This window comes from Schistocerca nitens, chromosome 7, assembly GCF_023898315.1.
Source record: "Schistocerca nitens isolate TAMUIC-IGC-003100 chromosome 7, iqSchNite1.1, whole genome shotgun sequence".
NCBI lineage: Eukaryota > Metazoa > Arthropoda > Insecta > Orthoptera > Acrididae > Schistocerca > Schistocerca nitens.
Genome location: NC_064620.1, coordinates 356,247,165 through 356,319,253, shown reverse-complemented (window position 1 = coordinate 356,319,253; position 72,089 = coordinate 356,247,165). Strand labels below are relative to the sequence as shown.

The window sequence follows — 72,089 nt, the reverse complement described above, 5'->3', positions numbered from 1 at the left end:
TTGGTGCACGGCCAGCACATCTTGGCACAGTGTTACACCGTCCGGGTTATCTGGATACTTCCCACTAACACCAACCTATCCGAACTCCGGAGATGGGAACTTGCTCTTCAATATATCCTCTCTTCCCCTTATCCACCAGGCCTCAATCTCCGCTAATTTCAAGTTGCAGCCACTCATACCTCACCTGTCATTCAACAACATCTTTGCCTCTGCACTTCCGCCTCGACTGACATCTCTGCCCAAACTCTTTGTCTTTAAATATGTCTGCTTGTGTATGTATATGTGTGGATGGATATGTGTGTGTGTGCGAGTGTATACCCGTCCTTTTTTCCCCTCCGTCACCTTCCCTCTTTCCTGATGAGGCAACAGTTTGTCGCTAAAGCTTGAATTTTGTGTGTATGTTTGTGTTTGTTTGTGTGTCTATCGACGTGCCAGCGCTTTCGTTTGGTAAGTCACATCATCTTTGTTTTTAGATATATTTTTTCCCACGTGGAATGTTTCCTTCTATTATATTCATGTAATTAGAACATTGTCAATACAGGTTGGTGATTGGCCATTGTCTCTGGCAAATTTAAAGAAATTCAGTTTGAAGCCATGTTTCTTTACCAAGTCAGTGAATCTTGAAGCATAGCTACTATCACATGTGATATCAATGTTACAGAGGTATTCTTACCATAATTTGAAATTCAGATAAGAATATTCTGTAGTTGATCTCCCAGGGATTCTATACACTGAGATTACTGTAACATTTTCTGGTAAGTCTATTATTTCTACACAACAGCTCGTAAGCACACATTCTTCATTTACATAATTAAAACAGTTTCTAGATTCATAATTCATATCGGTATGCAGAAGTATACATGAGCCTCTACATGACTTCTTTCTTCTGCAAAAGCTACTTGCTAATCTGAAATTCCCCATTTTATTTAAAATTTTAATTGTGTCCTCAGTGAACCAGTGCTCATTCAAACAAACACCACTAGTATCTGCACATTCTGACAGAATCATGTCCTATTTTTCCAGTTTGGAGCTTTTGCTGTTTGAAGCATCAGCGTTCAAACCATTTATATTCTAGTGCATAACATATCTACTTTGACTCTTACTTATAGGCCTTAGCACATTTCTTGCCCGATAATGGTTTGGTTTTGTCTTTCTTATTCATACACAAGTTTTTTCATCTCTATCCCTAAGTATCATTTTCATTTATTTTTTATAACCTGGAAAGTGTCTTGAACATATCAGGGAATATTTTTGGGCCTAACCTGGTTAGATGTAGACCATCATAGCCAAGAGACTTTGCATTTAGAAATTTATTTGGATCAATGAAAACGACTTCTAGTTTATTGCACTGTGCTTTAATATTGCCATTCATTCTCTGCACATAGCTGTCAATTACCAATTTCCAGTACACAATGCAACTGATTATTATCCTGCAAGTCATGTAGAGGCTTACAAAATGGTACCTTCCACATGGAAATTAAACTTCCCAAAAACATAAAGGCAATTATTGAGGTCAAAACATGACATCACTGATGTCATGTTCACAGTGTCACTGTTTTTACTCAAATGAACAACATTTCAGTTTATGAAGTGTGCTATATAAATACTTAATGTATGAAGTGTATTGTTGTATCTTAAAGAACTATGCATAGAATTTTTTTTTTTTTTAGCTGTATACTTAGAAGATGACTTGCCCAATGTCTTATGCTTAAGGTGCTTTGTAGACTATAGGACCAATAAAATACAATCTACAAAGAAAAACAGTGTCCTATTACCAATCTCTCCTTTAATTTATCACAATATTTGTGCTCAAATAAGTATATTCCAGTTAACATTGACACGTAAATAACTTTATAAGTTTTCCTCTAAGATGAGGAGCAGTGGCTTTTAGTAGCTGCTTTTTTACTAATATACCTAATATATTGGTTTAAACAATGGACACTCTAGGATGGAATATCATCAATATTAAGGAAGGCATAGATTTTTAACTACTATAAAGACGAGACGTTGAGTTGCAAACAGCCATGATGAAGACTGTTACACATTGGAGCTTTTGACCAAAGCATTCTTCAGAAAGAAACACACACACACACACACACACACACACACACACCACACACACACACACACACAACTGCTATCTCCAGTTGCTCATGTGTGTTTACTTGTGTGAATGGGTTTCCCTTTCTGATGAAGGCTATGCCAAAAGCTCGAATGTGTACAGTCTTGTTAAGTTCTGTGCCAGCAGCACTATCAGTTATACTTTCGGAACCATTCACTCTTCAGGATTTTCAATAAGCTGACAGCTCTGGTTCACAGGCCTCTCACCCCGGTATTACTGGCATCTAGCTGTTCTGCTTGTCATAATGGTGGGTCTCTTGAACGGAGTCTATTTCATCGTAAACTTGGTACGACTTCCTGTATGGGTAATTCCAGGTTCTCCTGTAACTTGTGGTATTTCTTAAGCAAGGCCTCACTTCTGCGGATTGCAGGTGGATAGATATTGCTCAGCAGAGGAGGCCAATACATTGGTGCTGGTCATATTGCCCTCGTTATTAACCACATAGTGTGGTTCAAGTGGACGTTGCTCAAGTTGGTGTGGCAGCTTTTTAGCGACATTGGGGCACAATACTCGGCTGCTGAGAAGACCAACGCAATAGATGATGTGCGGCAAAGTGTCTGTCATTTCACACAGTTTTTGAATAGTATTGTTACGAGTTTTTATCTTGGCAGCAGTATTTTCAAGATGTTTTCTATATGTAAGAGTGCAGCAAGGGTGACGCTGAGGTACTTAGGGTATTTGTTATGGCAAAGGCTGTTTCCATTAAGTTTCACTCTGAGCTCCGCATTAGCTTGTTTGTTTGTCAGGTGGAATGCATACTTCAGTTTTATTTGTACTGGGTTTAAGTTGCCACTTTCTAAAATAGGTGCTCATAACTGATGGATCTGTAAAAATTGTCTCCCCTCATCCAAGACCCAAAATTCTACAACCAAGAGCAATATCGTCCGTGAAGCAGAATTTTGTTGACCTGGTAATTGGGAGATCATAGATATATATGTTGAATAATAGGGAGGCTAAGATGGAGCACTGTGGTAGACCATTGCTTAATTTCCTCTTCTTGCTCACATTTTCTCCCAAGTAAACAAGTAAATATCTATTGTTTATCATGGTGTTGATGAGAGTTGCAGTTTTTCGGCATCGGATTGTTTTTAGTAATTTGTATATCATCTCTTCTATCCAGGCTGTGTCTTATGCCGCAGTTAGGTCTACGAACGCAACAGATGTCTTCACGTTTTCTTGGAAAGCAATCTCTATGAAAGTTGTTAGGGCCACTACCTCGCCTCAGCAACTTCTCTGTGGCCTGAAGCCCGCTTGCTGAGCTATGTTCCTGAATGAAGCCGCTAATTCTACTATAGATGAGCCTCTCAAAGAGTTTATAAGCATAGATCAAAAGGGAAATTGGTCTGAAACTTTGAGGGTTGTCAGCTGGTTTACGTGGTTTCAAAACTGCCACTATTTTTGGTCTCTTTAGCTCACTGTGCAGTGATCCACTGTCTACGATGTTGAGGAAGAAGGGGACTAGCCATTTTTTCCACCATTATCCATGTTTATATTATCCAGACCAGGTGCTTTACCAGGTATAGTTTGTTTCAAGCCCTCACTCAATTCAGTCGGTGTAAATGGTGAAGAGAAATTGGACTCATTTGGACATTGAACTTTTAAGAGACGTGAGTTCTTGTTTTATATTGGAAGTATATTGTTTGTTATGGGATGATCTAGAAGTTTCAACCATATTGTTAGCGATTTGGTTACCTGAAATACCAGATTTCTGCCCGGGTCTATTGGAGGCTCCGCCAAGCTTCCTACTAGAGTGTCTGAAGTTTGCATTTTCCACTATCTCACACCATCATACTATTCTAGCAGCACCAACACTTTGGAGGAGTTTGTTTGCAATACTGCTGTTGCCAGTTTCGCTATACTGATCATAAAGTTGTTCGCGATGTTCATTCCAGCCTGGTATATATTCCTTTCTGTACCCATGAGGGATAAACATTTTAGCAACAGTAAGAACAGCCCTGACGAATTGAGGGTAGTTTTTAAGTTCTGGTGGAATAAAACATATATTTATCTAGGTGGTCAGTAAAATTCCGCCAACCAACACTGTGGAATTTTCATCTGGGTCACGATACAGATCTAGCTATTGGGACAGAGACAGATCTAGCTATTGGGACAGAGAGCCCCGTATCGAGGATTACTGGCCTGTGCTGGCTGTGTGGGGGAATTAGGCATGACTTCTCTGGATATAGGCACTGGGTGCTCCCTGCAGTCCCGGGACACAAAGCATAGATTCGGGTTGTAATTTCTTCATCAAGCGGCCGATCTGAAAGTTCCCAAATCCTTGGAATCATAAACCAGGTATACATTTTCATTTTCACCCTAGTCATTGAGTGCAATACCACACTCATTGTCATGTGCGTAGTTCCAGAGACTGTTGTGACTATTAAAATCTCTAGTAAATCGATCAGTGGGCAGTAATTGGCAGAACATCCAGTGGCCACAGCACATTTGGTAGCTTGTAAATATTATTTATAATGGTCTCCTCCACTTGTGTAGAGACATAATGGATCTCATTTTCTGTATTTATTGAAATGAGATGAGCATGCTCGATATTGCTCCTTACATAGGTGGCAACACCATACACACTGATATGTAGCACCCATAAGATCGTAGCCGTGGATACCTCTTTTACGCAGGTCTTCCATAGTTCGAGCATGTGTTCCCTGGATTGGAACTACACCAATGTCATTATCTACAAGGAGTTTAGATTGGTACTCACTTTTAGCATGGCTAATACCTTCTAAGTTTAAATGGTACACTCAGATTGATAAGCCAAGACTTTTAATCAGTTGGTCCTGAAATGGTCCATTTTTTAAAGCTTTTTGATTTTTATTTGTCTTCATGTTTGTAGTCAGGAAATCCAATTTCTGGTCTGAATGCCTATTCATTCGAGCTCATTTAGTGTTACCCGTGGGGTACGTGTAGTATTCCACTACAGATGTGAGCTAGTTTACAACCTACAAAAATATTGTACTGTTACATCATAAATCACTTTCAATTCAAGTTCACTGGCACTGTAGACTACAATGACGCATCACAGACTAGACAGTGTTTTGGGTTTGCGATGGCAGGGCAGGAGGGAGACAGTGTCCGCAAGCTTGTGAATCCATTCATCTCATGTTCGTCGCATCGGTGCACTGCTGCTGCCAGTTGAATCCAATGTTGCCAGACAGAGAGAGGTTTCCCACGACACTGAATATAAGGCCATTTTTAAGACTGGCAATAATTTTAAATCAAACACTGGGCATTTTTATATTAATTTTGAATATAGGGTGCTCCTGAATTTTGGAGGTAATTTTTCAAATAAAAAAGTGCATCTTATATTCCGTAAAATACGGTAATAATTATCCAAATTGCATTTCGTCTGGTACTGGTGTTCTGAATTTTTTGTGCACAGTATATCGTTTTTGCCTCTTTGATATCACAATAAGGAATTTTGCAATATTAGTTGTTATGCCCCTTTAAATCTCCATTACATAAAGCTCTCATTTTCTTGGCATTAAATAATCTGATACAAAATGTTATTTCCACCCTTTCTCTTGGCTTCCACTTTAACTGTTTCTGACATCGTACGGAAAATGGATTCACAGTGTTGTAAGGAATTTTTAGAACAGCTGATTTTGCACCTATTGTTTGTGTCCCCTTGGGAACACTTTTGCCATTGTTAATTTTTTACATTATCTCTGAAAAATGTAATTGAATCACCATTTATGGTTCTGTGACAATGTGTGTTTCACTTCTTAGTTAAGCTTCGATTCTGCCGTTTAACCATCCTGAGCTGATAAACTACTTATTATTGGGCTCACAACTACTTCATGTGAGACGAATGAATTTAGAATTATATCATGTCTCCTGCTCTTGTTCATAAGGTTACTGTGGGAAGCAAAAGGCAAACATCTTCAATTCTTAACACTTTTGACCAGAACAGTCGAAGATAAAATCACTATGGAAATCCCCCACGTGTAGTTACTTTCGAATTATTTCTACTACCTGATGCTGTGTACCGAAAGAGAAGAAGAATTTTCTGTATTTGATGGAGGAAAGGACTTCAAGAAAGAATTGTGTATATTTAATTTTAAAAAATGTATAAAAAGAACAAGATGAAAATTATCCAATACTTCAGAGGACACTGCACAGTTACACAGGAATGTGAACATAAAACAATGACTTAAAGCCGTTAATCAGTTCATACACAAATTTAATAACTTCATGTACAATAATAATTTACATAACTGATCAAAGAAAGTGCTAAAAGGCTTTAAAATTAATAACCTCAATATACTAGATACTATGTACTGCACATTACATGCTGCCAATGATTGACATTCAAAGACAATTTACACAGTGTAGATAAGCTGTGTTTCCTGTCTTCCTAGAGATCAAAGATAAAAGGCAATAAGTTATACAAAATATAATATTTGCAAAACACACAAAATTCTCAAAAGCAATCGGTTTATAAATAGAAACACATAAAACAGCATAAATGAAAAGACATATCACCTCTCAGATAAAAAAATATGGGTCAAAATCTTAACATTTATAGCAATACATTATGACATATACATTTATTTATACACATATACAGTAAAGCCATATATTTATAGAATTCTATGTATGTGATTGAAAAATAGAACAGTGATGTTTAGGAGACTAGATTCTATGAGATATGCAACTTCATAATTTCTTAAAGCAAAGAACAGTACAAAACAATCAATTTTATTTTGGAGAGAAGAAGCACGTAGCAGCAGTACAGCCACACAATGTACAGCTGTTAATACTATAGGTTATATAAACGGGCACGACAAACATCAAATTAACACTAAGATACATGCTTATTTGAACTACTGCTACTACACGGGTTACTTGGAACTAACACACTAAACAGTAAATGCATATAATTTCTGCATTTTAATGTGCATCATTTAACAGCTCCCCACATAAACAAGCCATATGCACTGATTATCAGCAGTTAGACCATTTTCTGCACATAAAGGTCTGCAAGCTCATTAAAGACGAGATGTCACAACAAAGCAATAACTTAAAACAGAAGGATCAAAAACACTGATCCTCAACCCAAGATCAATTACTGAAGATTCGGTATCTAATTTCATGCCACTGGCATTAATTAACCATATAAGAACACATAAATGTCACAAAAATATCAGTTATATCTCTAAATACATTAATAAATTTTTATGTGCATCATTTGGCACCACTGAATACTATCATACAAATTAGTATCTCACACTGTGCAGAATATTAAATTCTTTCATACTGATAGCTGCTGGTACTTTTTTGCCTTTGTATATACATTTACATACTTACAAAGATTGTCCTACAGCTTAAAACACATTAAAAAATAGTCTGTTTTGACTGAAAACCAACTCAACAAAGAGTACCGCCAAAACTGTGTCTGTGTTGTGAATATAGTGCCTAATACTTAGGCAGTTAAAAAATAAACAAAATATTAATACTGTGGGTAGTGTTTTCTACGTCCACAAGAAAAACCAAGAGGAAGCTATTAATTAGATGAAAAAAAGGAAGAAAGGTTAATTTTAACACCCTGTTGACAATGAGGTCATTAGAAATGGAGCACAAACTATCTGTGGAAAGAACTCAGCTGCATCCCTTTCAAAGGAACCATACCAGCATTTGTCTTTAGTGATTAATGGCAACCACAAAAACTCTAAATCTGGATGGACAGATGAGGAGTTGAAGCCCCGTCCTCCAGAATATGAGTCCATTGTCTTATCATTGCGTCACTTCACTTATTTCGATTACGAGAGTAGGAAACTTAATAGGTAGAGCTGATGTACAGATAAAATGTTAATACTGGAAGCCAAACTGGGCAACATTCTTCTTTTGTGTGAACATAGTACACATTGAGATATTCCTATTACAAAGTACGTGCCTCTTGAATTTGTGCTATAGGTTTCTCTCTTTCTTATATTTGAACAAAGGAATAATAGCAGTTCAAGCTAGAGGTTTACTGTTTATTTTGTGACATGTGGTTTTGTTTATTTTATTCCATTTTTATGTTTACTGCATGTCACAGCAGACGATTTCAATTTTTAATTGTTTGTATCTGTATGTTTATCGGTTGGCATCACAATAATATGGAATTCTGAGTGAAACATGAAGGAGTTCTACTTCTTGCTTACATGCTTACCTAATGCCCAGTAATTTCTCTGCATGGTGTGCTGTTGTCTAGCCTTATACTATTCTTTGTATTCTACACAAAATGTTCTATTAGCATGTTTTCCATGGTTGTTGACTGAACACACATTAAAAATAAGAAAACAGGGTGTGTGGTTGTCTTTTTCTATCATAACTACTGTTAAGTATACTAACAAAAAGTATCGGCAAGTTCAAATCATATGTGGTTCTCCTTTAAAAAAAAAGGTAAAATAAATAAATAAATAAAATTAAATAAAAAAAGAAGAACAAAAGGAATTGAATTATGTGCTAGAATGAGCAGCAAAATAACAGTAGATCAAAGGAGGTAATTGTGACAAAATAATTTTAGTTTTAAGTCAAAAAGTTTCCATCCAAAAGAATGTGGAAACTTCTCTCATGTGCCTGAGAAGCAAAGCGTTTGACTGTTTTCAAGCCAATTTTTGAGCACATAGTGTGCTTCTCATTCTTAATAATTCCTATTATAGATAAAAAACATAACTGTTTTTAAGCCGAAGCCTCTTTTGTTGTATTTATTGAAACATCTAGTTACAACAAATAAAACATTGTATTGTATTTTGCTCCCACAAATGCAGGTGTGTTGTGTGTGTGTGTGTGTGTGTGTGTGTGTGTGTGTGTGTGTTGCAGTCATAATAGTAGTAGTAGTAGTAGTGGTGGTAGTAGTAGTAGAAGCTGTAAAAGTTTGATTTAAAATGCCAGCCCAGTAAAACAGAAAGCATCACAAACAAGTGTTGGGGGTCTTTTGAAATTTCAGATGAGGAAGAAGAAATCTTAAGTGGACTGATATAAACAGCTAAAGTGGAAGAAATGTACAAGAAAATCCAAGTGTTTCAATGAAAGAACAGTTCAATTTCAAAACAGAAACATCTAACTCCTTAAGAAGTCATATGTGTAAATTCCATACACATCAAGGCATCCACTCCATATTTCACTACATTTAAGTCACTAAGCCTCTCACTAAGCCCACTGCAAAAAATCATCACAACAGAAATATGATGCGAGAAACCAGTGTTACAGTTAAGTGTCCTCAGTGCAGATTCAAGATTGTTAACAAGAGTCATATTAATTATCTGGTGCACTGAGTGATGTGACACTGTGGTTAAGACAATGCACTCATCTTTGAGAAAAGGTCAGTTTAAATCTGCATCTGTCCATTCTTCAAAGTCACTGAGATAATAACATCAATCTTTTCTTGTTCTCTAATGTTCATGTGAGAAACAGCTACTATTTTTTCAAGTGTGTACAAACTCATTAGTTATTAAAAATATACCAGTGCCATACTACTGTGCAGCAAACCGCTTTAGTATTGTCATTCACTCTCTGTCATAGTTCCCACAGTTCCACATTGCTCTTTAAGACTCCCACCTATGCTTTAGGATATGATAAATCATTACGGATGCTCCAAGATATGGAAGATTAATTTCACTTTATGATCAGGAATATACATTTCATTACTAAGCCCTCCTAAGATATGGGCTGGGTAAGGAAAAACAGTGCCACACAATATATACTGTGAGGGTGGACTCACAACATTTAAATTTCTTATTTTACATAGCTTGTAACAAGCACAATTCTACATAAGTTTCAGATTATTTTGGTACTACCAGGGAAACAAAGGGCTTCATTTGCTTAGTATTTTTACAGGGAGAGGAAAACATTGTTTTCTAAGTGTGCTTAATCTCTAAATAGCTTCATGTATTTCCCTTCATAGCACAATTACTATTATAAATAACACTGCAATTCCTGCTGAAAAAAATTACTGGGTTAGCAACAGCTACCCATCAGCAGTGGTATCTATCCTTTGCATTTTATGCTTGTGAAACCTCATAAAGTCTCTCTAATTTGTATACTTAAAATAAATTACACAGAACTGGCTACAGCCTAACATCAATAAAATTTTCCATCCATGATTACAGGACAATTGTTTGCCACAGTTTCATATTAGGAAACAATTTACATTGAGACTTAATGTATTTAACAAGTTCATAGATGGTTTACATACAAAATCTGATAAATGTGCAATCTCTTACAATGTGTTCAGAAATTCTGAAAAACTCAAATGCTCTACAACATGTCAGTTGCAGCTCAAATTATCGCACACTTCTACTAACATCCATTTATACACATAATCTCTGTCACACACACATACACACAAAAGCAGAATCAGACATATCACTAGATGTCCCTCACAAGCCAAACATCGTATACGAAAGTGTCTTTGCTGCATGCTGTTCACACAACTCTCTCCAAAATAGAACACTACAGTGTCACATTCCATTGAAAAAAATTTTAAAACTTGTTTTCTTTTACATTATTATTATAATAAATACGATTATGAATATAACAGCTCCCCACTGACTTAACACATGCAAATGTGCTCGCATGCGCCCACACACACACACACACACACACACACACACACACACACACACACACACACACACACACACAAACAACTTTAGAATAATACATAATGTCAGGAAAAAATCAAGTTGTTTCTGTAACAAATGTCACTATAGTCAATTATTCATAAGTGACTACTGCACATTATAAAAATACTGACTTTTGTGTGATGTGTTTTTAGTCACTCATGAAATCACAGTCTCAGTACAACCATTCCTATAATGCAACGAAACAGCAAAACTGCAGTTTTTAACACTCTGTTAACTAGAAATTTTTAGAATAGATATTTGTAAAAATAATCAATCATAGTTTGGAAATTTCCTTTAACAAAACCTTTTTTTAATTTTGCATTTCAATTTCCCAACATTCAATTTAACAATGAACATGAAACTGTAAATATAAATAAATTATTGTTTCATAACTATAAATTACGACCACATTAGTCTGTGGAATAGTTTGACTTAAAACAGTGGTCCAATTTATTAGATCAATTACTTTTCTTACATATTAACATTTTTTTTTTATTTCCATACAAATCACTTTAACTTGGGAAACTTTTCCTGAGAGAGATTCATTATAAAACATGTTAATTCATGAAATTATTTGTAAATAAGTACACTATATCAATTCTCACTTTCCATTGTGCTCCACTAGGAAATGTAAAACACTGATGCAGGCCTGTAAGTAAATGATCTACCCAACAGCACATTACAAAGCTCATAATTTCATAAGTGACAGTCAAAATCGAAACCAGCTGCTACTTATTATTATTATTATTATTATTATTAATAGTAGTAGTAATAATAATAACAACAAGAACTACATAGCTTATATTCATATAACTCAAAGTACACATATTTATTAAAGACGAGCAAACATTAATACATCACTGTGGATGTTTAACTGTATCACAGTTTGGCTTGTGTGGCTGTCACAGTACGCAGTTTCTAACATTAGCTGCAGTTACATATTTATGTTCTATAACATTATAAACTAACAGATATTGTTACCTGACAAAAAACAACAAGTAAAATACTACCCCTGCTGCATCACATTTTGTATTTTCAGGCAATTTTTATGAAATGCTTCACAGATTCTGTGTAACTAATTAATCACATAATAAAATAAAGGCTAAGCCCAGAAAGGAAATTAAGGAAAGTATGAATGTCATGGAGGTTAATAGAAACAAAAAATATTAACAGATCTGTGCTTGGTTTCTTCTTACTTCACAATGCACATCTCTTGTCATTTTTACTTCTCTTTGGTCAGAAATAACAACACTAAACAGGTTGCAGAGGGACAAAAATCAGTCTTGACAAGCTTAATTTTGTTAGAATTGACAAAAAAATATAATTATTTCACCAAAATGAGTATGCAGCATTAATGGCACAGTTACTTAATGGTGATGCAGCTGTCACAGCTTTGTGTATAATCAAAAACATCTTTTTGGTTTCATATTTTTTAACATTCTCTCATTATATGGAGTGTTACACTAAAATTAAGGATTTACGTGGCGTCTGTAATTCCTCCCACCATTTAAATAAATAAAAAAATTACCTATTACGTTTCCAAAAATAATTTCCTAGAAAGAAGCGTGTTCATTTACCTGAAAAGCCTTTGTGATAATTACATTATCTTTTTCAGAATCTACTGAATCTGTGATGCCTGACTGCAAGAAATCTACATATTTTTAAGAAAATCCTTGGATCCTCATGAGAGTAGTCTCATAATTTTCCTCTCTATAGCTATAACAACAACAACGCCATTAACAATCATTTGAAAATCCAACTATCATAAGCATAACCAGTTGCTTTCTGCATTCCTTTTAGTGCATCCATAGCATATATTCAACTTCAGTTGCTTTTGTCAAATGCTGGAGTCACGAAATTTGCAAGAAAAAACATGCGCACACCCATGCTCCCATGCACCTGTCCGGCCATATGCGCACGCACGCGCGCACACGCACGCATGCACACACACACAAATCTAACAAAACCAAACAATTACTGAAAGAAAAAAAGGGGAAAAAGAGAATGCAGAAAAATGAACAATGGATTCAACTGCTTGTTATGACTTCCTTAAAAACAACAATAAATTTTCAGAAAGTCCACTATTGCAATTCCTTGATTGTTACAGTGTTACCATGCTAAGAATTAATTTTCATTACATGTGAACTTCTGTAAGCAGTTCCGTATTTTCTCCTGTTCTGTTGAGTGGATGAAAAAATTTTTTTAATGATTCACATGTGGTTTTTTGGTGAAATACTGTACACTTTATTAACTAGACGAAACATTCTTTTAACCTTGTTTTGCTGTGAAACAAGACTAAAAATTGTTTCATTTAGTTAATCACTTGACCTTTCAGCAAACTGAGTTCAACAGACATCTGAGTTCATCAGTTGCATTTGAGGTGTTCTACTCAACCCTAATTGGCTAAAACCTATAGTCGACCCACAAATGATTCATTAGATATTCACATAATGTGGTTTTTTCTCTGACAAATGTTGATGTGTGAATTTAAACATGATTGTCTACTAGATGTCACAAAAGTTGGTAAGAGGACACAGTAATGCACTTGGCAACCAAGTTGCCTTTAGCAAGTAAAAGTAAAATCACATAGGAAAGAATGCTTCATCAAAAACATGCTACTGTAATTGAAAGAAGTTCAACAGTTGAATAACTGATGGAAAGGGAACTCAGTCAAATACATGACAAAAGTAACAGAAGATGACAAGAGTTTAACAGACTCACTGTAATAATAGCTCAGCTATAATAATAATAATAATAATAATAAGCAAGTTAGTCAAACAAGAGAACTTCGAGAAGTGAGCTAAGAGGATAAGAGTACTCTTTAAAATTAAAGTACGAACTTCTTTAAAGTGTCAAAAATAAAGAATATGCACTGCATTGAAACAACATATAAGAGAAATTCTACAGTATCAGGAAGAAGTATTTAATTTGCACGAGACAGGAGAACTTTAGGAAGGTTACAGATGATTAAGAAAAGTTACAAGTAATGTTAAACAAAACATTTGATGTGAAAACTGTTTTATGCAAGGATGCTTAGTGAGAAACTCTGCATTCATAAAATAAAGATCAATGTGATTAACAGGTCAACTGGCAGGTGATATAAGTAACTTACCGCACCATAATAATCCTTTCTACTTTTCCTGTCTTAGGTTCCACAGAAACAATTTTGGCCCAAAAGCCTTGAAATTCATTTATTTTATTTTTCACATGCAAATTTCAACGAATGCCCTTCTGTTATATTTCTTGCTCCAGATCATCATCTAGATCACCACAGGGATTGAGTAAATGGACACATATAAATATTACTGCATTAAGTGTAAAGTATGATGACACTAAGCTCAGAATATGAGGACACAACTAAATTTATAGCACAAATGAGAATGTATGATAAGAAGTCCTGACACGCAATTATTGTACGTCTAACAGGAAGGTAATTACATCAAACAACATTGAAAAAAATCATTCCAGCTGTATTTTGGGGGGAATTATTTCTGTTCCGGCAAACATGCATAGGCAGCTTAATTCCTAATTGTTACACACACACACACACACACACACACACACACACACACACACACACACACACAGAATAAATACATGTATTATGTTGATTTTTGGTATGCACAAATAAGGGATACATATTGAATTTGGAAAATTGATCTGAAATTAAGTGGCAAATTTAGACAGGCCAAATTTTAAATAATAATGGCCCACATGATTGGCAATTGACTTAATATCATCGGAAGTTAGATTGACTACAAAAATGCTTGAAACTCGAGAATTGGAGCAACATAAACCAAACTAGAATACAATCTGCATGTACAGAGCTGTGCAACAGACAGAACTTAATGAAGATACTTGTACATTTAACAAGAGAACACAGCTATTGACAGGAAAGTATAATTTCACACAAGTGCTGATGAACTGTTGGTAGACAAAGTTTTACCGGACTCCTACAGTAGTATAGTGTACATACTAATACAGTACATTATAGTAATTCCCCTGTAGAATGATAGCCTACTGAAACGTTGGTAGACAAAAGTTGTTGAAGTGAAATATTACGTAACAAATTTTGGGCTATTAGTACTACTATTCACACTGAAAGAGGAAGACAACACAGGACTATTCTTCGCAAATTGCAATGGTGCAATGGTACATAACAATGTATTAGAAAACTCAGTGCCAAATAAAATGATATCCATGAACGAAAATTCAGCATAAAGTGATCCAAGTAAATCTGAAGTAAAGTATTCATTTTAGAGAAATGCATCAGAAATTTTTTCATAATTTTTATGTTTGTGTGAATCCTTTCAACAAAAAAGAGATTCAAAAAGTGATAGCTTCAGTTGGATCAATCTCTATGCAATAACCTGCAAAAATTCATCCATAATATGTCACCCAACCATGTCCTCCTTACTGCTGTCCCAACATCCACGCACATTCACGGCAGAGAATCTAACATGTAGATTTTGTAAGGGAGGAAAGTGAGACGAGCCATTAATAGGGTAAAACTCTTTTCCGTAAGAACTGTTATCAGAGATTCATAAAAGCTATTTAACTGATATCTAGAATATAATTAGGCACTAAAAATACTGAGTATTTTCAAGAGAACTGTGTACGTGCAGTTGAGACAGTGTAGAAATAAATTACAACTGGTTGTCGAATGTATCTTGGATACTTACAACAGTCTTTAGTTGCCTCTGATAAATATTAAAATTCAGCTGATCATAGCCAATAACACATTTCTAAATTTACAGTTTTTCTGCTTCCATCACTACACTGTTTCAGTCCAATCAAAGATTGAGAAAAATCTTCTCAATCATAAACCTTGACTTTCCAAAAAGTTGATAATTGTTCTGCACTGGCTCACACTTCCTAGCCTTATCCTTTCATTATTACTTCACCAAAAAAATAACAAATCTTCATTCAACACGTTTCACTCTGCCACCTCTTACTCTTATGTTCCTTAAAATTGTTTCTTTAATGTAGAAAAACTGTCCAATGTGCTCTATTTTTTGCCCCCTCTCCTTGTTCCACTGCTTTTCAGACGTATTTCAAGTGCATTTTTTATTCATCCGTATCATTAAGAACCCCATTCCATATAGCAGTCGAATTTTAACCTTTTTCTTCTTACTCTCAATCTATTTGCAGCTGTATTTTCCCCTCTCTTCCATTTCTGTAGAGCACCACAGAGTGTTACAAAACAAAGTTAACTGTTTTTGCCTTATAAATCAATATAGGTCCAATTCATAACTCCAGTGAAAAACTGACTTCTATGAAAGCCTACTCATTGCCACTGCGTTATAAAGCAATTTTTACAAAATTAATGTGCAACACTGATTTATAAGTGAAACTGTCAAACGTCGATGACAACGAATGTTAAATCAAGGGGTTACTCTTCTAAATAAAACTGTTGTCTTATTGGCAAAAAAGGCAACTAATATTCATTATGGCTATCCTTTTGTATATATAAAGGGGAGTGCATGTGTGTTTGTCCGGGATCCCTTCCCAAACCCATAGATCGATTTCAACCAAATTTGATACAGAAAAAGCAGGCCTCATGAGTGTTATTACTGTGGGGTTTATAACGTCCTAGCTCAAGGAGGGACAAAGTTTTCCAGCCCTTAGCATGTAAGCTGTCCTGGTGGTGTCATCTCCTGACACCTAATTTCCTGCCACCAATTCCGACCACGTACTCGCATGGTATGCATACCTGGATACAGTGTGGTCAACGGCCATAATGGTCCCAGCAGCTCAGCCGTGACCCCAGAAACCAGCCAACCACATACTGTTGTGTGCGCTAACCAATGTTTGAAACGGGTGCTCTTCAAAATACCTGTAGTCTTCTGTGCATCACATCTAGTGAACAGCTCAAGTGTTCTACGCAACATCAGACACTAAGATGAACAGTGCAAATGTTATTTGGTTTTCCCTCTGAATCACAACTTGGATTGTCTGCATTCAAATGTTATATGACCTGAAAAGTTTACAGCTTATGATTGTTATTTATATTTCTGTCTATGGTGTTGTGTACTGAAATACACCTGGTTCACTGTGACCAGCTTCTTGACTGTTGATCCTTGTTTGTTGATCCCTAGTGAAGTCTGGGCTGGTGTACCTCAGAAACAGCATCAGCTTGCCAAATCAACCTGCTTTGCAGTGGAGCCGCATGTCAGGGGCCATAAACTGTTTTCTGGCCCCGACATGTAGACTGCCCTGCACAAGAGGAATCTTGCGTTATAGTAGTATCAGCATACTTTATCGAGCTGCTTCGTATGGCAGACTGTATGTCACGGGCAAATAAATGACTATCAACCATCGATGTGTAGCCTGCCCTACAGACAGGCATGTTATTGGAGTAGTAACGGCCTGCTTGTTTTAACTGTACTGCAGGGGCTACACGTGCCAATGAGCATAGCTGGGGACACATTGAGATGGACAGAGGAGGGGATGGACAGAGCGAGGGGGAGGAGGAAATGGACAGAGATGGAGGAAATGAGGGAAAGATGCATGATGCAGGTGAGGGGTGTAGAGTGGTAGTGGACTAGTGGAAAAGGAAGGGGGGGACAGAGATGGAAAGAAGGGGGCGAGGGTATATCAGGGGGAAGGGGAGTGAGGTATGGTCAGAGAGAGGTTGGAGGAAATGGACAAAGAGAGGAGGTGGAGGAAATTAAGAGACAGAGTATGGAGGAAGAGATCGATAGAGGTGGGAGAATAAGATTGACAGACAGAGGGAGGAGGATCTGTGTTCAACAAATGTGTCAAACATATACACAGGCGAAGCTACAGGGAAAAGGCTAGTTCTCAATAAGCTGCAAGCCAATTAAAATGTCACAACTTTCACACATTGCAAACTTATCATCTCATGCATACAAAATGTTTACATTTTAAGGAAGATAAGAGAGTTTTGGTATCTGCCTAAATGTTCGGGGTGATTTCTAAACAAGAATACAATACAAAATTGTAGTTTAGAACAGTTCACTGAAACAGACAGTTCCACTGATTTTCTTTGAAGATACTGTTCAAATGAAAGAAATAAAAAAGTACAAACAAACTTTATCAGTCTCAGAAGACAGTCTATTCTGCTGTTGACCTAAAAAGCCAAGCAACAAAGAAGACCACTGAAGAGGGTTTTTACCTTAATCATTGTAAGTCTGCAGCTTCTTGGAAATTCACTTTCTGGAGTATGGCCACATGAGTGAAAAGTCTTTATGTGAAAAAAGCAGCAGAACACAAACCAAGACAGGATGAGACTATAACAAAAATATAAAGTAAGGGTACAGCAAGTGTTAACAATACAAGTCAGTTTTAAAATCAGCACAATCCTACTGCAGTTGCTTTCTTTATAAGTTACATTAACTGTCAAAAACCAATGCACAGATTGAATAATGAGCCTATGGATTTGTAGTCTGTCCTTCAACACAATGCACTATCTGTTGAGCTTTACGATTACTGGGTTTCCTAGCCACTGCCAACCTTAAAAAAAGAACTGCCAACCCCCCCCCCCCCCCCTTGTTGTGTTGTTACTCTGTTTCATTAGAAATGAGTAACAAAGCAACAGTAGGACCACTGCAGGAATTGTCGAAAATTTCTTCGAGAAGCATTTGTCACTTCTGTGTATTATTTTTACTCCTGTGCTGACGTGCAGCTGGAGGCTCAAAGCACATGCTGTAGTGTATCTTTCCCATGCTAATAAGTATGGGTTGTTAATCACTGATACAGGTGCATGCCTCAATTTGATTTTTGGAGAGCATTCCAAACCACAAGGGAGCTGGGGTCCCTCTGTCAGTGGCTTCCAATCATAATGCAGTCCTCTAGAATGCTTTCCTGTCACATCACAAGTGTGGTGATGGTTTGTTAACTGTAGAGGAAGCTGAACAAATGAGAACGCCAGAAAGCAAGAAACAAACTAAAATTTCTGTAGCTAGAGCACAGTTCAGTTAATAAACCTAGAAGTTTTAACAAATTTTGAGACTTGCTTTGAACTCTCAACATGTGGAGTAGGTTGCAGATCCCTGTTTGAGGGGAAAATGCATGTCCAAGAGAACCAGGATGTGAAACAATATCAGCAGTTCTAAGTTTCATTCATGGGCTTTATTATTCTTATTTTTAGTGTTGACCTAATTTATTGTACACCAGCAACCTTGCTGTAGTCACAGCTGATGGGCAAAATAAATATAAAAGAAACTGACTTGGTGAGAAGACTAAACTCTATAGTTTCAAAGGATGTTACACTGATTTTTGTGTGATTATTTCATCTTCACTTATCTGAAACATTACCCTGAGATTTTCTCAAGGATATGACAAAAACCTAGTTGGCAATTAATGGAGATTGTTAGTGTCATGTGTTATGCAGTCCAGTAGTTGGATCTTTGTGTTACTTTTATGTATTTACAGTCCAGTAGTTGGATCTTACAGTTTACCTGACTGCAATCAGATTGCTCCTGGCAGTAGCCAGTTGTGTCACAGTATTAACTGTTTAACTTTGTCTCACACATCAATGAAAGGCTATTTGGTCTTTCCCAAAAATTATTTAATACAGGGTGGAGAATTCACCTGTATCAACTGATTAATAGGTACTTAGCCAACAGCAGTCCAATTGTATCACACAGCCAAGATCATGTGGGTCGCAAAGTCCTAGAGCACACACACGTGGCACTGACAGACTTTTTGTGATATCAAACTGTTAAGAAGAGGAAGTAGATTGTTTCAATGTGCAATACTGACACTGCCTGTTGATGGAAAAAGTTGCTTCCTAATCCCTTCCCCAATATTTTCTGTTAGTAAACAAGAAAATCTTAACAAGATTACATAACTCCTGATTATTAATTGCATATCATAGGATATATGAAGCAGTTTCTAACAGGCATGAGGTAGAACAAAGAACCATTCCAAAGTAAATGATGAGTCGTAAATACAATCACTGTCAGAAGTACACTCTCATTTACATACTGCCTACATCCATTTCCATTGTATTCACCTCAGGTAAAATAAACATCTTATGAGCTTACTATAACGCAGTGTAGCTGCAAATACATCCCACTCTATATACAAACTTGACTCCTTGGCAACTCATCCCACTACCATTTTTCAGTACATTCATTTCCTGCCATCAGATCACTTTAAACCATTTCCAGATAACAGCAAATCTCACTCTCACCAGCTGTGGAGGACAATATGCTGAACTCTCACTACCCTGCTAAAATCTATAACACAGTGTCATGTATGAATCAGATCTGAGGATGCCTAATTGTGCCAAGTTTATTCACTGTTCATAGAAGAGGAAAAACTAAAGGGATATAATGACACTGCTGAGAGTCACAGGAGCACACCACTGTCTACTGATCAGCAGATGCTGTGGGATAAACAATTTACACTTGGATATTAAAGTACAGCTTATACTAAACTACTGTCTCTTCACTTATTATGAGTGTTTCACACTATTTTAATGCAGACAATTTTTAGGAAATTCCTAGAGTGAGAACAGAGGTAACAGAAGGCAAGAAACAGAACCTTTCCTTCTTATAAGCAGAGTAACAGACAATGGGAAAAGCTGGTCTTGAGACAGTATCAAATGGGAAACTTAACCTTTCATGTAATAAGCTAACAGACAAGTATATGGAAAACTTCTTAAAATACAGACATTTTAGTCATGCAGCACCAGTTCAATGAAGAGTTATTATGTGCAAATGTATCTAACACATATACAAAATAAGCTAGATAACATCAGCACAGAAATGCTTCCATGCGTGAGGAACCTTACTGTCTTTCTTTTGGCACACAGCTCTGCAATTTGAATTAAAATGACTCTATTGGCTGAAAATGTGTAATATTAACATTATAATAAAAACAACTCACATTGACCAACAGATTACCAACAATTTAACAACTTAGGCCACATAACATTCAACTATAAATATAAAGACATGGGACAGCTCAAAAAAGTTATAATGGAAAGAATATATCAATACTGCTATAACATTTGTAAAGACATACAAACACACAAACATACTCTCATTTCTTTAAAAGTGTCTCTCTTTCTCAAAAATAGATAAGTACTACCAAAATGATTTGTACTTCATATTCAGTACAGGTCTTACTCTGGTGAGAAAAAAATGTACATTAATTCCCAAGTAAAAGTGGGCACTATAGAAAATAGCAAGGACACACTTAAAAAAGTAGAAAGGAGCAGAGGCATACTACTTTAAAAGGTCAAACTAGCAAATGGTCTTAAAGAAAAGTATTTCTTGCTGCAAAACTATTGCAGGTACGATTTCTAACTTTTTTTGTTGGACGAGGAAGCAAATCTTAAAGTAAAAGTGATTACATATGCCACACCAATATACAAATTACTGGACAAATTGGAATGCAAAATAACAAATCATGGAATGTACAAAACAAACCAAAGAAAAAAAACTGTTGTATCAGTAATTACGCTGGAACCTAGTATATCATTCAAACAACTGCTACTTTCTCTTTGAGGCAGTTGCATAAAGGAATAACTTTTACAATTATCAATATTTTACAATACTGGACATATTCTTTATACAACAGCAATTTCACCATTACTTTTCTAAGAAAATCATCAAACAAGAATACGTCAGTAGTTTGGGGGGGGGGGGGGGGGAGGCAGACGAAGAAATATGAATTATTTTGGACTGCTACACACCACACTCAGGAGGCATTGAACAGTAGATAAGAACATTTAAAAGTAAACTGTAGAATACATTTTAACTTTCAAACAAATTCCTACATCAGAAGAATAAACACACACATACTTTCATACATGCAGAAGTCCGCATGTATGACTGTGTTTGTTTTCATTGTTTGAAAGCAGAAGTGCATATAAAATAAATACATTTCATAAAATGGCAAGACAGCAAGCTACTACAAAACATAAAAGTTTCTATCAATATTAAAAAGAAAGATACAAAACAGCTAGAAAGAACATTCTTAAATTGGTTATTTAAATATGTATGACATTTCAGAGCTGGCCATTGTAAATGTATCAGCTGAAGAGGCTCAAACAACATAAACAAATATCCATTTATGTAGAATGCTGAGACTTAATTATAAACCTTTCCAGTGCTTTCTGGAAGAAAAGTACCTCCAGTTAACTGCATCATGTTTACCGTTACATATTCGCTTAAGCTCATAGTCAATCCTCAGACCACAAACTAGTTTACAGCCTTTTCTGGACTCGGCTGATTGCACTTTATACAACACTTCTTTTGTACACTTAGAATATCTGACAATCAATAACTCTTTTATATTTGGACCAATTGGGTGCACTAATTTACATCAATTGTTGTTAAATAACGTGCTTCACCTTAAATTCTCAATATTCTATTAAGTTAGAGAATCTGACTAAACACCTGGGGGGGGGGGGGGGGGGAGGGAAGATCACAACTGTCGGTCAGACCTGACAGTATATCACATTTCTATGATTGACTGGGTTGTACCCTGAACAAATAAATAGTGTGGGCAAAGCTATAATTATGACTTTAGTCAAATATACTTATACTACATAGAGACTATAAGATTTTGGTTAAACTGCCTGTGCTTCTATTTTCAAAATGGAACTACAGAGGACATATCTCAAGAATAGACAACCACTTTTCTTTTTTAATGGAGATGGATTTGTACTCGAGTTCAGCAATCACTGTGTTATTTCTTAAAATTACACAGCAAATGTGGGACAACGAAGTAAAGTGGGATTATAACTTAGGACTGCCTTAGCTACTCTCTCCTGGCACGTTTATAAGAGTTGCGAATACCAAAGCCATCCATTGAATCATGATCAGATGCACGTACTTTGCGCCCTACCTGTACTTGTGACTGTGCTGTAAGTTGCAAAGAGATGGCATGAGTATTCAGTTTTTCTGCCAGAAGCAAATCCTTCAACCCACGCATCTTTTGAGAGTGCAGTATCACCTGTGGTCGTCCCTCCTCAGTAGGTCCGAGGGGCAATTCCTCCACTACCGGCAATGGTGGAGGTAATGATGGTACAGATGGAGTCGGCTCTGGTATGTCACTTGATGGGCCTGGCGATTCGCGGCCTTCCGAAGCAAATGGCGGTCCCCCTCCTGCTAGTAAATAATCTCGATTGAGAATCTTCTCACCGCAAGCGGCAGTAAGAGCAGCAATGCTGGGATGAGCTCCGGAAGAAGTTCCTACAGGTCCGACACGTGATTCCAGACTCCGAACGATGTCTGTTTCACGGTAATTGTTGTTATTGAGGTGACCACTTGCACTTCCTGTCCCTCCTCCATTGTCCCCACCGCCTTCACCTCCATTTTCCGGTGTAGCTCCTCGGCATATAATGTCGACACGTGCACGTACAGCTGCATCAAATTTTGAGATGGTATTGACTAATGGTTTTGCCCAACCTATATGCAATACTGGTGTGGCACTGCCTTCTTCCCACTGGCAAATTCCATCATAGAAACGTAAGAGGTGCGCAAAGCACTCTGGGTCCTTGAGTAGAGAACGTGCACTGTGCCCTGATCCCACCACACGTATCACTTGAGGGATCAGTTCATTTGCTATTTCCAGGAATTCTTTGTACACTTCTTCGTCATCTCTGGAGTAATTGTAGCTGTGACAAAAAGAACAATGTATAGATGCTTTATACTTTCAAGGAAGTTGCAAATAATATATGTATTGTTTAAGCACTACACACAGCAAGCTCCCAATTACCTGGGTGTGGATTATCTAGATGGTGGATTATAGACACAACGATTACCGTATTTTGAAATAATAAAAAACAAAGCATGCAGTATTGCATTTTTAGCAAAACGAATGTTTTTATTTAGAATACAAATTTCTGATTATTAAGACATAGATGATGGAAACAAATGAGAGCGGTTAAATAGCAATGCCTATGAACTGTGGTCTGAGTAACTAAGTCATGTGGATATAGTGAAAAGAGTTTGGCAGATAAAAAGTGCAAAGATGATGTAATTGAAGGATCTGTTATCCAGCACAATGGCACTGGAATGCTGTTGATCAGTTATTAGAGAATACAGGACAAAATTCATTTGACTATACTTATGTTTTGACATTCCAGAAAATGAAACCTGTTATCAGGGAAAAGGGAAATGAAAAACAGAAACAAAAAAAATTATAAGTGATTATGTCACAAAAGTGAACTGAATGCAAATGATATGAAATAGTGTGTTTTAAGTTAAATTTGTAAATAATTTATCAAATTCTGGGAAGCAATATGTAAGTAATGCAATGGGATTTCAAACGCAACACGGAGCATCTGTAAAAATGTGTATGTTGGATTATGCATGTTTTTCAGTTAACCGTGGTTTCTCAGGTCTGCATTAACCCAGAAAATTTGCGAGCTTGCTGTACTCCACAATCTCTATTTACAGAAAGTATCAAAAACTTAAAAACTTGGTCATTGCCGTCTAAGAGAATCTACTGCAAAAGCATGGGACACAAATTAATAATCATAATGATCAGTGGTGATTCAGTTATCTTGATGTGAAAGTGTGTTTACTGCTGTACTATTGCACCATTTTCACATATGAGGAAGAATTGTGTTTTATTGCATATTATTTTTTTCCCTATTGCCAATGATAAATTGTTTGAAAGAATTTTGAATAGTTTGACCACCCACAGTCTCAATGCAGGCCATTGTTTCAGAGTTTCAACACATAGTTCTTAAAGTGGCTACACTATAATGTGAATCCGACTTCTCTTTAAAATAAAACTAGCTTTTTACTATGGTCTCCATTCAACAGTTATAAACCACAGAAAAAGATATTTTATGAAATTGCAAATCATTGTGGAGTGTGGTCAAATGTGGCAACAGTGAGGTAACAACTGAAATAAAAATATTAAGTCAAGCAAGATAATGAATAGACATAGTTCTCTTGTAACATTATCTGTCACACCTGTCTTCTTCCTCTTTTCTTCTTAAGTAACTTTCCCATTTCACATCCATGCACGAATACCTATGTTTTGAAGAGTGTTTCACATGTAGTCAGAATTTCATTTCTTCCAATAAATAGAGACTGAAAAATGCTACATACAAGGTAGCAATAGACTGACATGTTTTCAGAGAGAAACATCAGCTCTGCACGCAAGGAATACTTTTAGATTGGAAGATAGAAGAAATGACTGGAGGAAATAAGACTAATCAAGTATTAAGCAGGAAAGTCACACAGTATACCGAACGGAAGGAGGCATGAGAAATAAATCACTACTGGAATTCTACCATGTCATTTTGCAAATCTGAAAAGCTGGAAGTGGCACACAAGGGCAATCAGTGTGTCAAGAAAAAGTGAAGGAGAGAGAGGGACAGATGTATAGATGAGACACAAATGGGCAATGACACACAAAATGTAGTGGTTAAGAAGACAGCAAAAACTGTAGATAAGAAATGACAATACAAGTTACAAAATATAAAACAGTGACAATAAAGCAAAAACAAAACACTGAGCATGAAGAAAGGTTTAGTATTCCTGCCGTGCAAAGATTCAGAAACAGGAGCACTAACATACCTACCAGACAGTGGGACGAAAATAGAGGCCGTATACTGTATTAGTGAGGCATGGCATGCCACATGTAATCCAAGTAGCAGCAAAGGTCACCAGAGTAAATAGCTGTGACTGACAGAATCCTTGGTGAACAAGTCCTACAAAGCCACAAGTGTCACTGACCACCAACAGTTTGTATACATCTATGAAGCCTACAGTTATGTACCATAGTAGTATTACGTTGATGGCTGACAACGGCTTTGGTTTCAGATTTTGACTTGTACAATCGTACTGCCAGCACTTCACTCAAGATGACCTTGGCTTCCATCAACAAATAGTTTGGCTTCCAACTTCCCATGTCAAGTAGCTTGCCCCCCCTATCCAGACTTTTGCTAATTTTGTACATTATAGCAACTTTGGTGCGCTCAGCATTCTTCGACACACACAGAGTAGGTATACTGTAATACTTTTATCATACATTTCATCATTAGATCACACAATTTCTTCCACTTTGAGCTATCCGTTTCTGATTCTTGTCACCGTCACCTCTTAAAAGACACTACTTCGCTGCAGGGACTATTTGTTGATCACTAGTTCCAGAGTTATTTGCATCAGTTCGAGTTTTACAAATATCTCACAGAATCTTACACTTGAACATAAATTTGCAGAACTAATGTCACTTTGCAGAGCTAACAAACAATTCATGGAAAATATCTTGAGACACTGAAAAGGGGAAAGCCAATACCAGATATCCAGATGCACACACGAGCAATGTGGCGTAGACATGTGGAGAAGTTGTGGTGTACCTGTGGTGCAGTTATGTGTCACCCATGTGTGCAGCAATACACACAGCTGTGGCATGCACCAACAATTTCCTCCGTAGACTGCACTGTGACCACTTGCAGTCATGAGTGGCACTCCAGAGCTACACATGGCGGCGACATTTAAGTGGTGCACTGATGTTTTTGTTCATAGGGCAAACACAGCGTAACAAAATCTGACAGATAACTAAACTGAACTTAATAATAGCTACCACTTGCATAAGTTCACAAGTTTCAGGCTTAGTTAAATGCATTAAACAGTTTCATATGATAAAATCAATTCCTATCAGGAACAGTTTGTTTCATCATTAGTCATAAGAAAATCACATAAACAATTATCTTTGAACATCATTGCAAATTATAAATTTTAGGGATCAGTTTGATGGTTCTTCTTGTTAAGAGTGTTCAGAAAATGTCAAATCTACCCTGAAATGAAGTGAAAAAGTGTTTTAGGAAGTATATGTTTTAACGTATCGTGAAGATGTTTGCTGTAGCTATAATTCAACACTTGTTCGATTTCCTATTAAGGTACTGAGGTTGTGAGAATCTTCTGTCACAATTTGTGATAAAGTTGTGTAACATGCAAACATGCTGATTGTTACAAAAGTCAATCAAACTACAACACTGACAATTAATTTACAACTTTTCAATTCAATATCCATTTCCACAATTTCTGCCCATCTTTTAAAAATGGTGTGTATTGCAGTGTGGTAAAACACACAGACCTACTTCCACAGATACTGACACTCCATTTTCATGGCTTCATCATCAAATTGAATCCCACGATGGCCTTCTTTTAGCATGCAAAACAGGTGGAAACTTGATGGTGCCAGGTCAAGGCTGTATAAGGGATGTGGCAAGAGTTCACATCCAGTTTTCACAATATCTTCAGCAGTGTGACGATTGGTGTGTGGTCTTGCATTGTCACACAAAACATTATCATCCACCACAGTTTTTGTTGGATGAACTTGCTGACAATGTGCTTTAATCTGTTTGAGGGTACTGATGTATTTGACAATATTTATTGTGATCCTTGCTCCAAAACATCAACCATAATCACACCATCATCCAAGAATACTGCAGCCCTAACTTCCTTTGCCAACTGCCCAGTTTTGAACTTTTTCTTCTTCTGTGAGTTTCTGTGATCCATTCCACCGACTATGTCTTTGATTCTGGTTCAAAAAAATAAACCCATGTTATATCCCCAGTCATAATTTTTTTCCAGAAACTCCTCTCCCTCCAAATGGAAGCACACAAAGAGTTAGGGAATTGTTTTGCTTTTCTCTTTATTTTGGTTAGCTAACTTTCTTGGTTTACAATTTGTACAGAAACCAGACGGCAGTTATAAGAGTCGAGGGACATGAAAGGGAAGCAGTGGTTGGGAAGGGAGTGAGACAGGGTTGTAGCCTCTCCCCAATGTTATTCAATCTGTACATTGAACAAGCAGTGAAGGAAACAAAAGAAAACTTCAGAGTAGGTATTAAAATCCATGGAGAAGAAATAAAAACTTTTGAGGTTCGCCGATGACATTGTAATTCTGTCAGAGACAGCAAAGGACTTGGAAGAGCAGTTGAACGGAATGGATAGTGTCTTGAAAGGAGGATATAAGATGAACATCAACAAAAACAAAACGAGGATAATGGAATGTAGTCGAATTAAGTCGGGTGATGCTGAAGAAATTAGATTAGGAAATGAGACACTTAAAGTAGTAAAGGAGTTTTCCTATTTGGGGAGCAAAATAACTGATGATGGTCGAAGTAAAGAGGATATAAAATGTAGACTGGCAATGGCAAGGAAATCGTTTCTGAAGAGAAATTTGTTGACAGCTAGTATAGATTTAAGTGTCAGGAGGTCCTTTCTGAAAGTATTTGTATGGAGTGTAACCATGTATGGAAGTGAAACATGGACGATAAATAGTTTGGACAGGAAGAGAATAGAAGCTTTCGAAATGTGGTGCTACAGAAGAATGCTGAAGATTAGATTGGTACATCACATAACTAATGAGGAGGTATTGAATAGGATTGTGGAGAAGAGAAGTTTGTGGCACAACTTGACTACAAGAAGGGATCGGTTGGTAGGACATGTTCTGAGGCATCAAGGGATCACCAATTTAGTATTGGAGGGCAGCATGGAGGGTAAAAATCGTAGAGGGAGACCAAGAGATGAATACACTAAACAGATTCAGAAGGATGTAGGTTGCAGTAGTTACTGGGAGATGAAGAAGCTTGCACAGGATAGATGAAGAAGCTTGCACAGGATAGAGTAACATGGAGAGTTGCATCAAACCAGTCTCAGGACTGAAGACCACAACAACAACAACTTTCTTGGTACCAAAGTTGCACAAACCCTTGAGTACCCCAGATGTTTAATAACAACTGCCTTTACTGAGAGAGGTTATGCGACACAAATCATTTGGAGTCACCAGGCAGTTACCACAAACAATGTCACAACTCACTGAAATGTTGTGTAGAGTCACTGTAGTCACTGGCCTGCCACTCTGCATTTCATCAGCCAACAGTGTTCGTCATGCAGCTTTATTACAGCGACGAGCCCATCGTCTATCAGTGCTGATTTCCACTGTTGCATCATCGTACACATTTTTCAGTCTTTCAGGAATGAGAATGGGTGTTTCACCTTCTGCATTCAAGAATTCTATCACGCAATGCTGTCTAATATGAACATCGACGTTTGCCATTTTGCAAGCGACTGTAGTACTGGAATCTGTTGAGGCCGGAACTTACTATTGCAGTGGATTGGAGAAGGAGCTATATAGAACAGCGCCAAATTCAAATATTTTACTTAACAGACTATTTGAGGAGAAAAAAAAATAGGAGGCATTACTTTTGGATTAACCCTCATAAAATCAAGTTTGGCTGGGTTTGCAACACAGTAGCATATTTATAGTTCTGAATTTCATGTGAACGTATCAAATGTGCATTCTACTGCTTTTCTTCGCCGGCAATCTGCTGTGGAATATTTTTTGATCGTTTGTCAACTGATTCCATGAGAATGGTTTCATTATATTTTTGTGATGGGCAAATTACACATCTGTCACAAAAACAAAACAGAGACAACTCTGAATGGTAATACACTTGTCTCGATCACCCATATAATTTTTGTTTATCATCTCATTGTGTTTGTTTCCATAGCAGAGTGGTCAACGCGACAGATCCTCATGCTGGGGGACCCAGGTTAGATTCTCATTACTGCCAGGGATTTTTCCTTGGTGGGAGGACTGGACTGGGCTGCACACAATCTTGTGATGCCAACTGAGGAGAAATCTGATTGAGAGGTAGGAAATTCAAGGTCAAAATATCAACAGTGGCCAGAAGTGTTGGGCACTGACGCCATGTCCTTCCACACTGCATCTGACAACGAATGCCAAGGATGACATGGCAGTCAGGTGACTATCGCGTGGTCTTCAGTGTCTGATCACAGGGTTTCCTTTCCATCTCATTACACATTTGGGGATAACACCATCATCAAATCTGTCGAAATCAATACATAATACCCATTAACTTCCCACTCAATTCTGCAACAACACCAGTTCCCAAACTGTCACGGACCTTGTTTCAGAATGCAGGAGGAGGTGACTGGGAACTTTGATTTGACTGATCAGATGATAGGATTATCCCTAAACGCAGAATGAGATGGTAAACACAAATTATCCTAAACGCAGAATGAGATGGTAAACACAAATTATATTAGTGACCAAGACAAAAGTGTCACCATTCAGTGCTAAAGGTGGTTGCAGATACCTGAGAGACTTCTTGTCAAAAGAGATAAAGAAAGGAATCTTATGTGTTTCACCTGGTAATGGAGTTGATTCTCATAAATTTATGTATTCTTGTTGCAAAGTAAATCCAAAATTACTGTTCTGAAATGCTTGTGTATCAGTTGCTTGTTTATCCACTAAGTTAATGTTCAGAAATGCTCGTGTATCAGTTGCTCGTATATTCACCCATGACCACCATTACAAATAAACTTTGTGCACTTGCAAATCCAAACAGCACAAATCTAAAAAATTCCTTATAGTTTACTATGGTATGCCGAATGTACTCTTGCTTTATTCCAATGTATTTAATGCTCAAACTGTCAACACTGTTGGGCCGGTTACACAGTGTGTAGAAAATCATTTTGCTCCGCTTTGTTGCTTTTCCTTGTACGCTGTCCTTCACTTTACCTACCACAATACAGAAACCCTTCCAAGACATTTTGTTAACTTTCCGGAAATGACAAAAATAGATGGTGGGATCTTTCGCATGTTGAATATGTTATATTCAGCGGTACTTTCACAACTGTAATGATTATAATCAATATCTTCTTTGCTCCTGAACATATACGAGTTGCAAGAGAGGGTGCATGACTATCTTGGTGTGAAAAAGCACAGCCATCTTGTGTCTCCTTGAAGCACTAATTCAGTGTGTTCACCTATGCCTTGTCCACACACACCTTTGCCAGCTGGCCGAGACACACCATAGTGTGCGATATGCCTAAGTGAAGTTACTTGTAAATTGTGAGGGGAAGGGATTTGTAGAATGCAGTTAAGCAAAGACCAACGATATGACTATTGTGTAATAGCACTGTGAGTTTGTTCGCCTTTAGAGTTAGTTTGGCATGCACTGAAACATGTTAACTGGTTCATAACATGGGTTGTCTTACCCCTAGTTCTCCTTTAAATGTATATGTCTTGCAAGTGTTCGGGCTAGCACTGATACATTTAGGTGTGTGAACAGGAAAAGATTTGCACTAGGTATGGTTACCTACCTGCTCTAACCTGTGGTAAACTCCCCTGCAATCTACCAGAGGAGGAGGCCATTTGTCAGAGGGGTTTGACCTATTCATAATTGTGCTGAAGCATTATGAAGCACATGACTTTCACACGGCTAGAAGCCAATGATTTAAGCTGCCATTGTTTGTTATTCTGTGACTTCAAACAGCCACTCTTTCACCAACAAATGACTTCTCAGCTCATTGAATTACTAGGAACTTAAACAGAGGGATGTGAAAATAGAGGGAATTAGCTCTGGCATGAAAGAAGAGGGGGGGGGGGGGGGTTGGTTCAGGAATAACAACCAACTTTATGATATACGGGAAAACTAAGAAATAAAAACTAAGTTTTATTTTCGCCTGGAGAAGCTTTTCAACTCACAACTAGTTTGCAGTGATAAACAGGTGGTGAAATATTTCCATTTACACTGAAAAACCGAAATAAATAAAGACAAACAGATAACATGATAATGCCACTTAGGATACTAGTGTGACATCAATTTGTTTATTCTCAAAGCTAATAAAATCCAAAGTGTTTACACTGTTTGTCCAAACAAATCCAATTTCTGCCTATTCTGAATTAAGGGGCTAAGAAATAAATGTAATGTGAACAAAAATATACCTATTGCATGGTAAAAAGAGTCCTTTAGAAGAAAAGCAGATAAAGAAGAACAGGTGAATAAATTCTTACATTGATCCCACATCATCAGTTCCAGCGCCTTTAAGCCTGTGTTTAGCTCTGCATCGAAGGATGCAAACTCACTTGGAAATTGGACCCTAAGCAAGCTATTAATGAACACCAAATTGAATCAAATATTGTCGCCCTGCTAGGAATCATCTGTTGCCATGTAGTAAGCGTTGCTCCACGCAGTAGAGAATGGCAAAACAAAGGCACACCGGCGACCGAGGCGTTGCGAAGTAGGCAGGCACAGATAGCCTTGCTGACAGCAGCAGTCTACCAACAGACTGACGCAAGGACGCACACAGAACGAGCGAAGCCTGAAGAGTGCTGAGTAAGCGGAAGTGATGCCAGCACGCTAAGTTACGCTGCAATATACAGTGGGAGTAATAACAAAAAGCTACCACCGAGGGTAAAAAACGTCCTGCTGCCGGATATAAATAGTGGAGCGCAGGCAGCAACAGACAGAAGCCATTAGGAAGCAGTTCAGATCTGAGGACGGACGTGGTCCGTGTCCGAATGTTCAATCTTCGTAGGTGCCGATTCCGGAAGTCTGTTCAAGCTCGCAGGAGTCATCCGTTCGCCGCCAGATGTCAACTTCAGCTCTGGAGGTCGGCCCGAGTTTGGTCGGCACCATGGCTGACCAACTACAGCGAGAACTTCCAGCAGGACCGGCTGCAGCGCTGTCTTGGTCACAAGCGCCGCCGCGGACTGACACCCAGACTTCACGGCAACCCAGCCCCACAGTGCGTGGTCTGTCCATGACAGGACCTCACGGACATCGCAACTGACGGCTTCCCAGCCGCCGGTGCAGCAGGCGTCGGCAGCTGACCTCACAGCGACATGGCTCCGTGGGTGTGCCGTACTGGGGTGCCGAGCAACGACGAGTTCATCTCAACCACAGGGCATCCTGGCTTCAGTGGAGCACTGGTGGCCTAAAGCTCCCGAGTGCGATCAGCGGCGGGCGATGCACGCGTTGCCGGAGAATCTACACAGCAGCAGCCAGGTGGAGGGATCCGCAGGGCTGGGCAGCAACGACGAGGGAGAAATTGTAAAGAAAGTTCAATAAATAATTGTAAAACTCCACACCGTCTCAGTCTTTGGCACAGCCACTGTGTCTGCTAACAAGTGGTGCAGAAGTCTTAACAAGTGGTGTCAGGCGCACCCACGCCACGACTGACTAGCACCGTGCGGAGCAACCGAGAAAGACTGAATAGGGTGAGTCCAGCAACTGCCTTCTCTCCATGTTTTATGTCGAGGGTAATGTTAAGGGATGTGAGAGTGTCATTTGAAAAGCCTAGCAGCCCTGTAGACTTATCGCAGTTTCGTGGGAATGATAGTCACGTTAACTTAGTGCCATCTAAATGTGTAGCGTGTGGATTAACAGGTCACGTCGCTCCTTGCGATAAATTTGTACCAAGGACTTGTGATGTGTGTGGCTTCTATTGTCATGTAACGGGGCAATGTGGTAAGTCTAGATGGCTTGCCATTAGACGTGCTAGGAATTAACTTGCTTCTGGGTAATACAATTTTATTTTTGTGGGGCGAAGTATACCACACGGAAAATGCCAGAGACACGTGCAACCGGGACAAGTGACGCCATAGTCGCATTGACAGAGCAAGTTAAGAAACTGATTGAAGAAAACAAGCTGAAAAAGCAGCTCATGCAGAGAATGGAGCAACAATTGTTGCAAAATACTCAATCAAGCTCGGGAAGCTGTAGTGTAGAATGCAAGGGTACTGTCTTTTCCGGTGTGGCAGATTGTTCAGCGGCTAATTTGATACCTTCCTTTCCAGGTAAAACATCAGAGAATGTTGATGTTTTCATTGGTGACGTACATAGTATGGCTAGACTGTGTGGCTGATCGGATGAAATGTGTTTGCAAATGGCGAGGTTACGGTTAGTAGATGACGCAAAGACTTATGTGGCATATCAGGAAGGGTTAAAGGATGCTACTACGTTCACAGAGTTGGCTGAGGGATTATTGCAATGGTTCAGGAAACAAAACAGTGCCAGATTTTTTAGAGAAAAATTGGGGAGTATGATGCAAAAAACGGGTGAAACGGTAAAGAATATTCAGATAGAATTAGGAGAACGAATGAGCACACGTATGAGTTAACGCAAGATGCGAGTGCAAATGAAGCTCTATTGAAAGAAGCAGAGATTAGAGCTTTACACGGATTTTTGTGAGGGGTCTCGCCGGGTTTTTCACGCCGGATACAGATGGAAAATCCAAGTGACTTAGCAGCAGCATTGCGCGTAGCTACTAGAGATGGGGGATCCGCTCTTGAACTAATTCATAGAGTTCAATCTTTCAAAGGAGTGAACAATCAGTGATTCAGAAAAAAAGAACGGTAGCTCCAAACGTTTCCCAGGCAGAGAGAGAGAGAGAGAGAGAGAGAGCGCGAGAGAGACGGAGCATATCAGCAGCGCCTCTGCTGGTCAGAGCACAGTGCACGCCACACAACACAGCCAGCGCCGGCCTCTGCCCTGCTTCTACCTTGGCTGCCTGCATTGTGCAGTGCCCCATTGGATTTTGTGTTTCACATATGCCGGGCAGTCTCTGTGCGTCGTCTGCCGTGTGCACTGTGCAGTGTCTGGCGCAGCTTAACTTCGCATCGCACTCTGTCGGCGATCGTTTCAGTCGCACGTCCTGCCCTCTGGGCAGTTGATGCCAGCAACAGGACAGAGAGCCACCTAGCGGATAACATAGGAACTACTTGCAAAAACCTGCTCGCAAGGGAGCGGACGATTTGTCTCGGAGCGGGTGAGCTCCCCCCACCCTCGGAACTCGCCCGCTCAACGCTCACCCCACCGTCTCGACTCTAGCCAGAGCGTCGAGCAAAGCGACTCTGGTGTCACTCTGGTCTCTGCGGTCTCAGCTCACGCAGTAATACAGCTCGCGGCTCGACCTGCTCGACTCAGCGCCTCTGCATCGGAGTTTTTCCCCACTGGATATTGTTCTTCATAGTAATACCGCTATGTATATTACATTATTATGTTATGTATACATCAATTGTTTTTATTTTATTTTTATTTGTTTAAACTGATTAGATTAGGTTCCTAATGACTACTCTTACTATAGGATTTTTTTTATGGACACTCGAATTTACGCTTTAATTACGAGCGAACCGATAAACGTATCGCAAAATGTGATACACCAATATTTTCCTTGTTTTATTCTGCGTAAGGCTATATGCAGCACTTTCGTTTTACAGTCAAATTTATATATTTTTTTCTTATTCTGGTACGGATTTTGCGATTTTAGGCGTCTTCGAAAGGAAAAATATATGGCTTGCGATGTATTTGTATGAGGTTAATGAAATTTTAATACATTATAGCCAAATATATTGTTAATGTAAATCTCAAGTTACAACATTTTCCGATCACCCAAAAAACCACGCTAGTGCAAAATAAATCAATAATCAAAAACTTTGTCATATCGTGGAAATTTCAATAAACAATACAAAATTCTTACTCATTATCTATGTTACTTCAAAATAGGATCAAATAAGATCAAAATACAGGTATAGTACTGGAATAAACCAAGTTTAAAGGGCAATGTGCCTTTCATTTATTTTCTTTTGTAAATGAGTGGTGAGTCATGAAAAACAGCTAATTCATTTCAGGGAGTGAACAGTTCTGATCCAATCTCTGAAAAGAACAGTTTTGCCCATCTCTAGTAGCTACACATTTGCAGGAAGTGGATAGCGCCACTGTAAGTCACAATGACAAGAAAATTTTTTCGTCTGCCAAAGAGTGTTACTGTTGTGGGAAGCAAGGTCATTTTAAGGAACAATGTCGGGAACCGCAGTGTATCAACTGTCAGAAAATAGGGCATAAGGCAAGGCAGTGTAAAGCCAAGAAACGGGTTAATGATACAGCAGGTAAAAAACTGTTAAACGAAAAAGGGAGTGTTCCTGCCGTCGGGAGGCATTCCCAGTAAAAAGAGGTACTCAGAGAGTGCACAAAGAGGCAGGCTCTAGTTTGATGATTTGGATAAAAGATAAGTGGCGAAGAGTTTTAGTGGATACTGGAGCGCATGTATCAGTTGTCAGTGTGGACCTCGCGGGCAAGAAAGGATTGGAAGCTCCGAGATACAGATTGCGCACAGTAGGTGATAAAAAATTAGATGCACTAGGGACAGCACAGCTCAAGTTTAAGATAGGGAACGTGTGGTTCCGGGAGCAAATGGAGGTGTTGTCAACTGTGGGACAGGGATTTTCAGCGATACTTGGGTTGGACTTTCTGATTAAACATCACGCCAAAATTGACCTTTCGCAACATACGCTGGAACACGATGGGAACTTGTTCTCAATGGGTACAGCCGTTGCAAATGTTTCAGTCGCAAGGTGTACCGATAGCTAAGGTGATACCAACTACACTGTTTACAAGTGCATTAAAGGTGATTTCGTGTGACAAAGTACGAACAGGTACAGGGAAGTTGATCTGGGTACCAGTGGATGTCTTTGTGCCACAATAGGGATTATTCTTGGTAGAGCCACTACCGAGTAATGAGGTTTTAGATGAAAAGCATTGCTTTATTCGTAGGAGTGTATCACGGGTAACAGACATAAATGGGCAGTTTATGGTTCCGGGTGAGTTTAGATAACTTAGGGCGGGATGATGTCGATCTGCCGAAGGGATTAGTAATAGCCACAGTAGAGTTAATGGATGAAGAGGACATCGATAGTTCAAGGCTAGACTATGATGTAAAGCAAACAGTCAGCACGTCTGTACTTCATGACAAGGTAAATCATTTGAGAGGAATTGATCGTTCGGGTATGGAAGCATTATTACTAAAGTATAAAGCATTGTTTGAAGCACAGGGTACGTTACCTGCTACACCGATAACACAGCATAGTATTCCGACAGGGAATCACGCTCCAGTGTATCGTAAGCCATACAGACTACCAAAAAAATTACAACCAGTAGTAGGACAATTAATAGAGCAACAACTGGAAGATGGGATAATCCAGCACAGTAATAATCCTTTGTCTAGTAGCATGGTCCTAGTTCCGAAGAAGACACCAGACGGGTCAAAAAAATTTCGCTTTTAGAATGAGATTTTCACTCTGCAGCAGAGTGTGCGCTGATATGAAACTTCCTGGCAGATTAAAACTGTGTGCCAGAACGAGACTCGAACTCAGGACCTTTACCTTTTGCGGGAAAGTGCTCTACCGACTGAGCTACCCAAGCACAACTCACGCCCCGTCCTCACAGCTTTACTTCTGCCAGTACCTCGTCTCCTACCTTCCAAACTTTACAGAACCTCTCCTGCGAACCTTGCAGAACTAGCACTCCTACCTTGGAAGGTAGGAGACGAGGTATTGGCAGAAGTAAAGCTGTCCAAAGTGTTGTGACATACCACACACCACAGTTTTAATCTGCCAGGAAGTTTCAAATTTCGCTTTTGTTGCGATTACAGACATTTGAACGAACGGACAGTGGCGGACGTATATCCGATTCCGAATATCACAGAAACATTAGACAACCTATGGCAGTGTAAATTTTTCTCCACTATGGATTTGCAAAGCGGTTATCACCAGAATGAAGTATGTCCGGAGGACGGGCAAAAAACAGCATTTACGCCGCATTGTGGTCATTTGAATATAAAAGAATGCCGTTTCAACCAAAAAATGCTCCAGCAACATTTCAGAGGGTGTTGGATGGATTCCTTCGCGGGTTGAAACCAAAAAAATGCATGGTGTATCTGGATGACATGGTTTTTTCAAGAGACATAGAGCAGCATGTGGAACGGCTAGAAGAGGTGTTTAAAAGATTAGAGGCAGCACGGCTAACATTAAGTTTGGACAAATGGCATTTTGCACAAACACAAGTAAATTATCTCGGCCATGTTATCAGTCAGGACGGGGTATGGACAGATCCTCGTCTCACTTTTGCAGTGCAAGATTTTCCAGTTCCGCAAATGGTTAAGCAACTGCTATCATATATTGGTCTTGCGAGCTATTATCGAAAATTCGTACAGGGGTTCGCAGAAATAGCGAGGCCACTTACTAAGTTGCTAAGAAAAGGTGTTACCTTCCAGTGGACGTCAGAGTGCGAGCAAGCATTTCGAGAGTTGAAACAGATACTGACATCAGATTCAGTTTTGAAGTTTCCAGACTTTTCAAAGGAGTTTATACTACAATGTGACGCGTCTAATCACGCTCTTGCCGTTGTACTTGGGCAAGAAATTGATGGCAAAGAACATCCGATTGCGTTCGCGTCTCGCCAACTTAACAAGACGGAACAAAATTACTCCACGACGGAGAAACAAATTGTTAGCAGTAATATACGGGATTTTGTACTTTCAATGTTATCTGTACAGTAGAAGGTTTAAGGTTGTGACATATCATTCAGCTCTGAAATGGTTATTAGGTCTGAAAGACCCAGCGAGTAGGCTAGTGAGATGGGCGCTGAAACTCAGTGAGTTCGATTATGAGGTAATACACAAGCCAAGTGTGAAACATGCCCATGCTGACGCATTGAGCAGGAAAGTGGCAGCATTACAAGTAACAGGGGTGACTGAAGATGAGTGGAAAAGGGCACAAGACATGGATAGTGATGCCAATTGTTCAGAAAGCAACCACAGTTCCTAGTACAGGATGGGTTACTTTGCAGGTCAACAAAATGCGGCCCACGGGTCGTCGTACCAGCAGTGTTAAGATCTGAAGTTTTGCAACAGGTGCATGACCATTTTCTTTCAGGGCATGGCAGGAAAACAGCTACGGATAGGCGAACAGCAGAGAAGTTTTGGTGGAGGACACGGTGTCAAGACGTGGACGAGTACATCAGGAATTGTGTGCCATGCGCACAGCGTGCGGACTTGAGCCATCAAAAGATTCAGCTTCAAAGATTACCAGAGGTAGACAGACCTCTCCAACAAATCAGAATTGATGTATTAGGCTCATTTAATAGGAGTGCAGCAGGGAATAAGTATGTGTTAACACTGATTGACCGCTTTTCTAGGTATTTAGTCATGGTCGCATTACCAGAACAGAATGCAAGTACAGTGGCACAAGCTTTAGTTAATAATTGGTTACTCAGGTTTGGGATACCTCAGTCCTTAATCTCGGATCAAGGTACTAATTTCACGTCTTATCTGATGAAGCAACGGTTTAAGTTATTGAAGGTAAAGAAACTACGGACTAGTCAATTCCACCTGCAAGCAAACGGACGAACAGAGAGAGTGTATCGCAAGATCGCTAAGATGTTGAGTCACTATGTAAATAGTCAGCACACCAACTGGGATGTGTACTTGCAATTCGTAACCAGTGCATATAATAGTAAGGTACATACGTCAACAGGATTGTCGCCGTACGAAGTGGTGTATGGACGGAAGATGCAATCACCTTTTGACATGCTTCGTCCAAGGCTGGGAGTGGAGGGCGAGCATGTAAGGCAATTTGCGAAAAACATTAAGGAAGAATGGCAGAGAGTTAGACGAGCTAACACGAAAGCGTTGCAACGACAAGAACGGATGGGAGGTACAACGAGGAAGTTGCCACAGTACAGAGTAGGCCAATGGGTGCTACTAGCTAATCCGTATGTTCCAAAAGGGAGAACCAAGAAGTTCACAAACAAGTTCCAGGGACCATACCAGGTAGTGGAAATGACATCACCTGTCAATGCAAAATTACAATTGCCTACCAAGACAATGGTGGTTCACGTTAGTAGAGTTAAGCCATTCCAGGGGGTAGTAGATCCGTGTATATGTACTACTTCTTCTGGCAGAAAGCTAAAAGAAGCGACAGAAGCAGACAGTTAACCGGGTATGAAGTATAAGTTGCGTTCGAGAGATGTGTAGTTAGCAGTAATTATCATGTGTGTATTATTTTTTGTGCACGGACTAGGGTTATTTTATTGGTATTAAGGGGTAGTGATGGGAGTTTTTTCCTTCTCTCTCCATTCTGTAGGTGACACAGGATGGGGTACAAGTGGATAGTATGGGGCGTAGTCCTCTGGCAGCTGACACAAGCTGGCCATGTACAGGATATGCCGCTGCAAAGTGGAGTGTTGTTCGGGAAACAACCGAATGTGGTCCTCACGAGTCACGAGTGGACGCTTCGGCTGGTACTCAACATCCTACAGGTAAGGAATGAGATGCGGCAGCTACAGGAGGTGGTATCGAGTGTGGAAATGGTTGCATCTAAGAATGGAATATTACGGGACGTGCAAGAAGAGTACGAGGCTTTGGATAGGTCATGTAAGGAAATAAGGGAAAAACTGCACCAAATAGTGAGTATGATTCCAGGGAGAAGAAAGAGAGTAAAGAGGGATTGGTTGAATGCAGGTGGGAAGTTGCTGAAAACAATTTTTGGAACAGCGGATAGAGACGATATTGAGGGTTTGAACAATTCTTTAACAGTTATTCGCGACAGGGAGGAAAGCATAGGGAAGTTAGTGGATATACACACAACAGGGATACGGGGATTAGGTACAGAGTTGTTGAATGTGACACGCATGGTGCGTGGGATGGCTACAGGGTTACGAGCATATATAGAACAAACACAGAAATCATTGAATACCGATCTGGAACAAATACAAACGTGATTGGATATAGCGGAAAGGAAGCTGGAAATGGCTAAATTGCTGCGGGAACTGGTTAACAGCATTGGTGATGCAGAGTGAGGATGGATGAATTGCAAAAGGCAGTACATCACGCATTGCACGGGCAGGTGAGTGTGACGTTGATGTCACCAGAAAAATTCAGATGGAGTCTGAAGCAGGAAGAGGGAGAGTTTCCAGAGGGGGTAGAGCATGTAGTGCCGATAACTAAAGCGAGTATGTCACTTTTTTATCATATGTCTAGGATTAAGGTAACAACGGATCTAGTTAAGATGTATTTAGAGATTAGATTTCCAGTAACTCGTGTGGAGAGACAGTATCACTGTTACACAGTGCATCTTTATCTGGTCAGATGGGAGTGCATGGGGAAGGGCATACAGTTCAGGACACAGGAGGTTTCATTAATTTCTAAGGAGGGAGATACTCATGCTACTATGTCGAGTTTAGAGTTGAGTAGATGTCTAATGGAGTAAGTTTCCGTTTGTCCATCACAGGTTGTTTTCACGGGCAAGGGGTCGTGTGAGATCCAGTTATTTAGGGCAGAAGCAGAAGCTTCGGAGTGTCGGAGAATAATAGTGAAGCCTACGCCACATTTTCAGCAAGTTGGGAGGCATTGGTTGTATTCAGTATTCGCTACGGAGAGGATATCAGCCAAGTGTTATGACAATGGGAATTGGACAGCAAACACAGAGATGGAATTACAGGACAGTGGTTTGCTAATCAACGGGACAAATTGTGAAATAGTAGGGGATCGTTTCAGCTTACCAACAACAGTCACGGGAGTCACCAAGGTTACAGATACTCATCTGACGCTGTACTGGCCAGATGCGTCATTCGGCATCATTCCAGGAGAAAATCTGATGTATTTTACCACCACCTTGGATGCTACACTATTGCAAACGATAGATAAACTAGTAGATTCGGAGAAAGGTCAAATTTCAATGCAGCAATTATTAAGGCATGTGGAGGAGTATGATACCAGGCGAAAACGTAGCATAGTGACCATGGAAATTTCAACCAGTACTATTACCATGTTGATTGTATTTATCAGTGTGGTGTATGTCTTATTAAAACGGAGGATTCAGCATGTTATTGCAAGACTGCTCCATGAGATTCCTGTAGAATGGATTACCAGCAGGGCATGAGTCAGGGCAACCTGGATGTATATGGGGAAGAAGTAGAATATAGGATAGAACTAGAATTAACGTATAGGGTAAATTCGGGGACAAATTTAATGTTTAGGAGTAGGCAGTGTTGCGGCCACATGTAGTAAGCGTTGCTTCACGCAGTGGAGAATGGCAAAACAAAGGCACACCAGCGACCGAGGCGTTGCGAAGTAAGCAGGTACAGATAGCCTTGCTGACAGCAGCAGTCTACCAACAAAATGACGCAAGGACGCACACAGAACGAGCGAAGCCTGGAGAGTGCTGAGTAAGGGGAAGTGAGGCCAGCACGCTAAGTTACGCTGCAATATACAGTGGGAGTAATAACAAAAAGCTACCACCGAGGGTAAAAAACGTCCTGCTACCAGATATAAATAGTGGAGCGCAGGCAGCAACAGACAGAAGCCATTAGGAAGCAGTTCGGATCTGAGGACGGACGTGGTCCGTGTCTGAATGTTCAATCTTCGTAGGTGCCGATTCCGGAAGTCTGTTCCAGCTCGCAGGAGTCATCCGTTCGCCGCCAGATGTCAACTTCAGCTCTGGAGGTCGGCCCGAGTTCGGTCGGCACCATGGCTGACTAACTACAGCGAGAACTTCCAGCAGAACCGGCTGCAGTGTGGTCTTGGTCACAGGCGCAGCCACGGACTGACACCCGGACTTCACGGCAATCCGGCCCCACAGCGCGTGGTCCATTCATGACGGGACATAGTGACTGACGGCTTCCCAGCCACCGGTGCAGCAGGCGTCGGTAGCTGACCTCACAACGACGTGGCTCCGTGGGAGTTCCGTACTGGAGCGCCGAGCGCCAACGAGTTCATCTCACTCACAGGGCATCCTGGCTTCAGCGGAGCACTGGTGGCCTGAGGCTCTCGAGTGCGATCAGCAGCGTGCGATGCGCGCATTGTCAGAGAATCAACACTGCAGCAGCAGCCAGGCAGAGGGATCCGCAGGGCTGGGCAGCAACGACGAGGGAGAAATTGTAAAGTAAGTTCAATAAATAACTGTAAAACTCCACGCCGTCTCATTCTTTGGCACAGCCACTATGTCTGCTGCTAACAAGTGGTGCAGAAGTCGTAACACATCAATGTGTACAGTTGTAAAATTTATCTTTGCATCCATTATAAACAAATTTCAAGCAACTGGAAATGAGAAGACTAAAATACACCAACAAAAAAGAACAACAAACAATGACTGAAATTCAACTAACATTTTAGCAGCAGTAACAAACCATCCACATGTTACTACGAGGCAGCTTGGATGGGTCAATGAGATCAAAAAAGGAGTGTTCTGCAAATAACATGTTCCAATGCATTTCATCCTTTCCATACTTCACTCCATCATCAATGACTTCATGTCAAAATGACCTTCATAATGTGTTTCAGTTCTCCGAATTGTGTCAATGAAAACTGCAAAGGGATGTGGCAGTTCTATGTAAGATTATGTTTATAGATAAAGCACTTTGTACAAACCGTGGGCACTTCTTCAGCCCTGGAGAGAAACAAGCAATGATCTCGCTTTGTCAGGGTGTGATGTAGGCTTTTCGAGAATCACATCACTGGTCTTCATTTTAATAACAGGTCTCTATATGGCCACGAGTTTCTTTACCTCCTCACAGATACACTGCCACAGTTATTGGAAGGCATTCCACTGGACATTAGGCAATCCAATTGGTACCAACAAGACAGATACTCTCCTCAATTGGCACAATTAATTACTGGCCTTCTTAACACAATACCGTATTTATGTGAATCTAATGCACCATTAAATGTAATGTGCACCATAATTTTAAAAATTAAAATCACAAACAAGTTTATTGGCGCATCACTGATACGCTAAATTTATTTTAAACAACAATGGGGGTACACATGAACTATCAAAATAACAACAATTTGTCACATGACAAAGTTCTTAATTAAAAATAGTGCCTGCCTTAATTACCTGCACAACATACAAACAAATATACTATAAATTACAGGCATTACTCACCATTATTCACTAATGTTATAATTACTGGTATCCTCGGAGAGATCTACATCAGAAACAGATTCCTTTCCTCTTTCCTCATCATCCTCAATGTCGTTCTAGAACATCATCATCTTCACTGCCATCCAGAATATTTGAAATACGGCATTTCTTGAATGATTTTATGGTCAATGGTGCTTCGATGCTATTCCGGGTAGCACAAGCATAGCGTGCAGTAATGTTGAGTGCAGACTGCATAATTTTCTCTGTTGGAATCAGTTCAGGGAGTGCTGGTTCGCAATACCATTTTTTGTACTGTTCCAGAACATAACCTAAAAGGTTTATGTATACTAACGTCCATGGCTTATAACACAGAAGTCATTCTTGGAGGAGTAATAACAAGATCACTGGCTAGGCTGTGGATCTTCTTTTTTAAGTCATCAGTGAGATGACCATGAAATGCTTCAAGACAAAGCATTGGTGGTAGTTCGGAAAGCACACAAAGATGGATTTCCCATACATTTTGGAGATCGTCAAGCATTAAAGTTCCAATCATAGATCCCTTCCCTTGACTTTGAACAATAATGTCATCAGGGAACAACAATTCATTCTTAAGGGTCTTGGGGCTTGTTCTTTGCTTAAAGATTAAGAAAGGGTGAAGTTTGCACCCATCTACTGCAAGAGCCAGCATTATCCTTTTGCACTGTTTTTCATATCCTGACGTTTCAATGGTAAAATCTTTGGTCCCCATCCTGTCAAACGTGTAATTACATGTCATATCAAACCAAACTGGAAACTTATCAGCATTGGTTATTTGGCCCACTGAAAAATTCTTCTCTGTCCAAAGTGTTGTGACATACCACAAAAATTCTTTAAGTTTTTCTCAGTATCCTGTGGAAGCTTTTGGCATACTGTTGTAAGGTGTTGTAGAGATAAACCCACCTATTTAATAAAGCAATCAATCCACCCACAGCTAGCCTCAAACTCTTGCCTTGGTATACTAAGAACTGCAGCCACCCCTTTTGCTTTGTTTCCTATTGTGTCGCAAGTCACAGGTTGCCCATTTGTCCTCCTTTCACAGACGGATTCAAGTTTGTCCTTGGACGTAATGTGCAACCGAATCTTATGGGCACCCTAATTTTGAATATAGCATATGGTAAAAATAAGTGCACATTGTTGTTGTTGTTGTTGTTGTGGTCTTCAGTCCTGAGACTGGTTTGATGCAGCTCTCCATGCTACTCTATCCTGTGCAAGCTTCTTCATCTCCCAGTACCTACTGCAACCTACATCCTTCTGAATCTGCTTAGCACATTAGATTTACGTAAATATGGTATTTAGAAATTGTTGGATTGGTCATTTGGAAACCCAAACTGGCCTGCACACTCACCATACTCAACATCTTTGCATTTTCACCTGCAGGGAAAACAAGAGGTCAACACGTAAAAACTGACAACTCCCACAGTCATGAAATGGGCCTATGCTGTGATAAATTGAAATGAAATCCAGTGTGCAGTGTTGTCTGCCTGGAATCACTTTACAGCATGCATTAACACACAGATCAACATTCTGAACACTTAATGTGATGATGATAATAATAGTAATAATAAACAAACAAACTGTCCCAGAGTTACTACATTTGGTATAGTGGGGCAGACATTTGTGAGACCACTTCTCCTGACAACAAGAACAGTGATTTCTGGTGTTGATATCTTGTTACTGGTTGACGAATTCCAGTGTATGTTGTGTCACAGAAATCCATGGGAAAAATCACTGTCAAAGTTCAGCAGCTATAAATGAAGACCTCCATCAAAGAAGGTTGCTTATCACAATTTCATAATTGTTCAGGAAGTAAAAATAATTGCTGTTTTCTTTTAGTACTATTAATTTATATGTTTTATTATGTACGAATACGTGATACAGTATATATTATAGAAAAAGCGACATGTATTTAGCATAGTTTACAATATTTAGAAAGTTATCTTAATTTTTATCTACCTTTCTGTGTAAGAATGTTGCATATTCTGTAAAAGTACTTGATGTAATAACAATGTATATCAAAACAAAACTATTTTCTTTTACAGTGACAAAAATAATAGAGCATTAACAGAATATATTATCTGACATAATGAAATTATACAATGTATTTATTTAGTTCACCACCAAACTAAAGAAAATTAGTTATATACAGGACAAGAAACAACATCAAAGAAAAAACTATTACTGAAACTGAATTTCACAGTGCAGAAGCATGCTTGTAAAGATGTGGCAATATAACAAAGATCATTCTATCGCAAGTTATTCAGCAGGTGTCACATTTCCAGAGTTTTGTGTGATTTTACAAGCTCATTTCTAGGATGACTAGTCAGTCAAGTTCTCTCCCTGAGAGTCTTGTTTAGTGAGATTTTATAGATTAATACAACAGTTTAGGGTTGAGGATGACAATGCAGATCAAGTCCTGCTTACCTGTACAAGTCTGTCATTTCTCCGTAAGTTGTCTACTACAACTGCAATACCTCAACAATCCTGAATCTTAAGTAAATCTATTGTTTACATAAAGCACAACTTGTGTCCAATGACAAAGAAAAGTCTAATCAACAGCACTCAGATGTGATGAAATTAATGTTGGAAAAAAAAAAAAGCACCTGACTGTACTTTTGAGTTGAAAAAGGAGGAAAATACAAATGCAGAAGAAATTAATTATTGTTTAGCACACAGCTAGCTTCCCATCATTCTGTATTGTTCCACTGGGCGGCTCAAGACAGACTTGCATACACTCGCTACAGGCACCTTTTCCTCAGCCACAATAGAAACACATGCATCTGATGACCTGCACAGAGCACTGAAGCTGCATAAGTCATAAGCTGAATGGAGGTACTCCAGCCAACAACTGAAGTGCCAACATTAATTTGGAAGGATAACCAAAAACCAGAAACAAGCCCAACTAGTCGCAAGAAAAGTCCGCAGTACCAAGAGAGAAGCCTGTCAGCTTAACCACAAATAATAATACCAAGTAACTGTACCAGAACTGTAATGGCATGTGACCAAAATATTCATGTACAGACAGAAAGTGACGCCTGCACGTTAGACAGTATGCCCAGTTTATCTGCTGACTTGGAGGCAGTGACTTTGATATAATTAACTCTTCTACCTTCGAATCAATACTGTTATTATAAGATACAAAACTTCTCAGCTCGGTATTTTGTTTCGAGTTGACTTGCAGCATTCATCTAGTTGATAGACATTTTTTTTATTTGTATAAAAGACAAGAATGTTTGTTTACTGCATTTTTATATTCTACTAGAATATGTGTAATGCTCCATTCGTAGCGTTAATGTTGACTGTTGACATAGCCTGAATGAGTGCGCTGTCTCACACATTTTATGATTGATGATGTAATATGATTGACAATGTATTTATATTACAATGTGACAACAGTGACAAATTCATGGATTTTATTATCTGACGCCATTGAGCCTAATCATGTTGTAAATGCTTTTACGAACCTGATGATGGCCCATGGCCAAAGCTGGTTGTAAAGAAATTTTATTAGCAGCTCTTGGTGGTAAATAATGGTGTTCTTCACATAAAGATTCTATGACGAGTCTCCCTGACACCAAATTTGTATGTTATGAGACAATAAAATTCCGATTCTGATAGAAAAATATTACAGGAGGTTGAAGAAGTTTGCTTATAATCAAAATGTTGGGATGGTTACAGCTTTAGCGTGGGAACACTAACAAAGCTGGTAGTCTACATACTGATTCACCGCATTGTCCAGCACTTTTATATGTACCTACGGGTACAAATAGAGCACTGGTTAGGCTGCTTGTCAAGGCTTGGGAGTGCCACTACAAGCAAAACGTTGCATGTGCTCCAGTTGCTCTACAATGTTTCTCACACGATTTTAAAGAAACTAGTCAACAAAAAAGTTTTATTCTTTCGCATCTTATAGCTTCATTCATCATATTCACAACAGACTTCACTACAGAAGCTTCACAATTATATGAGCAATTACATTTCGTTAATAGCCAAGGTTATTGTGACAGAGTGCAACAATAAATAGGAATCGCTGCAAGTTGACATTTGGAGCATGTTAAGTCACACATATCAGTGTATGAAATATAGCTAACATGTTACATTTTTCTTTAAACTTGGCAGGGGATCTATACCTACCTCCTGTCTCAAGAAAATGGATTGTACATAACGCAATTACTTCCACTTTCAGGTGCTAAGGAGACCGCAAGAATGAACTTTGTTGTATCTTTAACAGTTCAAGATATCAAAACAAGTTTTTGGAAAATTTGGAAAAAGCATATTTGTGCCATCTATTGTACAATTTTATGTTTATTCTCTACTGGTTTCAATTGTTACAATCATTTTCAAGCACAAAAACAATGTACAACATTGGATCAACAACACATTTCGGCTATATATGAACTACACAACTGCAGAACATGTATAACTGTCATACCAGTCTGTCTTAACAAAGTCCATATAAACACGCTTTGCCTTGGCACAATTACAAAAACGCACATTTGATGATAACTCCACACATAATAATTAATAACTTTTTGGCAAGTGATAGCACACAAAGAGGAGAGTATCTTGCCATTGGGTAACATGGTGAACATTCTTATCTGCCACAATATATGAGCAACTGCAGATTTTTCAGTAGAATAATGTGATTTTTTAAGGGTCATCAATAACTGGCGAAATGAGAATGAGTTTGCAACAACGTAAATGAAGAACTTAATATGTTTATTTTTATACTGAGAATATACTTTTTCAAAAGCTATTCACCTGGCTAGTCCTCAATTCCTAGCTTAATAAACATGTTTCAGGATTCTGTCACAACTTCAACTTACCCTTTTTCCACTTCACAAAATCATCGTCAGTGATGAATTTAGGGTAACATCTACATTTATCTTGTGGCCATGTTAAAATTTGCTTCTTTTACAAAAAAAAAAACAGTGTGGTGACACTGTGTTAACTCTCACTGTGTTTTGGCAAAAGAAGCATATTTTAACACGGTACCAAGAGAAACATATCTGTTACTCAAAATTAGCCACCGATAGTGCTTTTCCAAAAGTGTAAAAAGAAAAGAGGTTAAGAAATTGCTGGGGGAAAGGGGAGGGGGGGAGAGAAATGACTACTTCTGTTGCACTTTCAATGGAATCCTGTAACCCAGTGTGTACTTAGTAATGTATGGCTGGTACTGAAACTTACAGAAGTAGTCTCTTTCACCACATCAATAACCTGAGAAGTTTGGAAAAAAAAAAAAAATCACAACAAAAAGCACACCATCTTTTTGATCCTATACATGAAGGACTAAACTTGTTCATCTCAAATATCATTTGGTTCATCAAAGATTTTGATAATCTCTTTTCCCCTAGACAAAAGTTGACAGGATTCTGCAAGTCGTCACAACGATCAAAACTAGATGTGACTTACCAAGCGAAAGCGCTGGCAGGTCGATAGACACGCAAACAAACACAAACATACACACAAAATTCAAGCTTTCGCAACAAACTGTTGCCTCATCAGGAAAGAGGGAAGGAGAGGGAAAGACGAAAGGATGTGGGTTTTAAGGGAGAGGACGTCCAACTCTTTGTTTGTCAGGCAGGTCAGATGTTCCCGCCTGAACATCTTTAAACTTACCCACCCAACGATGCACAGTACTCACATCAACACAATCACCATAAACTGCATTCATTCTCTGACGAATCTCCTTTGGGGTGACACCTTCTGCCATCAGGAATGCAATGACTGCACGTTGCTTAAATCGCGTTGACCGACTGTCTGTGCAGGGTTCTATATTTTACACTGTAACAAAACAACCGTTCAATGCTAAGGCTTCCAGCCAACAGGAGCTGTAGAGAAGAGGCTATGGAACAAGCCAGTACCTGCCACATACCAATGCTGCCCACTGTTGAAGAGTTACGAAGGTGGAGGCATTACTTTTCAGTCAACCCTCGTACAATACGTACAAGACAGAACAGTAAGAATGGAAGACTAACAACAAAGTGCTCAGATTAAAAAGGGGTGTAAGACAGGGATGTAGTCTTTCTCAGCTAATGTCCAATCTGTGCATAGAAGGAGCAATGAGGGAAACTAAAAAAAAGTTTGAAGAGTGGGATTAAAATTCAGAGAGAAATAATTTATCAATGATGAATTTATCAATGACACAGCTATCCTCAGTGAAAGTGAAGAAGAATTGCAGACACTGTTGAATAGAATGAACAGTCTAATAAGTACAGAATATGGATTGACAGTAAAACAATGAAAGGCCAAAGTAATGAGAAGTAGCAGAATGACAAACAGCGAGAAACTTTAAGTTACAACTGGGGATCACAAAGTAGATGAAGTTAAGGAATTCTGCTACCAAGGCGACAAAATAAGCCATGACGGATGGAGCAAGGAGGACATAAAAAGCAGGTTAGCACTGGCAAAACAGAAATTCCTGGACAAATGAATTCTGCTGGTATCCAACACTGGTCTCAACATGAGAAAGAAATTTCTGAGAATGTACATTTGGAGCACAGCACTGTATAGTAGTGAGACATGGACTATGGGAAAACCAGAACAGAAGAAAGTCAACGCATTTGAGACGTGGTGCTAGAGAAGAATGTTGGAAAGTTAGATGGATTGATATGCTAAGGAAGCAAAGGAACATAAGGAAATCACTGAGAAGAAGAAGGGATGAATAACAGGACATCTGTTAAGGCATCAGGGAATAACTTCCATGGTACCACAGGGAGCTGCAGGTGGTAAAAACTGTAAAGGACAAGAGAGATTGGAATATGTCCAGCAAATATTTGATGACTTAGAGTGGAATTGCTACTCTGAGATGAAAAGGTTGGCATAGGAGAGGAAGTCATTGTGGACTGCATCAAACCAGTCAGAAGACTGATTACTCAAAAAACTCAAAGAGCCACATCTCATCCCCTGTGCTCACCCTGTCCAAAAACTCTGGATCTGTTTCACAGTGCTCATGCAATTCCTTTTCAGTACAATTTTCGCACAGACTTTCCTCATTTGAAAATCCTCAGTTGAAATGTGGTGAATGATTGTTCTGGGTATTCAACACTCCTCGGGTATTCGACACTCCTCTGCAATCATCCGAACACTTAATCGTCTGTCCTTGTCCACTACTCGATGCACTTCTTGCACCGAGTCATCAGTTTGTGATGTCGATGGGCATCCTGAGCGGGCGTCATCGCTGGTAGACTATTGACCTTCCCCGAACATCTTGTGGCACATGAAAATTGGGCTTTATTTCATTGCCCCGTCACCAAAGGCTTTCTGAAGCATTTCAAGTGTCTCCGCCCCATTTTTGCCAAGTTTCACACAGAACTTTACTGCATAATGCCGCTCCAAAAACTGCTCCATTTTTTTTGCTCAACGAATTTGCAGTAGATATCTGTCCATGAAGCACGCTTTTGCTTCAACTGCCTGCAGGGGACTGACACAGCTCAGTTCCCCGACCAACTTCTCCGGCTGACCTCCACCCCACCAGCCAGCATTGGCATCTACCAAAAATTATTCCTTCCAGGAACTTTTGGGCAGATCTGTTATAAGTAACCAAATAATCAAAACCTTCCAGTGAATAGTTTCCGTAATACTGTTTGTGAGTGCCCGATGTCAGAGCACCGCCATTCTGTCGAAGTACATCAGTCACCTGTCACTCCTAAACAGGCAATGAACATATCATTCATACCAGCTATCAGGCAAGGACGTACCCATTGCCGTCAGTACAGCCACTGTGTGCGGTCCAATTAGATAATATGGGGATGTTCTTGGCACTGGTTCAAGTGGCATCACACCGGCCTCCATTACAGGTAATCTCCATTCTTTGTGTGCACACCCTTATGACAGCAACAGAAATATCAACAGCAAAAATAGTTAAAAATTTTAACTGGCAATACCTTTCTTATGACGAAAGTTAGCTGTAACTGGAAACACCAAAGAAAATGTGTATGGTAGCTCTTTCTTTTTTCTCTGCCTCTTTAGTCTTACAAATGAACTCCCCACTCTGAAAGCTCAAGATTTCTCTAATTTGACTTCTATTTGTGTGTGTTTTTCCGTAGGACTTTCTCATTCCCATTTCGAGGCTTGGCAAGTGATTGTTGTACTTATGTCATACACCGTATTTACATAAAAATTTTTACTCTTTATAGTCTGAATTTATTACTTTATAAAAATAACTATAAATGATGAAGTATTATTATAATTTCTGTATACATCGCCAAAAGCATTTTATAAGAAAATTTAATTCATAAGGATTGAAGCAGACGAAATAAATTAAAATTTGTGCTGCAGCCGGGACTCGAACCCGTGTCTCCTTGCTTGCTAGGCAGAAATGCTAACCATTACACCACCGCAGTAAAATGGTAAACATTGCTGCATGAACTACCTAAGCTGAGTGCCCTCCCCAACACAAACTCAATTCATTTTTCCCCTACATATTGTCACTATTGCCAGGGCTCTACGATACCAGCAAGCACCCCAGCAATGGACGTAATGGGATGCCCTTGTACCATTGGTGATCTTATAATTAAATGTTTCCCTGAGACATTTAAGTCTCTTTTTATTATCTACGATAATGATCGAAGCAGACGGTGGTGTAATGGTAGCATTTCTGCCTAGCAAGCAAAGAAGACCCGGGTTTGAGTCCCAGCCACAGCACAAATTTTAATTCATTTTGTTTGTTTCAATCATTATCGTAGATAATAAAAAGATACTTAAATGTCTCAGGGAAACATTTAATTATAAGATCTATTAATTCATAATGATACACAGCACTTACAGGTTATTAAGAGTAATAAGAATATACTTCCCCAGAAATACAGTGGAGGCTTGAAAAATACCTGGCCATCTCCACACACACACACACACACACACACACACACACACCTGAGGCTTGATATAGACAGATAGATCAGTTCTGTTGTTGACAATATTTGAATACTTTTGCAGCGTCAACAAAATCTATTCAGGTTGAAAGCATGTTCAATAGAACCACTTGTACTACGACAAATAAGCAATCTACAACTGGTGCCAATTTCTTTCAAACTGGTATTCTCTTTTAGAAATATTTTTCAGTACCTGGCCCCATTCAGTCATGTAAGAGGTCCCCAATTTAGATCCTACTGATAACTGTAGATTTAGATTCCTTTTGTTTATTTTGTATTCCTCTTATTAAATTCTAATTAAAATGTATACATATATACTATTGAAAGAGTAAGAAAGAAAAGAGACATGTTAGTATATAATAATGTACAACTACTTACTGCCTTATAACATCACTGGCATTAGCCCAACTTTCAAATGCCTGTTTGTACATTTTGTGCCTGTAGAAATAACCACCTTGGTAAGTGTATGGATAAACATGTTGGTTTGCATAATATGTTCGAGCTGAGAGAACAGCTTCCTGGAAGAGGGCATTGCAAGGAGGTCGTCCTGGTGTTGGACTTACTTCCTCCAAGTCACTCAGATTCCCTGTAATAAAAACAAAACAATATAAAACATCTTGCACCAGAACTCAACCATTTTTAAACCTACAAACATAGAAAATTACAATATTATGAAACAAAACTGCTGGCCAGTACTTATCTTCAAGAAAAAAGTCAATACTGTCCAAAAAACATTAAAAGTTTGCTTTTGGAGCTGACAGGTCCTTCCTCCTGAAGGAGGAGAGAGGGGTATATTGGGGAAGGTTAAAAAGGATGGGCAGATCATTCAGACACAAAGATGAGAGGAACACTGCTGTTGTGACAAAGGAAAACAAAGATTTACTCCTTAATGTTTTTTCTCCAGTAAATGTCAGTGTCAGCTGAGCTGTACTATACACAATCACAATACAAAACACAAAAATAGTTTCTGTGTAGTCTTTGCTTCCTTGTCCACAGCTCAGAAACAAGTTAAAAGATCTGGTGCACAAACATTCAATAAGCCCCCATTTAACATAAAGCAAGAAATAGGGAATCCTTACCAGTTAAAAGGAAAATCCACAAATATCTAGATGCACGGCCTGTTGTTGTTGTTTGGTTTTCATATATATATATATATATATATATATATATATATATATATATATATATATATATATATATATATATATCAAATGAAAGTGCTGGCAGGTCGACAGACACACAAACACAAACATACACACAAAATTCAAGCTTTCGCAACAAACTGTTGCCTCGTCAGGAAAGAGGGAAGGAGAGGGAAAGACGAAAGGATGTGGGTTTTAAGGGAGAGGGTAAGGAGTCATTCCAATCCCGGGAGCGGAAAGACTTACCTTAGGGGGAAAAAAGGACGGGTATACACTCGCGCACGCACGCACGCACGCACGCACGCACACACACACACACACACACACACACACACACATCCACACATATACAGACACAAGCAGACATATTTAAAGACAAAGAGTTTGGGCAGAGATGTCAGTCGAGGCGGAAGTGTGGAGGCAAAGATGATGTTGAATGACAGGTGAGGTGTGAGTGGCGGCAACTTGAAATTAGCGGAGATTGAGGCCTGGTGGGTAACGGGAAGAGAGGATATATTGAAGAGCAAGTTCCCATCTCCAGAGTTCGGATAGGTTGGTGTTGGTGGGAAGTATCCAGATAACCCGGACGGTGTAACACTGTGCCAAGATGTGCTGGCCATGCACCAAGGCATGTTTAGCCACAGGGTGATCCTCATTACCAACAAACACTGTCTGCCTGTGTCCATTCATGCGAATGGACAGTTTGTTGCTGGTCATTCCCACATAGAATGCATCACAGTGTAGGCAGGTCAGTTGGTAAATCACGTGGGTGCTTTCACATGTGGCTCTGCCTTTGATCGTGTACACCTTCCGGGTTGCAGGACTGGAGTAGGTGGTGGTGGGAGGGTGCATGGGACAGGTTTTACACCGGGGGCGGTTACAAGGATAGGAGCCAGAGGGTAGGGAAGGTGGTTTGGGGATTTCATAGGGATGAACTAACAGGTTACGAAAGTTAGGTGGACGGCGGAAAGACACTCTTGGTGGAGTGGGGAGGATTTCATGAAGGATGGATCTCATTCCGCCTCGACTGACATCTCTGCCCAAACTCTTTGTCTTTAAATATGTCTGCTTGTGTCTGTATATGTGTGGATGGATATGTGTGTGTGTATGCGCGCGAGTGTATACCTGTCCTTTTTTCCCCCTAAGGTAAGTCTTTCTGCTCCCGGGATTGGAATGACTCCTTACCCTCTCCCTTAAAACCCACATCCTTTCGTCTTTCCCTCTCCTTCCCTCTTTCCTGATGAGGCAACAGTTTGTTGCGAAAGCTTGAATTTTGTGTGTGTGTTTGTGTTTGTTTGTGTGTCTATCGACCTGCCAGCGCTTTCGTTCGGTAAGTCACATCATCTTTGTTTTTGGATATATATATATATCCCTCCAAACTAGCAGCTCAGCACCTTTCCTTCTAATTTAATTGATTAAACTTGGCTGGCATAAGTGTGAACAGCACTATGCAGTATCTTAAAGACAGACAGAGAGAGAGAAGGGGGAGGGGAAGAGGGAGGGATGAAGGGAGAAGAAGTAGTGTATTACAAATTAAAGGCAAAGAGGAATATTGATAGCATTATTTAAAACATACAACTGTCTATGATTGGGTATATTGTGAATGCACCAAGTATTCAAGAATTTAAGATACTGGAGCAAGGACTATGCAATACATATTTGATGTCACTGTACTGTCACTTATTTCAACTTGAGAATATTTGTAGTGTTGCAGTCTGTAGCTGACCATAATGTTAAGAAAACTCACCAGAACCAATCAATGAAAGCACCATGAAATATTAAGGTAGAATGGATATGCTAGGTTGTGAAGACGGAAGACCAAATCTTTCATGGAGCAGATGATCTGCATTAAAAAATATACATAAAATGTGATTCTAGCATTGAGATATGCATGGTGTTCAAGCATACAGACTGCATGACAGCATCAGCACCATCTGACAACAGCTTCCAAATAGGTTGGCAGTACATCAAGGCATCTACATAAAACAGAAACCATAGAAAGAGTTGTGGTTTCTGCGATAAAATACGTAGACTGGCATATTTTAATGACTGCAAGTGAAGACATGTGAACATGAAGCTGGAGAGAACAAAGTACAAGATTTTATATTTTTAGGGAAAAAATATTTGACCGCAAAGAAATTCTTCAGGCAGAATGAAGCTGAACACTGTAGGTGCCATGTAAGGAAACTGGTATGCAAAATTGTAAGGGCATCAGTGTACTGTATGCAAACTGTCACAAAAAGTTTGACAAAATGTTTAACTGCATTTAGGGAGCATTCAAAGTACAGCCTTTGAAGCAATATGTTTGAAGTTGATATAGAACATAAAACACAACAAATGACAATCAGATTACATCAAAGGACACATGTAACTCACAAGATTTGTAGTATCTTTTCACATATATTCAGACTATTTGACAGATCAAAAATAAGCACTTCCTTAAGTGTCATAGTGGGTTACAGTAAGAATTTTACACACACACACACACACACACACACACACACACACACACACACACACACACCACTGCAGCAAGACAGTTATGAGGATGCATCTCAGGTGGGGTGGATGGGAGGAGGAAGGACACTGGGAGGGGGGGGGGGGGAGAGAGAGAGAGGAGGAGAATGGGGGAATGGAAGGATGGCTGGCATGGAGTGGCAGGATGCACACAGGATAGGACTGTGGCACTGGTGAACTCTGTTGCATACGTTGAGAGTTGCATGTGGCACATGACGACATGAAGGAGTGGAGTGGCAGGGGGAAAGAGAACAATGAGAGAGAGAGACTGTGGAAAGTACAAGTATGAGGGGCTAAAATGAGGTAATCTCATAGTTAAATCCTGTTAAACTAAAATCTAGTGGTCAGTCAGACAGATGGATAATGTGCAATGCATGTGAAGTGGCCACAACCAATGCTTTGGTACCACAAGTCCAGTGCAGTCATGGTAATGAAGGGGGTGGGGGGGTGGGGGGGGTGTTGTTTTTGTGTGTGTGTGTGTGTGTGTGTGTAAGATAAGTGAGAAGGAAAATATAAGGAGGGATATTGGATAGATAATATGAGGGGGGAAAACAGATTTAGTAACAAATGGTGGACAGACAGGAGCCACATGTACACTGAGGCGACAAAAATCAGGGGGTACCTCCTAATATTGTGTCGGACCTCCGTTTGCCCAGTGTAGTGCAACAACTGAACGTGGCATGGACTCAACAAGTTGTTGGGTGTCTCCTGCAGAAAGGCTAACCCATGCTGCCTCTACAGTCATACATAATTGTGAAAGTGTTGCCAGTGCACAAACTGACCTCTTGATTACATTCTGTAAATGTTTGATTGTGATCATGTTGGATGATCTGGGTGGCCAAATCATTTGCTCAAACTGGCTAAAATGCTCCTCATACCAATTGCAAACAATTGTGGCCTGGTGACACAGTGCATTGTCATCCATAAAAAATCCACCATTTTGGGAACATGAAGTCCACAAGAGGCTACAAATGGTCTACAAGTATCCAAACAGCCATTCCCAGTTAATGATCGGTTCAGTTGGACCAGAGGACCCATGTCAACACAGTCTGCACCATTATGGGGACACCAGCACCAACTTGCACAGCAGCCTGTTGACAACTTGGGTCCATGACTTTGAGGGGTCTGCGCCACACTCAAACCCTACTATCAGTTCTTACCAACTAAAATCAGGACTCATCTGACCATGCCACGGTTTCCATTTCTCTAGGGTCCAACTGATATGGCCACAGGCCTATGAGAGATGCTGCAGGTGACATTGCACTGTCAGAAAGACACTTGTCAGTAATCTGCTGCCATAGCGCACTAACCCCAAATTCTGCACATCGACCTGACAGATATGTTCATTGTACTCCTCATATTCATTTCCGCTGTATATAATGCAGTGTTCCTTGTCTGTTAGCAATGACAACTCTACAAAAACACCACTGCTCTTGGTTGTTAAGTGAAGGCCATCGGCCACTGTGTTGCCCGTGGTGAGAGGTAATGCCTAAATTTTGTATTCTCAGCACACTCCTGACACTGTGGATCTCAGGATATTAAATCCCTGAACAATTTCTAAAATGGGATGGCCCATGCATCTAGCTCCAACTACCATTCTGCATTCAAAGTCTGTCAATTCCTGTCATGAGGATAAAATCACATCGGACACCTTTTCACATGGATCACCTGAGTATAAATGACAGTGCCACCAATACAATTCCCTTTTATACCTTGTATATGCAATACTACAGCCATCTGTATATGTGCTTCTCGCTATCCCATAACTTTTGTCACCTAAGTTTATAGTAATGGAAAATTCTAGACAGAATACAAATAACGAGAGGAGTAAATATGGAAACCTCACCCAAGACATGATGCAGTGCCAGTACAATTTCATCAGCTAAGACGATGTAGCCATGCAGGTGCACGTATAATATGCAATTAGCTCTGAAAAAGGACATCATTCGATGCATAGTTTAATGTTCAATCTTGTTTATGTGCCTACTGACCACTCACCAACTTATATTGCACCAAGGACTTTTCATTAGCATAATTATATACTGACATGACTAACTTTTGTCCTATTATCTCATATTATGTTTCCTTCGTTGTTGCATCAATGTTCTCTCTCTATCAATCTTCCTGCACTCCATATGTGAAACAGGAAAAAACCATAACAACTGGTACAATGGGACAATCCTCTGCCACACACTTCACAATGGTTTACAGAGTATACCTGTAGATGTCTCTGGGACAAGACAGGTAGAAGCCAGTAAGATACCAAGACTCATTCAAACTGTTAACGGTAATGAGAGAGCAAGATGGTACACACAGGAGTTTCCAGGCACAATGACAGCCATGATGACAGTAATTGTGTTACGTTGAAAACAGAGTACTGGAACATCACCAATATCCAGAATTTGTATGAGTAATACCTATCACTATCAGTACCAGTCAACCTAAGAGAAAACAAATTATAACACTGGAAAAAAATATAGTCCAGAACTTCTAATGTAAAGGGGTAATTAATGTAAAAAAGAATTTAGGAAAATTCTTGTTTAAGATTGCGTACTCAATTAAAAAATTAGCATCTGCAAGACAAAAATTGGTACAGTGACCTCTAAGAAGCTAATGAATGGTGCTTCTCACATGCTACAAAATGGCAGAGAGATGAAAATTTCTAGCGTATTAAAACTGCACCTGATTGGAACTCAAACCCAACAACTTCGCCTCTTGCGGGCACTTGCTCTACTGACTGAGCTATCCAGGTATGACACGCATCCTGCTTCCACAGCTTTACTTCCACTAGCACCTATCTCCTATCTTCCAACCTTCAGCCATCTCCTACCTCCCTAACTTCAGCTATAACCTAGGGGATTGTTTCCAGAATGAATTATCATTCTGCAGCAGCTCTGTCCTTTCTACAAACAACCCTGCTGGAGGAACATCTGAAACTGAGCATTATGGTAGAGACTGAAAATACTTCTTCAGTTGTAAGGTTTTTTTCCAATGCTTAGACCATGTCTACTAAGGCAGTTTTCTGAAATATCTTTTATTCCAGGAATGCTAGTCTTGGAAAGTATACAGAAGTAGTTCTGTTATGTTTCGAAGATAATAGAAAGGTACTGGTGCAAGTAAAGTTATGAGGGCAGGTTTTGAGTTATGCCTGCTTAGCTGTCAGTAGAGCAATTGTCACCTTTAGGCAGCATAGGATCTGGGTTCAAGTCACAGTCTGGCATAGTTTTAATCTGCCAAAAAGTTTCAAATCAGTGCACACTCTGCTGCAGAGTGAAAATATATCTTGATGTAGAGATATCACAATACACTAATTTAATTGAAAATGCATTTGCAAGTAATTAAAAAAAAAACACAATATGTGGCAGATGCGATACGTAATGACAATAACATAACTTTACATACTCTGGAAACTTTACGAAAATTATCTTCATGTGCAAACAGTGCTAAATGAGTAATGAAATTTTATTTCAGAACAATGTATTGTAGGTCTGTCTACTGTCAGTTAAAAACTAGTTTCTTTTATTGTACAAAATCACACTAAGTGAAAACTTGTAATTTAGTATTTACTACAATAGCAGATGATGTATACATCATATTTCTGGTACTATTTTGATTTGCTCTTAATCATGTTTATTTTCATGGGTTACATTCAATATCCTCAGAGAGTCCTATCTGAAATGGGTCACACATACTTATGCAGTATTCTATGATGGGTAGCATACGTGTTTTGTAAGCAATCTCCTTAGTAGATTTGACTGTATTTTCCTAGTAGCCTACCAATGAACCAGTCTGCCACCTGTTTTACGTACAACTGAGCTTATGGGATTTTTCTATGTCCTATCTCCAGAAACTGTTACACCCTGGCATTTGTATTCCAACTCCAACTGTGAGTTGTTGATACTGCAGTACTAAGATGACAATTTTTTCATTATGTGATGTGCACAATTTTACCTCCTTGGTATACTCACTGTAGAGAAACTTCAAGAAACAGAGATTACTGGATGGAAAACAAAGCGTAGGCTACAGAGAGTTGCTGAATGAAATGATTTTGGCTGTGAAGATAGCAATGTGTGATGCCTTCACTGACTACCACAGCAGAATATTGTCAAATGATATTTCACAACATCCAAAGACAATCTGATGGCATGTAAAGGCTGCTCGTGGCACCAAAGTTAGTGTTCAGTCTCTAGCAAATAAGAGAGGAACTGAAATTGAGGGTAACAAGCAAAAGCCGAAATGCTCAACTCCGTTTTCAAATGTTCCTTTACAAAGGAAGCCCCAAGAGAATAGCCCCAATTTCATACTCCTACCACTCTGCAAAGATGAATGAAATAAGTATTAGTGTCAGAGATGTTGAAAAACAGCCGAATACATTAAAACTGAACACAGCTCCAGGGCCCAATGGAATCCCTGTCAGTTTCTATACTGAAATTGCAGCTGAGTCAGCCCCTTTTCTGACTACAATTATCGTAGATTCCTTGAACAAAAAACCATGCCCAGTTCTTGGCAAAAAGCACATACCACCCCCATCTACAAGAAGGGTATTAGAAGTGATCCACAAAACTACCATCCAATATCCTTAACATCAATTTGTTGTAGAAACTTAGAACATTTTCTGAGCTCAAACATGATGAGGTAACTTGAACAGAATGACCTCCTCAATGCCAACCAGCATGGATTCCGAAAACATAGATCACGTGAAACCGAACTCGCATTTTTCTCACATGACATACTGAAAGCTTTGGATCTATGCAGTCAGTTATATGCTGTATTTCTTGATTTCGAGAAGCATTTGAATCAGTACCACATCTACGCTTATTGTCAAAAGTACAGTCACATGGGGCATCAAGGGAAATATGTGTTGGCAGAAAGGTCACAGCAAGTTATCTTGTATGACGAGTCATTAACAGACGTAGAAGTAACTTCAGGTGTGCCCCAGGGAATTGTATTTAGACCCTTGCTATATATGTTTTATATTAATGACCTTGAAGACAATATAAATAGCAACCTCAGAATTTTTGCAGATTATGCAGTTATCGATAATGAAGTACTACTTGAAAGAAGTTGCATTAATATTTAGTCAGGTCTTGATAAAATTTCGAAGTGGTGCAGAGATTGGCAACTTGCTCTAAACGTTCAGAAATGTAAAATTTTGCACTTCACAAAACAAAAAAACGTAGTGACCTATGACTATAATATCAATGAGCAAGGTTGGAATCAGAAAATTCATACAAATACCCAGGTGTAGTGATATGAAATGGAATGGCTCAGTCGTGGGTAACGCAGATGGTAGACTTTGGTTTACTGGGGAAGCACAATCAATCTACAAATGAGATTGCTTAAAAATCACTTGTGCGACTAGTCCTAGAGTAGTGCTCAAACGTGTGGGTCCTGTACCAAATAGGACTAACAGAGGATATTGAGCATATACAGAGAAGGGCAGCACAAATAGTCATAAACTATCCCAAGGAAGTTTCAAGAACCGGCTTTAAATGATTATTTTAAAAATATACTACAATTTCCTACGTATCACTCACTTAGGGATTGTGAGGATAAGATAAGAATAATGATTGCACACATAGGCATTCAAACTATCATTCTTCCCACATTCCCCAAGTGAATGGAGCAGGAAGAAACCTAATAACTGTTACAATGGGACGTACCCTCTTCCATGCATCTTACTGTGGTTTGCAGAGTACAGGTTGGTTGATTCGATGAAGGGAACCAAAAGCAAGGTCTTCAGTCCCATCAGATTAGGGAAGGAAATCAGTCATACCCTTTCAAAGGAACTATCCCAGCATTTGTCTGATGCGATTGAGGAAAATCACGGAAAACCTAAATCAGAATGGCCTGACGCTGGTTTGAACAACCATCCTCCCTAATGCAAGTCCAGTGTGCTAACCACTGCACCACCTGGCTTGTTTTGCAGAATACAGATGTATATTTAAAGCAATTTTCTGATCTCAGTGCCACTTTGAAATCTTATCAAAATCTAACTGAATAATTTTGCAATTTCTTTTTTTCAGTTAGTACTTCATCATAAACAACTGCAGCATCTGCAAAAATTTTGAAGTTACTGTTAATATTGTCTGTCATGACATTAACGTGCAATATAAACAACATGGGACCCCAGCACACTTCCTTGCAGCACATCTGAAGTTACTTCTACATCTGCCGATAAACTCGACATCCAGGACAACATTCTGCGTACTCCACATCAATGAATAAATCCTTAATTTTGTCACAAATTTCACTTGATACATCATACAGTTCTGTACTTTTGATAGCGTGGTACTGAGTCAAATGCTTTTAGCAAGTCAAGAAATACTGGACTTACTTGACTGTCTTAAGTCATCATGACTTAAAATGAGAAAAGCTTGAGTTGTTATTTTACGAGATCTATGTTTTCACAGACCATGTTGGTTGTCACAAAGGCAGTCATTCTGTTTGAGATACCTCATTATATGCTAGGATTTTACAGCAGAGGGATGTCAATGAGATTGGACTGTACCTCTGTGGATCGCTATCCTTGTTGTAGATGTGTGTGATCTGCACTTTCTTCCAACTACTGAGCACAGGTGTCCCCCCCCCCCCCCCCCCAAGGGAAGGGGACCTTATTACAGTTGAAAAACGGGAGTTTCAACTGCCAATTCTATACAGAATCTGGTAGGAATTCCATTGGACTCTGGAGTTCTGTTCAGTTTCAGTGATTTCAATTGTTTCTCCACACTATGGACATTAATATCTACAGCATTCATTTTGCAGTAGTACAAAATTAAATTGGGGTAATATTCTTACATTTTCCTTTATAGAAGAACATAACTTTGATGCCAATGGCAACCTTCATCTTTGATCAGAATTTCTTCAGGTTGTGTGAGAGATCTTCCAATAATATTCTTCTACAATAGTCAATGAAGGAGTCACTCATTGTCTTCTTGACAATAAAATGTGTTTCATTAGGATCTCTCCCTCTATTGCCTTATGCATTGTTTTACACCTATTATGCTGTAGTCTCTGTTCCTTTACTAGTTTCTTTACAGTGAATGTATACTATGGAGAGTCCCTCACACCTGAACTTTTCTACTAGATATCTATCTAACCAGTGCAAGGTCAATCACCCTTTTGAAATCGAGTCATAGTTTTTCTACATGGTCCAGTACCGAGCTAAATGTTCATAGTTCTTCACTCTGACAAAACATTACACCCTCTTTAACTAATTTGCTGAACATATAATTCCTTCTACTTGTCTTAGTTGTCCTTTGTACTTTGGTAAACACTGTTACAACAACTGCCACTTGCTGTTTCATACCAGATTCAACATGGACATCCTCAAAGATGTCAGGTCTATTAAGTTGCCATCAGATCAAATATGTTTCCATCATGACTGGTCTTCTAAATTACAGAACACATTTAAAATTGTTTCACAAGATGTCTTGCAACCTCACCACTTCTACCAACTGACTCCTGGATGATTACAGTCTTCTCCAATGATGACAGTATGACTGGGGAACTTACATACAATGAAATGAGGTTTTCTCTAAGGTTTCTGGCTACATCTGGGTATTGGTCTGGTGGTCAACAGCAAGATAAAATTGCAAGTTCAGCTTCAATTTCTTCCAATTTCTATCTCAATGGATTTGAAATCCTTGTCGACTGCAACAAATACACCACCTCCATTTCCAATTTACTTACGCTTCTGATACACATTTTAAATGTCCCCAAAATTCACACTGTTTTCAATTTCGGCTTTTAACCAGCTTTCTGTACCTAAAAATATTAGCTCCACTGCTTTTCAGAAGCACTTCATTCTGAAAGCTTTGGCAGTTGAACAATAGGATATTAATACTATCACCTATGGTGGCCATATCTTTGGCCCTTACTTCAGCGTTTACTGCAGCTACCATTATTTGGACTGACGGAGAATCAGTTACTCTAAAAAAAATGCCTTGTTTGCAGCCCACACATTGTCAGCTATCTGCAGCCTCTAATGTATGGTTCACCACTGGCGTATTTTGGGGGACCATACAGTTCTCAATCCTATGGCACAAGCCTAAGTAGTTGCACCCAAGCTCGGCATAGAACCTTCTAAGTTGCTGGTTCAAACCTTACACTTGATTTTTTTTTACCACAATCAGTTCTGAGGAAAATTTTGTAGGTTTTGAATTTCTTTCTAAGACCATGAGCAATGCTGCCCTTTCAAACCTCTCTGTCAGTCACTGGAATGGCCCCTGTATGTCCTCAGTGCCAAGACAACGGGCATGTGCACCACAATCTGCAGCTGGATGCACCCTGTTCACTTAACGGCTGATGCAACAGCCTCTTCAACATGTTGAATGAGCTCTCTAGGCATAGATACTGAGTGCACATGATGATCCATCCCAAACTTTGCTGCTAATAAGGGGTACCACCATTCACTGTATATTTGAACTGCCAATAATTAACAGACCCCTCCTCTTTTGAGTTTGCCTTTCCGTGACAGAGGGCACAGCAAGTATTTGAACAGGTGAACACCAAGTGTTATAGTTACGGGTTCATTCAATTTCAAGGGGATGATATAATGATTTGTGCACCACCATTTCTCTTGCAGACACCATAGTACCAAGATTATTTTTCGGACCAAAATAAGACCGCTGAAGCATATAAAACACCATTATAATAGCCCATATAACCATCACATGCCAGGGGGCTCTTGTGATATGTGACCTCCATTATTTGTGGGTACACTGAATCATGTTGCACAAGTATATATGTGTATTCTGTTATCAGGTTGTTACCTTTCGCTCTCCATAAGTTATATCTCACCATGGACTTACCATTAACAGATTCACGTGAAGATACATAATGTTAAATAAATTTAACTTTTCCATAACAAACATGTAAGTCTGCATTTTTCCTGGTGTTAATTTTGTTACTGCAATCTTAATGTATACTACTGATTACTACCTGTGCTTCACCCACGAGCTATTAAATAATAGCGTATGTGCATTAACAAAAAACAATTTGAAGTGTTCAAGACAAAATGTCAATCAAGGCGGAATAGGTATTTTCTAGTAGGCCTATAAATAATATAGGGTAAAGGATACCAATCCCAAATAGCAGAAGTGTGGCATCACTGACAGGCACATACAGAAGAGAAAGGAAAAAAAAAAAAAAAAACCACACACACACACACACACACACACACACACATACACACACACAGCTATCAAGTTTTCTTTTCTTTCTGTGTGTGCTCATCAACAAATCAACACTTTGATTCCGCTATTTGGCCTGTGGTCTTGTTTGCTCCTAAGTTATTTACATTCTGAAAGAACTAAAACATTCTTGTATAAGCAGAGCTCATGATTGAGGTTTATGATATTGCTACACGGAGCTAAGACAGTGACCTCTAATAGCAATACAAGTCTGCTGCCTCACAGAATTGCTTTTGAAAGCTTTTGCTTTTGGTGCCTTAGTTTTATTTGCAAAACAATGGTAATACATCTTGTTTACAGCTTTTCAACTTAGTATGAAGTTTCAAAAAATTTACACATCTGACACAGATTAAACGATCAATCACTGGAATGTATCACAGCAGTGAAAGCTACTTTGCTGAAAATATTAACTTAAATAAATGTATATGTAGCTTTATGGAGGTGAGTGTAATTTCCCACAAAAATAATAACCTTCACAAAGCATTGGGGGCTCATTGCAATTTTCCCCAATAAAAATGAAATAAAATCTGCAACAAGAAAAGGAAGGAATCATGCATTAGCACCCTACTAAGAGCTTCCTCGGCATTCATACTACTGATTCACAAATATCTAAATCTAGATGGCCAGCTGGGGATTTCAACTCAACTCCTCCTGGTTTTAAGCCAATACTTTGACCACTGATCACATGAAATAACATAGAACAGTTACTATCTTGTTTTGTCCATGTTGGCCAGTGACCATGAAACACTGGAAAGGACAAAGTGAAGTAATTACCTGCTTGTCACTTTTTATTTAAAAGATGACTGACAAAAATGACTGATTCATCTCTCTTCTGTAGAATTTGTTGATGGGTTGATTACATGTTTGAAGTAATTACCTAATGCTTTCCAATCCCTTAAGAGGCAGTCTCACTCATAAACATAAATCGCAATTTAGGCCTACCGTACATAAATCATTCCTAAAAATGTGTTTCTTCTCACAAGTAGGTTTTAACAAGTACTGGCAAATCACATTTACATAATCACTTACAGTAGATCATATTAGAAAACCAGGGACCTCTTTTACTTCACCAACTACATCTACAAATATGTTATGAAACAGTGCAAGACACATCACTGAGCATTGTACATAACACACTGTTTTTCATAATTCGTAGATACAAAAGAAACATTCACTCACCAAGCGCCATTGGATAATGAGACAAATGTCCCAGATCATACAATAACCACAGCAGTTCTTGTTGTAACAAAGCTATTTCCATTGCCTCTGTGGTTGGACTAAGGCTAGGATTTATTGCTGAGACTAAAGCTGCAACTTCCATTGGCCTAGTACATATCACAGGACGTCCATTTACATACAGCCAAGACTTTGATCCAATACCAGGTCCAACTGGTTGCCCTCGCTTGTCTTCATTCCCCTTACCTACAACATTTAATTAAAATGACAACTCTAGCCTCACAGAGAATTCCACAATTCTCCGTCAATTGGTAACACGCCATTTAGTGTAAATTGACGGGTTACTAGAAGAAAATAGTCGGAAAATGTTACTGCACGAGGTGTCACAATTCATCTACTCAATGCGGAATTTTGATTAGTTTATAGTATGTACGAAGGTAAACACTTACCATGCCACGTAACTTCGGCTGTTTCTTTTCCTCCTTCTCCAAACACAACCCAAGCATGATCTTCTGACAGAGCTAAGTGGACGTCACGAAATCCAAGAACTTGACAACCGGCAACCACGGCGAATGCCACTCCAAAACAATCCAGTTTGTTTCCTGTAAGTAATAATGTAAACATCTAACACATTTCGCAGTGAAATGTCACATAAACAGAAACGTTCACCAGTAACTCACCCGTCAAATAACTGTACAAGCTCTGCAAGTGCGCCCTATCCTTATAATAGCTTCGTGTCAGAGAATTCCAAATGACATCAGACACTTTCTTAACTAGCTCCCGTGTAGCAAATTTTGTGAGTCCATATAGTGAAAGATCGACTGCGCCTTTTATTATAGCGTTAAACTTTGAATACAATGCTTCCACAATGTGATATTCGACAGGAGGCAACTTGAATTCTGTAAAATTTTCGGTCTCTTTCTGCGCCGATAATGCTCGATTCCATGTTAATGAATTTTCAACAGCTCCAACAATAATGGATAACAGTGCTAAATCAGGCTCGTAAGAACTTTCTAATTGTTGTTTAAATAAACCGACAATTGAAGAAATATCTTGTAGCGGGAACTGTTGCCGATCAACTTCTCGAAACCCCGCCATGTCGCAGTTACGCGGCATTATAAACTAACGCCGTGTCATTCATAAATGTACTAACACCTCATTGTTTAGTGACAGTATGTGTATCTTATACTCAGTACATTCATTACACACAACAAATAATTTTTTTAAAGTTTATTTCGGATATTGCAGATTTTCAAAAGCCACTGACTAGCGTAGTCCCTTACGCACTTTCGAGGTCAAGGTTAAAGTTAGTACATTCGTCTGTTGTCAAACATGCATGAGCAGAGACGAATCCCTTCTGTCATCCGTAGACTTCTTGGCGCTCACATATGATACCAGTTTTGGGTTCAATAAGTACGCTATAAAACTTTCCTTGGGTCTCATGGAAAATTTGAATATGTACATTTAATTGTGTAGAACAACAAATGCGTCTAATACAGTCAAAAGATCGTCGACCCATATATTTACCAACAAACAGAATAATATCTAATTCTCAATGTATTAAAAAAGATATCGCGCAGCAGCTTTTTCAGCATGTGCAAAAACGTAAACTGATGTCATCAGATCAGCATACAAAGAAACCTCTTCTTCATAGCTGCCGTAAGGCCGATTCACACTAGACAGAATGGAAGAAGCGTCAAAACATTCTACTATGACCCATCAATGAAAACTAAAAGAAATGATTGCAAAGCCGGAAAAAATTATGTAGTCCCAAATTTTTGTGCACTTACAGGAGGCAGTGCTGTGAAGAACATACTGAACATCGTGATTCCTGGGATGTGTGGGTGGAGATGGGAAATGGGAGGGTTTAAAGGACAATTCACACTGGCCGTCATGCCACATCACGTCCTGTCCGGTTAAACTACTCTGTATTGCATTTAAAATCGCGACATCCACACTGCCCATACCATTACGGCACCGTCAGGGTATCTCAGGAAGAAAATTTTGATGGCTTATATATTCTGTCCTTTGTTGATCAGGGACTCCAAAGCACATTTCCTTCCGCTACACAGCCATGCGCACATCTCCATATTTCCTTTCCTCGTGATTTTCGTGCTTGATATAAGTTGTGTGTTGTTCGTTATTTTTGTCATTTCTTATAAATTTTCTCGTTATTTCTTTCGTTAATATTTATAATGAAATAATTAATGACGAAAGATTAACCGAAGCTGTAAGACAGAAGTTCGAATTGTATGACTCGTCTACTAAATTACTTGTCTTCTGCTATACTTATGAAGTGGAGTTTTATTCACACCGGTACCGTATTTAATATTTTACAGTGAAATGGATTGCAATGTAGCTGTAACTTAAAAGTGAAAAAAGTGCCTAGGGTAGGATCAGATCGATTAGTAAGTGGAATTTATTCTTATCTTGTTAGGCATTTGTAATGTTTCATAAAGAAATGGACTGAAGCCTTAAGATATTACAACAGTGACAAAATGAGTTTTTTGCGATGTATATGTCAAATAACGTATTAGAGTTATTTTCTTAAATATGTGTCAGTGGGAGGCTTATTAATTGTCAAGTAGCACTGTGGATTGTTTGTGAAAATGTTTTACAATAATCAATAGTCAATACTTACGTGGTTTCACTAGCTAACCCCAGTACAAATAAGGCACTTGTAGTATTAAAAGCTAAATACAAGCCATAAAGATAACCTATAAAGCTTTAAGGGAAAGATATTGAGGGAGATAAGGTTACTGCACAAAAATTTGCACTAGATTAGCAATTAAACTTAAACAAACCAATTTTTCACAGGAAATGATGGCAGCTCATTACGCTATGTTCCTTTGAATAACTAATTGTCCAATTTGATGTAACAAATAAAAAAACTGGTGCTTCGACTTTTGAAAGTATTTATAAAATGCAGTTTCCCCTTCCTTGAGCTCCTTGTATAGTGCATGAAACTCCCATTCTGTACCACGTAATGCTTTTTCTGAACCCACATTTTTTTCTGCGTTGTTTTGCACTTCTGTCTTCCTTCTCTACTATTCAAGATAACCCTGCAATCTGCAAACCGTTTGAGTCCAATAAATGTCATTTTCATGCAAATGTGGACTCCAGCATCCACTTATATAAGCTACCATTGTGCACGTGCACTTGGCATGCCCAGACACATGAAAATCATCCTGTGAAGATCGCAGTACCAGTGAAAAAAAGGTTGAGGACAGAGATCACTTGTCCTGAAATGACTTGATATGCCCTAATGTGATGGGCAATGACTGTACACCCGTATGTGACGTTGCCATGACGTGAGGGTGCCGTGAAGCCAGTGTAGCTTGGCTTTTTTGGTCAATTTTTTATGTTTTTCTCGAATAACTCGAGAACTACGTCTTCTAGTGAAAATTTTTTACAGTACAAAATTAAACTATATTAAATTACCAGCAGAAAAGGTCATATACATTTTTTTCTCTAGGTTTAACAGTTTCCACTTTGCAGGGAATGGGAAAATCGCACATTACTAAAATAGTGTTTTAATGGTACAAAATTAATATTTATTCTTAAGTACATTGGGGCAAGAATAAACATTAAATGTGTGTACCACATGTATGTGCTGTAGAGCTGTATTAAGGGATAAATTGTATTCTTTTGGTATGACAAGCAGAAGAGGAGCGGTGGAAGTGGATTTGTGGGCGAAGGCAGTTTACTGGAATGTGGTCATGCTCTTCCTTCTTTCATAATATGTGAACTGAAGAGCGAGCAGGCGATTCCCTATTCTCTCTAACACCCCTTTGCCAAAAGAAGCAGCTATAACGTGTTCTTCTGCAGTGTGCTGTGCCAGCCGGAGTAGCCGAGAGCCGGCACGGTAGCTCAACGTGTTCGGTCAGAGGGTTAGCAGCCCTCTGTAATAAAAAAACTGAGCTAATCGATCAACAACGAACTTATAAATGGATGTCTTACGACGTCCGCCCCGAGGAGATGCAAAAATAAAAAATAAAATAAAAAAGCCGATCTAGGGGCTACAGTTTGGAACCGCGCGACCGCTGCGGTCGCAGGTTCGAATCCTGCGTCGGGCATAGATGTGTGTGATGTCCCTAGGTTAGTTAGGTTTGAGTAGTTCTGAGTCCTAGGGGACTGATGACCTCAGACGTTAAGTCCCATAGTGCTCAGAGCCATTTTTTTGCAGTGTGCTGTGACAATGCACAGACTTACCTGGGCAGTGTTGATTTTCCACAAAGTCCGTTACATCGACAAAAGATATGAGCTACTGGTAACACTAATATAAGAAACACCTAAATCTTTACACACTGTTCTACGGTGCTAGAAAAGAAATTGATTTACCTCGTCCTGTATGGTAAGTGTAATGTAACATTTTTTTCCAGAAAAGGCAACTTCTGTCACGAGTGCTGCTCGGTTTTCAGCTTACAGACAAACTGTACCTTCCCAGCATTTTCTATCCAGTTGTCTTATGTGACTAAACAAAATAACTTCACTGATCTTCTGCTCACATTGTGGAGCTTGTAACGATACATGTATCATTACCACCCTGTATAAACTGTTCCATTCCAATAATATACACTCCTGGAAATGGAAAAAAGAACACATTGACACCGGTGTGTCAGACCCACCATACTTGCTCCGGACACTGCGAGAGGGCTGTACAAGCAATGATCACACGCACGGCACAGCGGACACACCAGGAACCGCGGTGTTGGCCGTCGAATGGCGCTAGCTGCGCAGCATTTGTGCACCGCCGCCGTCAGTGTCAGCCAGTTTGCCGTGGCATACGGAGCTCCATCGCAGTCTTTAACACTGGTAGCATGCCGCGACAGCGTGGACGTGAACCGTATGTGCAGTTGACGGACTTTGAGCGAGGGCGTATAGTGCGCATGCGGGAGGCCGGGTGGACGTACCGCCGAATTGCTCAACACGTGGGGCGTGAGGTCTCCACAGTACATCGATGTTGTCGCCAGTGGTCGGCGGAAGGTGCACGTGCCCGTCGACCTGGGACCGGACCGCAGCGACGCACGGATGCACGCCAAGACCGTAGAATCCTACGCAGTGCCGTAGGGGACCGCACCGCCACTTCCCAGCAAATTAGGGACACTGTTGCTCCTGGGGTATCGGCGAGGACCATTCGCAACCGTCTCCATGAAGCTGGGCTACGGTCCCGTACACCGTTAGGCCGTCTTCCGCTCACGCCCCAACATCGTGCAGCCCGCCTCCAGTGGTGTCGCGACAGGCGTGAATGGAGGGACGAATGGAGACATGTCGTCTTCAGCGATGAGAGTCGCTTCTGCCTTGGTGCCAATGATGGTCGTATGCGTGTTTGGCGCCGTGCAGGTGAGCGCCACAATCAGGACTGCATACGACCGAGGCACACAGGGCCAACGCCCGGCATCATGGTGTGGGGAGCGATCTCCTACACTGGCCGTACACCACTGGTGATCGTCGAGGGGACACTGAATAGTGCACGGTACATCCAAACCGTCATCGAACCCATCGTTCTACCATTCCTAGACCGGCAAGGGAACTTGCTGTTCCAACAGGACAATGCACGTCCGCATGTATCCCGTGCCACCCAACGTGCTCTAGAAGGTGTAAGTCAACTACCCTGGCCAGCAAGATCTCCGGATCTGTCCCCCATTGAGCATGTTTGGGACTGGATGAAGCGTCGTCTCACGCGGTCTGCACGTCCAGCACGAATGCTGGTCCAACTGAGGCGCCAGGTGGAAATGGCATGGCAAGCCGTTCCACAGGACTACATCCAGCATCTCTACGATCGTCTCCATGGGAGAATAGCAGCCTGCATTGCTGCGAAAGGTGGATATACACTGTACTAGTGCCGACATTGTGCATGCTCTGTTGCCTGTGTCTATGTGCCTGTGGTTCTGTCAGTGTGATCATGTGACGTATCTGACCCCAGGAATGTGTCAATAAAGT

General features: G+C 39.5%; 1 protein-coding gene and 1 non-coding gene across 2 annotated transcripts; both read right to left on the bottom strand.

Annotated features, from left to right (window-relative positions):
* Positions 1-22,139: 22,139 nt before the first annotated feature.
* On the bottom strand, positions 22,140-67,244 carry LOC126194926 (menin). The gene is made up of 5 exons (XM_049933305.1): positions 66,827-67,244; positions 66,596-66,748; positions 66,150-66,392; positions 52,496-52,703; positions 22,140-23,344 (listed from the first exon to the last, which is right to left on the bottom strand). The coding sequence occupies exons 1-5, from the start codon at positions 67,242-67,244 to the stop codon at positions 22,486-22,488; spliced, it is 1,881 nt and encodes a 626-aa protein (XP_049789262.1). The 3' UTR covers positions 22,140-22,485.
* Positions 51,517-51,589, bottom strand: Trnaa-agc (transfer RNA alanine (anticodon AGC)). Its single transcript has one exon. It is a non-coding gene; the product is annotated as a tRNA-Ala (tRNA).
* Positions 67,245-72,089: the final 4,845 nt, after the last annotated feature.

Bases quoted from the DNA above. Each gene is read 5' to 3' on its own strand.
- LOC126194926 (XM_049933305.1), bottom strand. From the start codon at position 67,244: ATGGCGGGGTTTCGAGAAGTTGATCGGCAACAGTTCCCGCTACAAGAT. The intron at 66,749-66,826 runs GTGAGTTACTGG...TATTACTTACAG, and splicing joins CTTGTACAGTTATTTGACGG to GAAACAAACTGGATTGTTTT. The intron at 66,393-66,595 runs GTAAGTGTTTAC...TAAATGTTGTAG, and splicing joins AGCCGAAGTTACGTGGCATG to GTAAGGGGAATGAAGACAAG.